General features: G+C 51.4%; 2 protein-coding genes and 1 non-coding gene across 6 annotated transcripts; 2 read left to right on the forward strand and 1 right to left on the reverse strand.

Moving 5' to 3' along the window:
* Nucleotides 1–7,493: 7,493 nt before the first annotated feature.
* Nucleotides 7,494–47,257, forward strand: DTX4 (deltex E3 ubiquitin ligase 4). Of its 4 annotated transcripts, XM_043481476.1 has the most exons (9): nucleotides 7,845–8,318; nucleotides 16,578–17,307; nucleotides 23,212–23,273; nucleotides 24,454–24,615; nucleotides 26,656–26,717; nucleotides 27,887–28,039; nucleotides 31,384–31,545; nucleotides 37,932–38,021; nucleotides 43,875–47,257. In XM_043481476.1, the coding sequence occupies exons 1-9, from the start codon at nucleotides 8,108–8,110 to the stop codon at nucleotides 44,106–44,108; spliced, it is 1,866 nt and encodes a 621-aa protein (XP_043337411.1). In that variant the 5' UTR covers nucleotides 7,845–8,107; the 3' UTR covers nucleotides 44,109–47,257. The 4 variants fall into 4 exon arrangements, with proteins under 4 accessions (XP_043337412.1, XP_043337410.1, XP_043337413.1 ...); XM_043481478.1 differs by lacking the exon at nucleotides 31,384–31,545 and having other exon boundaries at nucleotides 7,839–8,318; XM_043481477.1 differs by lacking the exons at nucleotides 7,845–8,318; nucleotides 31,384–31,545; nucleotides 37,932–38,021; nucleotides 43,875–47,257 and adding exons at nucleotides 7,494–7,648; nucleotides 29,134–30,698.
* Nucleotides 22,537–22,609, forward strand: TRNAE-UUC. Its single transcript has one exon. It is a non-coding gene; the product is annotated as a tRNA-Glu (tRNA).
* Nucleotides 47,258–48,103: 846 nt separating the features above from the next.
* Nucleotides 48,104–52,152, reverse strand: LOC122449634 (macrophage-expressed gene 1 protein). The gene has a single exon (XM_043481473.1). The coding sequence runs from the start codon at nucleotides 52,053–52,055 to the stop codon at nucleotides 49,902–49,904; it is 2,154 nt and encodes a 717-aa protein (XP_043337408.1). The 5' UTR covers nucleotides 52,056–52,152; the 3' UTR covers nucleotides 48,104–49,901.
* Nucleotides 52,153–70,054: the final 17,902 nt, after the last annotated feature.

The raw sequence follows: 70,054 nt of genomic DNA on the forward strand, positions 1-70,054 counted from the left end.
GTGACTAAGCATCTAGACAGGAGCAGGAAGGAAGGTTTTTACGACAGCGGGGCAGCAAGCCTCGTGGCCAGCAGAAAAACCACGTGGCTCTGACTGCAGGAGTCCCCGGAGCTGAGATCGACAGTGTCGGCCTTTAAACCTTACTATTCGCTGTCTGCCTTTGAGTGAACTGAAGCAGGAGGTCTTTTGCTTGAACCCAAACTACCCGCCAGCCACACAAAGACAGAAATAAATGTATGTCGTCACTCCTGGTCTCTCCATGCCTCTCTCCCTCAACCTCAGATGCCTTTGGGGAGACTTAGAGATGGAGCTGAGACTTCTCTGTCCCCCCAGGGGACCAAGACCATACACCCTTGTGTGAATGTACTGGGGATTTCAGGGAGGGGAGGAGTTAAACTTCCAGCTGTGTTGAATCCAGGCACCCAAGTCCCTTTCTTGCCCTGAGAGGGGGAAAGACTCTGGCTCAGGTGCAGGCAGTCCAAGGCACCGAGGACTGAGGGATGGCGTGCAGGCGTGTCGTGGAGTCAGAAAGAAGTCCCTGAACCTGGTTTGCACCAGACACTGAGCGGTACTTGAGAGAGGAACCAGCTGGCACTTGGGAAATAATCCTGCAGAAAGGGTTAACGGAGGAAGAGAGACTAACAGTTCACTTCTCTCTCTCTCACCTCCACTGCCCTCCCCTTTCCACCCAAGTTAGACTTTCCTATCAGTTCACCGCAAACAGAAGGCAGAAAAGCAGAAGTAGTGGCAGCTTTTATTTTCTTGGGCTCCAAAATCACTGCAGACGGTGACTGCAGCCATGACATTAAAAGACGCTTGCTCCTTGAATTGAAGCTATGACCAACCTAGACAGCATATTAAAAAGCAGAGCCATCACTTTGCTGACAAAGATCCACACAGCCAAAGCTATGGTTTTCCCAGTAGTCGTGTAGGGATGTGAGAGTTAGACCTTAAAGAAGGCTGAGCACCAAAGAATTGACGTTTCTGAACTGTGGTGCTGGAGAAGATTCTTGAGAGTGCCTTGGTCTGCAAGGAGATCACCCAGTCATTCCAAAAGGAGATCAACCCTGAATGTTCATTGGGAGGACTGATGCTGAAGCTGAAGCTCCAGTGCTTCAGCCACCTCCAGCTTTTCCCCAGCACCCTGAACTTCCCCAGGCAACTTTAATTGTGTCCCCTGATTTGCACTGTGGTTCTGTAGGAGGAAAGGCAGCTAATTCACTCGGTGGGGTTAGGTAAGATGTGAGGTGGAGAAGGAAATGTGAACTCCTGGAGGAGGCTCTTTGGATGGACTCGGTATACTTTTGTCTGTTGTGTGTGTACGGGTGCACGCTCAGTCAGGTCCAACTCTTTGCGACCCCATGGACTGCAGCCCTCCAGGCTCCTCTGTCCATGGGACTCTCCAGGTAAGGATGCTGGAGTGGGCTGCCATTTCCTCCTCTGGGATCTTCCCGACCCAGGGATCGAACCTGCATCTCTTGCCTCTCTTGCATCGGCAGGTGGATTCTTTACCTCTCGTGCCGCCTGTGAACTGTTGTGGAATGGATGCCTTGCATTTCTGCACTCCCATCTCACAAGCACCAGACAGATTTCTCAGGAACTAGTTCACGTGAGACATGCAGACTGTCTCCAAACCATTTCCCTGTCCTGTCTGGATATTCCAGCAAAAATTAATCCAGAATCCCAAAAGGAGAACGCGAGTTGCCAGTTTAGCTTAAAAACACTGAAAGCTGGCCTGCACGCTCAGAGTTTCCCGGTGCCACATCGCCACCTGCTGGACGGAGCCGCAAAACGCACACCTTCAAAACCGAGGCCGCGGTCCTCTTGCAGCCCAGACGACGTTGAAACTGACCAGGGGGATTTCCATCTGCTGTCCGCTTTGCGGAGCTGTCCAACTCTGAATCACGGACTATCAACGGAAGGATCCAAAGACACCAGCAGTCAAATGCAAACTGTATATTCTGGAGCTCCATCAGCCCCCAGCGCAGGCATCACTTTGGATTTTACCTGAAAAAATGGCAGTTGCCTTTCTGGGAGAAAACTTCTCCCCCACTTCATTCCCCATCAGGATGTTTTTGTTTTTGGAGGGAAAAGTCACTCTGTCTTCCGATAGCATGAAATCAGATCATCTTCATCTTGTCAGAGATGAAACTGACTTGAAATGGAGTTACATTTGTCTACCTCTGGTCCACTCCACTCTAGAGTCTAACCTTCCAGGGGTCCAGCCGAGAGCCTGGGATGTTTATTAACGTCCCTTCCCTTGTCAAATTCTGAGCCCCAGTGTCTATCTCGTCAGCACCGTAAGTCTTTGCGGAGACTTTTCGCTGACTTTCCTACCCCCACTGGAGTGGGAGGGGAGCCTGGAGACCAGTGCAAGCCTTAAGGATCTGAAGAGCACAGAAAGAATGGCCTCTGTCACATAGGCCTTTGATTTGTCAGTGTATCCCCTGCAGAAGCCTAGCAAGTCCTGAAGAATGACAGTCTCTTTCCTCCAAGTCAGCCAAGTGGCACGTCCGGTTGTAGCCTCTATGCCAGATGCAGTATCTTTGCAAAAGCAAACGAACAGTGTCTCGGATATATGCTTGTGGTCACTGATTGGATGAGTGTGTGTTTTCTTTCCTTTCACTGTTAGAAAAGGGGATTAGAAACATTTGAACTCACACAAAGAGACAACAGTATATATTATTTAGTTTTGCCCCAAGAAACTGTATTAATACACTTTCCTTTTGTTAGAGAGTGTGGATGATGTATAATTCCCACAGACCATCATATTAGTCAGCTCTATCAATGATAATTAAAAAAGACCCTGATGCTGGGAAAGATTGAGGGCAGGAGGAGAAGGGGACAACAGAGGATGAGATGGTTGGATGGCATCACTGACTTGATGGACATGAGTTTGAGTAAGCTCCGGGAGTTGGTGATGGACAGGGAGGCCTGGCGTGCTGCAGTCCATGGGTCAGTCCAAAGAGTCCAAAGAGTTAGACACGACTGAGCGCCTGAACTGAACTGATCACTGGTATCATGCAAATCAAGCCAGATGAGCTAAAGTAGTCACCACTTTAGAGGCCCTGGCTCACACGCATTTCAGATATTGGGAGGTAATTCTGTGAAGAACCCACTGAATCAGGGGCACGCCAGGATGTCTCCTCTTTAAAAAATGGTACATCCCACTACACAGAAGGAGGTCACAGTGCCTCTGGATCCTGACGCTGGCATATTTCACAGCTGGGGATACTGCTTCTGACCACTTATAAGGTGACAAAATTAGCTGTCAGCTTTGAATGGGACTTAGATCAGGGAAGGGTTCTGCAGAAGATGCAGGCTGTGGTGAAAACAGTGCTGCTACTTGGATGATCCAACCGAGCTGACCCTGTGGTATTAGAAGTATCAGACGTGGAAGAAGGTTCCGTGTGGAGTTCACAGCACATGTGGGAGAATCACAACGCAGGGCCCTGTGGTTCTGCAGCAAGGCCACACCGTTTTCAGCGGGAGGTATAAGCCTTTGGGATAACAACTTTCGGTGTTCTAGTGGACCCCGGTTAAAACGGACCACCTGACCGCAACACGCCGTGTGACGGCTCATCCAGAACAGCCCGTTGTGTGGTGAGTTCTGTCAGGTTTGCCGAGTCATAACTCAGGTGTGGCCAAAAACTCCCTCTTGTAATACGGAAGTGGTGTACCCAGAGCTGAGCGTGAGTGAGAGAAAAAATCACGAGTGAGTCACATGGGCAATGTGGGGAGCATTCCTGCAAAGACATCTGTGGCCTCACTCCTGGAACCTAAGAAAAAGCAGAGACGTTACTTTGCCAACAAACATCCATCTAGTCAAAGCTATGGTTTTTCCAGTGGTCACGTATGGCTGTGAGAGCTGGACTATAAAGAAAGCTGAGCACTGAAGAATTGATGCTTTTGAACTGTGGTGTTGGAGAAGACTCTTGAAAGTCCCTTGGACTGCAAGGAGATCCAACCAGTCCATCCTAAAGGAGATCAGTCCTGGGAGTTCATTGGAAGGACTGATGCTGAAGCTGAAACTCCAATACTTTGGCCACCTCATGCAAAGAGCTGACTCATTTGAAAAGTCCTGATGCTGGGAAAGACTGAGGGCAGGAGGAGAAGGGGACGACAGGGGATGAGATGATTGAATGGCATCACTGACTTGATGGACATGAGTTTGAGTAAACTCCGGGAGTTGGTGATGAACAGAAAGGCCTGGCGTGCTGCAGTCCATCGGGTCACAGAGAGTCAGACATGACCGAGCAACTGAACTGATGAATATATTATTTGGTAAATGGTAACTGTGAGGCATCTCTGATTGGCCATTTTTAGCTCCTAAGCTTCCTGTTGGGCAAGATTGTTATAGTGTATAAGTTAAAAAGTTTCTGAAGACCACCTTTCAGCTCAATAATTTGCTAAAAGATTAGTAGAGCTCAGAAAACCGTTATGCTCATGCGATGGTTTATTCCAGTGAAAGAATACAGATTAAAATCAGCAAATGGATATGACTTATTCTAGGTGTGCAAGGCTGGTTCAACATCCAAAGCCTTACTGATGTGATTCATCCCATGAAATGACCAAAGATGTAAAGCCATATGATCATATCAATAGATGCAGTAAAATCATTTGACAAAATCCAGCACCTATTTGTAAAAACTATCAGCAAACTAGAAATAGAGGGCAATTTTCTCAACTTGATAAAGACCATCTACAAAAAATCCTATAACCAATATCATACTTCATAGTGAGAAACCAGATGCTTTCCTGCTAAAATCAGAAACAAGGCAAGGATGTTTGCTTTCCCCACATCTGTCCAACACCACAAACATTTTTTCTCAATCTGTGACTTGTCTATTCATTCTTTCTCTATCTCTCTCTTTCTTTAACTTCTAACATATTAATAGCTACATTAAACATAAATGGTTTAAGTATATCAGTTAAAGGGCAGAGATTGCCAGAGTAGATTAAAACATAGCCTAGTTATAAACTGTCTTTAAAAACTCAGTTCAAATATACCTTTATAGGCAGATTGAAGTGAAAGGATGGAAAAAAATACACATCATGAAGACCCTGATAAAAGGAAAGCATAAGTGCCTATCTTAATACCAGATAAAGTTGACTTCAAAGCAAAGAAAATTACCACTAACAGAGCTACTATATAATGATAAAAAGATCAATCCATCAAAGAAAAAAAGTAATCCTAAATGTGCAAGCATAAACAACAAAGTGGCAAAGTGCGTGATGCAAAACCTGATAGAAGTAAAAGGAAAAATAGACAAATTCACAATTCCAACTAGAGACTTCAGTTCGCCACTTTCAATAATTTATAGAACAACTATACAGACAATCAGCCTCAGAAAAGAAGAACTAAATAAAGTCATCAACCAACAGCATTTAATGAAAATCTGTAGAACATTCCACTCAACAACAGGATACATGTTCCATGTACGCGCCACAGAACTTACCTCTCGTATCAGGTTTTGGCTTTTTCTACCTGGGAAGTTCTCATTTAGTTGGTGAGATGCTGTTTTTTTCTCTGGTACTTCCAACCTCCCCTTAAATTGTCACTGGTATTTTCTTGTTAATTTCTGGATCTTTACCTTCCCAGGCCATAGGAAAGTTCTGAGGGTCTCCATACTCTTGGTCTCATGACTGAAAGTAAAAATAGCTCGATACAAATTTATATTCGTTTTTCTTCAGTTTTACTTCATCCTTCCAGAACATTCTGTCCTCTTTATCTCACTTCCTTTCTTTCACACTGAGGCAGTTTCACATCACTATGTGTCTTGCCTCTTATCACACCATCTCCTCATCATGTAACGTGTCACAGAACAACATGGGGTTTGATTTTGTCTTTTTTTTTTTTTTGTCTTGGTTTGATTTGGCTTTTTGTCCATTGAATTTTTGAATCTCAGTTTCCCCTATGTTAAACATGTAACTGGGGCAAACTGCTCAAATTCCCGAAACTGTGTCATTTATAAAAGGGGAATAATAGTGACTCTTGGTGGGATTGCGGTATCCTTAACTCCTTTTCCTTTTGTCCTTCAAACTCTAAAATTCCTTGTTTTAATGAATGACGTTGATTGAGTTGATTGGGAGACTCTCGTCCTGGGGAAGAGGTTTACTGGAGATTCTGGAGGTGACCTTGGGGAGACTTCTGGGCAAGGGGACCAGCAGGAACAAAGCTCAGAGGTAGCCTCAAGTCTGGTGCTTTCAGAAGCCCGAAGAAGAGCATGTTTGGTATTTTTTCGTTGACTTCAAACTTAGAACTCAGTGAGGAGGGAGGTAAGGGTAGACGGATGAAAAAGATTTGGAAAGCACTAGTGATGGGAGAAAGGACAGATATAATTCAAGGGACAGAAAATCTTCCAAAACAAAAGAGATCATATGATGTTTTGGCAGAAAAGGATTATTTCAGAAAGTTTCTTAATCTGCATTCCTAATACATAACCTACTTTTATATCTCCAGATCCTATCCTGGATCTTGATCATATGGATGCACTGTTTTATGTGGTTGTAGCTTTAGCAAAACAAGTTTTGTGCTTTCTGGAAAGATTAATACATAATCCTGATGGCAGTCTAATCTTTTAGTCAGAACATATCCATTTTAGACTATTTTCCATGTTGACTGTTAACCAAAACTTTCTGTCCTGAGAAGTGTCCCATTCTCTGCAACCCCATGGACTGTAGACCACCAGGCTCCTCTGTCCATAAGATTCCCCAGGCAAGAATACTGGAGTGGGCTGCCATGCCCTCCTCCAGGGGGTCTTCCCCACCCAGGAATTGAACCCGGTTGTCCTGCATTGCAGGCAGATTCTTTACCATCTGAGCCAGCAGGGAAGACCTAGTGTCTCATTATTTGCGTCACAGAAATTCTGCAAAATAAAATCAATTTAACACAAGCCTTTTTTATTTCAGTAAGGTAGTCTAAAGTGAAAGTGAAAGTCGCTCAGTCGTGTCCGACTCTGTGGACCCCATGGACTATACAGTCTATGGAACTCTCCCGGCTAGAAAACTGGAGCGGGTAGCCTTTCCCTCCTCCAGGGGATCTTTCCAACCCAGGGACTGAACCCAGGGCTCCCGCATTGCAGGTGGATTCTTTACCAGCTGAGCCACCAGGGCAGCCCAAGGTAGTCTAAGCAGGCCAGAAAACCCGCATTTGCTATCACCTCTCCAATCGCTGCACCCCTTTGCACGGGGTCTCAGCAGAGAGGCTGGGACGTGCTGAGTCGCTCAGTCGTATCCGACTGTGTGGCCCCATGGACCGTAGGCCGCAGGCTCGTCTGTCCCCGGGGTCCTCCAGGCAGGAACACCCGGGCGGGCGGCCGGGCCGGGGTTGAGCCGTGGCGGGGCCGGCAGGAGCGCGCTCGGCCGGCAGGGGGCGTGGGGCTCCGGGCCCGAGCCCGGGGGCGTGGCCCCGCGTCCTTGACTGACAGCGGAGGATGCCGGCGAAGGTGCGGGAATACGGCCCCAGCGGCCGGAGCGTGCAGACTGTGAGTGTGCCAGGCGCTGCGGGTCCCGGAGCTCGCGGCGCGGACAGCGATCACACTGCACTAAAAAAAAAAAAAAAAGAAAGAAAGAAAAAATTCCCTTTTGGGGAGGGAGCCTTCCAAGTTGAGGATGCTGGCAGCGGCGGTCCCGGGGCCGTGTCCTGGTGTGTGGGTGTGTGGGGAGGGGGGCGGGGGGGTCGCTCCTCCGCGTCTCGCGACCGCGGAGCCCCTCGCAGGCGCGGGTTTGCCCGGGCGCGGGGCTCGGGAGGGCCGGCTCCTTCCCGAGGCGGCGGCGCCAAGCCGCAGGGAGGGGGAGCTCTCGGCCCGCGCGGCGGGCGGGCGGGGGGGCGGCGGGGGCCGCGGGGCGGGGAGTAGAGCCCGGCCAGCCGCCCCGAGCGCCGCCGCCCGCCGGATCCCGCCGGCGCCCGGTGCGAGGGCTGGAGCCCCGGCCGCGCGCCCGTGTGCATGAGGTCCCGCGACCCCGCGGGGCGCGCGATCGGAGCCCGGCGGTCGGGCTCTCTGGGCCCCGGCGGACGCGCGGCGGCGGCGCGGCCCGCGGCCCGGGGCTGAGGCGGCCGGGCGCCGGGGCTCGGGGCCGGGGCCCGCGGGCGGCCGGGCGCGCCATGCTCCTGGCCTCGGCAGTGGTGGTCTGGGAATGGCTGAACGAGCACGGGCGCTGGAGGCCCTACAGCCCCGCGGTAAGCCACCACATCGAGGCGGCGGTGCGCGCCGGCCCGCGCGCCGGCGGCAGCGTGGTGCTCGGCCAGGTGGACCGCCGGCTCGCGCCCTACATCATCGACCTGCACTCCATGAACCAGTTTCGCCAGGACACGGGTGAGCCGGCCGCCCCCGCCGGGGGCCCCTCCGGACCGCGGGGTCCCCCACAGGCGGCCGAGGAGGGGGCGCGATGCGCCCCCGCCCCGCGATCCTCTTATGATACCTCCCGCAATAAACGTTCGTGCAGGTCTGGTTAGGCCGGCCGACTTTACCCTCGCCGCTAAGAAAGCCCTTCACGCCCGCCCCTTTACGCTCGGTACCCAAGTCCGCTCTTGCAGGAACCGAGGGGCCGCGGCAGCATCCCGGCCGGTGGGCAAGTCTACCTGCCCGCCTTCGCCAGCATCACGTGGGCTGAACCTCCGTTGCCTCGGGCACCCTGGGGCCTGCCACCCGCTCCCCCGGTCGCCCACCTGGCCGCCTCGAACCCTCCCGGGGGCTTGCCCTCCCCAGGGCCGCGTCTTGGGGGTGGGTACCGGGCGCGGGGGAGGGTGGAGATTCCCGGGAGGCCGGCGCTGTGGTCGAGCCTGCGAAGGGAGAGGCCTCCCCGGGGAGACCGATAGACTGGGGGGCTGCCAGGGCCGGGCACGGCCTGGCGGCCGCGGGGCGGTAAGCGCCTCTGCTGGGGCGCTCCGAGGGTGGAAGCAACAGGCCCGCGCAGATGGACAGGGGACGGGGAGGGCCGCGGCTCCGGAATGCCGGCGGGGAAGCCTAGCGTGTTTGTCCCTGGGGGCGGAGGCGGCCGGACGGCGCATTCCTGCAAGGAAACTGTCCCCAGCTTCCTCCCACAAAGGTCCCTGATGGGGGACACATGAACTCCCATCTACTGGTGAGAAGCAAGTCGCCGCTGAGGCCACTACCAACCCGGCTTCCCAGCCCGAGTGAGGATGGCGATCAGGGTGCCAGGTCCTTGGCGCGAGGGCGGGGAGGCGGGGGCGACCTGCCTCTCTGCGAGGCCCGCGGGCCGGGCTCAGCTGGTCTGGGACGCATCTATCCCTGAATAGCCTCTCCAGGGAGGTGGTGGTGTTTCTGGGGGGCGTTTCTGGGATTCTGGCTGGGCTTTCCCCGCGAGTGTGACTGCTCAGTTCAGTTCAGTCGCTCAGTCGTGTCCCACTCTTTGCCACCCCATGGACTGCAGCCTTCCAGGCCTCCCTGACCCCCCGGAAAGGCAGGTGTCACGGGAGGAGGGACCGGAGAGGGGACGGAAGAGTCCCAGAGGGTCAGAGAACAGCTGCCCGAGCAGGGCGTGTCCGCCCGCCTTGGAAAGCCCCCACGTCCTGAGCGTTAATTAGGATGGTCATGGGAAAGGGGTGTCTTTCCACCCCCCTGTCTTCATCTGTATCCATGACTCCCAACAAGCTCGCTGCCAAGGACTTTGCAGACACTCGCCTATTGAGGGAAGGCTTCTGGGGAAAGGATTCCAGAAGTGTTAGCATCTGGGGCGGCTTCAGTCTTGGTGAGAGAGGGGGGAGGGTGGAGCTGAGAGAGACTGGGGGAGGAGGGGATAAAGAGGGAAGTGGGGAGACTGGGAGAGAGGGGAGCAGGGAGACTGGGGCAGAGGATCGTGTGGCCTGGGGGGATCGGGAGAAGTTAACTGTGGACTTCGGGTAGTGGCTGTCGAGGTCTAGCCCTGTCGGTGGGGCCAGAGCGGGGCTGACGGTCAAGACCCCTACCCGACAGGGGACTCCAGTCTTGCTCAGAATTCACGGGCAGGTGTTAGCTGTTCAGCTGTCGTTTTGAGTCAGTAAGTCATGTCTGAGTCTTTTGCAACCCATGGACTATAGTCCACCAGGCTCCTCTGTCCGTGAGATTTTTCCAGGCAAGAACACTGGACTGGGTTGCCCTGCCCTCCCCCAGGGGATCTTCGCCACCCAGAGGTGACACTTGCGTCTCCTCATGGGAAGGGTGGTTCTTTACCACTGAGCCACCAGGGAGGCCTGTGAGATGGCCTGTTTCAGATTAAATCTTAGCAGGTGGAGGGACACCTTAGTGACATTAAGGTCCCTGGCCTGGCCCCACGTTTGGAAAGGAGGAAAGCTTACTCCGTGTTCAGGGATGTCCGAGGTGCGCCTGGCATGGGTCCTCTGCATAGAGGTGAAGTCTGGAGGAAACTAGGTGGATGGACAGACCCTCCTTCCCCAGGGCTGACCGCTCTTCCCTGACAACCAGCTGACCACCGCCTGGGGGTGCGCAGGGACGCTGCAGGCTCGGGCGCCCCACAGGTTAGACCTGAGCTGGCCCTGGATCCTTTTTCTAACTGCCTTGGGCTGCTTGTTCCATTGTTCTCTTCCTTTTAGAGACTGCTTTGGTTTCACCCACTCATGCTAAGGGTCGGTCGGCCAACCCATCCTCCGAGCCAGACCCGGCACAGAAGGCCCTGGGCTGGATTCCCAGGAGTGCTGGGTCTGTCGGGGAGCTCGCCAAAGCAGAATAGCATCTCGGGGTGTCTGCAGCCCCCCTCCTCTGTTTTCTCCGCCAACAGGCACACAGTTCCTCTCCATATAACTCATGGATGAAACCACGACAGGGTAGGACCTGGAACCTGCCGGCTCCCCGGCAACCTCGGCCAAGCCCTGGCGATGTTTAATTAAAGCAACCACCGTTCCCAAGCCACAGTTTGAAGCTGGGAACCAGACACATCTCCATAAACAAAGGGGAGCTGGAAGCCCCTTGCCCAGAGGCGATTCCTCTTTTGTTGTTGTGTTGTTGTTGCCTCCCCTCTGTGGGGACGTTTCCTGAGGTGGGAGCTTTGGTTTTTTTTTTTTCTTCAGAAGTTGCCTGCCTTGCTGCCAAGTAAGTCCTCAGCGTCTCCACTCCCCCAGCTCCAGCCTCAGCCAGTCTGTCTCCAAGGAGAGAGCTGGGGGCCCCAGACACCTCGCCCGCCTCTGTTTGCCCTGGGCCCTTCTGTTCCCCAACTCTGACCTTATTTGCATTCAGAGTCAGTTTTCCTCAAGGCGGAGGGAGAAGAAGGAAAGAAACAGGCAGGTGGAGGTGAAGGAATCTTGCTGCTTCCCAAAGCCTTGGCTGGGTCCTCTCTACCTGCTGACCCTCCGCCTTGACCTGGCTGACCTGTTTCTGTTTGTAGGCAGCGGCTGGAACTTCATCCCCTGTATCTTCCAGCATCACTGTCCCCTGTAAGTTTCAGCGGACCTGATCCTTACCATTGAGTCCCTTGACTGCTTAAGCGTCGTTCTCATCCGTAGAATGAAGGGCAGCCTTACGGTTCCTTCTGGCTCCCTGCCTCCCATCATGCAGGCCAGCAGGTGGATGAGTCTGGAGCCTGCACCACCCAAGATGCTGATGAGAAGTAACAGGGTGTGAGGGAGCGTTTTCCAGGCAACGCTGGCCTCTTCTATGTCTTTAACACGGTGAGAAAGGTCGGATGGAGCGTGAATCAAGGGTTTGGTAGAAGCTGATTTTTAGGCCCGTTCCCCCGCGATATTCCCCACCGTGTGTGACCACAGGATGCTGCGGCGTGGGGCAGGCAGCAGGCACCGCGCGCATAGTATCTGGTTCCATCCTCGGTCCTCCTGTGAAGGACCCCCTGTTCTGGTTTCATAGTGAAGGAAACAAGTTGGAAAAGATGACGTTGCCCAAAGTTTTACAGCATGTGCACGACAGAGCTGAGGTTCCCGATCAAGTGCGCGTGCCCTCTCTCCTCTGGGGAACACTTGCACACCACCTGCTTCACGCGGACCCCGTCCCAGACTCGGGGGATGTTGCAACAGCAAACACCCTCAGGGAACGTTTGAGTGTGGATGAGGGCTGCTGGTCAGAGAAGCCTGAGACGTCCTGAGCGCACAGCTCCACAGAGGAGGATGAAATGCTCTGGGATCCTAGGGTCACTCCTGGAAGGTGTTGTCTCTCATTTCCCAGGAGCCAGAGCAGCTTGGGTGGTGCTTTGGGGTGTCGGTGTCTGAGTTGCCAGGGAAACCTTTTTTCCCCCTTTCTCTTTCTTCCTGCTTAGTCTGTGTAATCCTTTATCCCTGTCCTTCAGTCACTGCAACTTGGGACCCAGTGGATTTCCTCCGATCATCTAGCTCAGGGTCCTGACTATAGACAGGTCCAGGACCTGCCTGTTCCTGATGGAGCAGTCTCTGAAAATCTTCAGAGAATGCAATCCCACCATCCTTCTTGTCCCCTGACTTTAGTGCCGAGGTCCACCTCCTGTTTTTAACTCGCCCTCCAGGGCTGAACTGAATGCAGCATCTTTCCTTCCAAAAGCCAGCTCTTCCTCGTGACACCTCTCTGCTTGGTGAATGGCATCGCCATCTTACCGCCTGCCCATGATGGAAGCCTCAGGAGTCTGTGACTCGTTTAGCTTTGTATTTGGATGCCTCATCTACGCAGACATGAGGAAGTTGAAAGTTGAGCAGTCATGATGAACACGGCAGAGGTTCGCATGCAGGTTTCTGGGCCCGGCCCCCAGCCAGGCCGACCCTCGGTGACTCCTCTGTTCCCCAGGAGACTCAGAAGCAGGTGATCCTGGATCACTTAGAAAGCGTTCAGCTACTCAGGCTCACGCCCTGCCCAGCGCCTCTCTGTAGGGTCTGTGGTCTATCACCTGCTTTTCATTTCTGCTCCCAGCACCTTCTCCCACCTCCATCCCCTCACCACCACCCCCAGCCCCTCAGTACTCAATAAACAGAGCAGCTCTGGGGAGCATGTGCTTCCCCAGGGGCTCAGCGGTAAAGAACCCACCCATTAAAGCAGGAGACACAGGAGACGCCGGTTTGATCCCTGGGTCTGGAAGATCCCCTGGAGGAGGGCATGGCAACCCACTCCAGTGTTCTTGCCTGGAGAACCTCACAGACAGAGGAGCCTGGTGGGCTACGGTCCATCGGCTGGCAGAGTCAGCCTCGACTGAAGTGAGTTAGCATGGATGCATCGGTGCCATCAGCTCTCTGTGTCACAAGCCTCAGTGGCTCCACGAGACCTGGAAATAAAAGCCCTCATGGCCCAGCGTTTCCGACCACCTGTGACCTGGTTCTCACACACCTTGCCAGGTTTATTTTCCTCTCTGCCCGTACTTTCCTCTAGTCCTGCCAGACAGGCGAGCCTTTTATTCAGGCATTCCCTGGGACCGCTCCCCCCCCAACCCTGCAGCAGCTTGCCTCTCCTGAGATGCCCTTCTTCAGCATTTTCACCTCCTGAGATCCCCCCCAGGCCTAGAGCCTAGATTGGCCCTAGGCTCTTGGTCATGCTCTCCACTTCTTGAAAGGTTCTCCAAATGGTTCTTATTTCATTTGTTCCATGGATAGGTACTGAGTCCTAGGACATGCCAGGCATGGGGGCCGCAGCCGTGAGCACACTCCTGGATGCCCATCCTGTGAGACCGGGAGTCCCATGGGTTAGAGGGACGTTCGTCAGATGAGCCTCACAAAGAAGTGTGTGACTACACCTCCAGATCGGTGTTAAATAATAATAATAATAATAATAGGAGCAGGAATTTGAGCCAGTTGGACGGCCCAGAGAGGTTTCCTTGAGAAAATGAACTGAGATCTGAAGGATGGGCACCCAAGAGGGTGCCGGCAGCCGGTGAGGGAAGTGGGGGCAGACAGTATCAGGGTGTGAGGCGGCCACGGAGCGGGCGGCTGGAGCGGGTCTCCGTCTTGACCCCCGAGGAAGTCGTGCCCGGGACCGGAGCTCCCAGGGCATGCGGTTTCCTGTTAACACTGCCCGGCTGGCAACCTTCTGGGGGCAGCCTCTGTCCCCTAACTTCCTGGCCTGGTTTTAGACTCCAGGCGCTCGAGGAGCGCCCGAATCTGCCTTCCTCACACACAGCCGCTGATACACACTCAGCAGCAGGGATCCGGGATCAGATGCCAGCGTCCCCAGAGGCGCGTCTTCCACGTCTGTGGCGCCCGCATTACCGCCCGCGCTGCATTAGGCGCTGGAGGGCAGGGAGCTCCGCGCCAGGCGGTGCTGTGAAAAAGGCCGGGATGCTGGTGCCCAGCAGACGGAAGGCGCCGTGTTCCCCAGGCTCCTTGAGGGTGGCGCCCAGACTGGGAGGGCATGTCCAGAAACGGGTGACAAGTGGCGCAAGAGCTGAACGATAAGGAACATTTCAGTAGATGAAAACGGCAAAGGAGGGCGTCCCCAGAGGCCAGCCCTGGTGCCTAGGGGGTGTGGGGGCGTCAGGGAGCACTCGCGAGGGAGCAAACAGGTGGGGAAACGAGGCTGGACCAAGCGGCTGATGCGGCCGGAAGCTCCGTTGGATCCGAAGGCCATGACTTTGTCCTCCAGCGAGCTGACTCCTTAGGGGGGAACCGGCGGCGAACGCGGGCCTCCTGGGTGCCCCTTCTCCCTCCTCTCCCGCGCCCCCCACATCCCCCAGCAGAGCTCCCGGGCCTGAATAGGGGGCTTGTTCTGTCTCTCCCTCCAGCCTCTGCATATTGATGTTCTGGGTCATTAAGGGGCTTGGAGACTGGGCGGGAGGGCGGGTGACGACCTGGCAAAGGCCTCAATAGTCATTGTTCCTTTTCTTCCCCCTTTGAATGGGATTCTGTCCCCAGTCTTGGTATCTCCTTCTGGCTTGGAGGAGGGGATGGGTCAGGGGCCAGGGGAGGGGAGCCTTTTCCCACCGCTCTGATGGATGGAGCCTAAGCCGACAGATGCAGAGATTCCAGCATCCTTGGAGCTCTCCCAGTCTCCCCCTCCTGCCCTAAGCCAGGCGTCCTCAGCCTTGAGCTTAATACCCATGAAATGAGCCTGGGTTGGGCATGGGTCTGCATTCAGGGTTCCGGGAGGTAGAGGAGAAAGAGGCAACAGTTACAGGCTTAGTTTTCCCCGCCAGTCCTGCAGGTTCATCTCGCTCTAACTGTTCCCCTGCAGGAACCCAATCTCGTCCCTGCCCTCGCCACCCCCTACCCACCCACCCCGAGACTATCCAGATTGACACTATCCTATCTTTTGTTTATAATTACAGGACCTCTTTTTATTATTATTCAGGAAGCAGGCAGAGTTAGCTAAGGTTGAAGAACATGATCTTTACTCACACACATCTGGACTCAAATCCTTGACATGAACTTCTACACTTTGTCTCATTGGGCAGTTTAAATGAGACTGCCTTGGTGGCTCAGATGGTAAAAATCCTCCTACAATGCAGGAACCCGGGTTCAATCCCTGGGGTGGGAAGATCCCCTGGAGAAGTCAACAGCAACCCACTCCAATATTCTTGCCAGGAGAATTCCATGTACAGAGGAGCCTAGTGGGCTGTACAGTCCATGGGGTCCAAAGTGTCAGATAGCACTGAGCAAGTAACACTTTCACTTTCACCCTATCTTTGGCTTTCCTGGTGGGTCAGCAGGTAAAGAATCCGCCTGCTAGTGCAGGAGATGCAAGAGACTCAGTCCTTGGGTTGGGAAGATCCCCTGGAGAAGGAAATAGCAACCCATTCCAGTATCATTGCCCAGAAAATCCCATGGACAAAGGAGCCTGGCGGGCTATCGTCTATGAGGTTGCAAAGAGTCAGACACAACTTTTGACTAAACAGCCACTAAACAGCCACAACCCTGTCTTTAGGATGGTTGAGCTTCTTGAATAAAAGATGTTAGATAAATAGAAAGCTATTCTTAGGATCGCTATTACTGTTGTTGATATAAGATTTAATGCTGGGAAATATGAGAGAGTTCTCTCACCCTGATCTTTTATTTTATTTTTTTACCACACCCATAAAAATCCAGAGAGCCAGCTCCATCACCACCTGGGTGGGCTTCCTGGGTGGGGACAGAGTCTTTCTCGGTTCTCTAGGTTTCCCTGACCTGTGTTCTTTTCCTCTTAGCCCTCAGGGGCTTAGGTCTTTAGAGAGTCACGGAAGAATAGAGATTATTTAAGAGCACTTTCTATGTGTCCAAGGCTATGTGCCTTAGTGCAAAGGACAGCGTGCTTGAGAAATCCAGGACTTGTCACAAATACATACATGTTGAGTGAGAGAGCAACATTTAATTATGGCAAAAACTTTGCAAAGGAGCTATTATTGTATTTCTCCTGGGGGAGAAGAGGAGGTTGTGGGCTCCTTATATGAAGCAAACAAATGTGACTACAAACTAGATTTAGGGTCTCCCGACTCCAAGCCAGGCAGTGCTCTTTGGGGTACCCTGCGGCGTCACCCACATCCTTCCCTTGCAGCTCATCAGCTTCCCACCCTGCCGCCGCCCCAGCCGCACCCCTGAACCCTCCCTAGCCTCCCTCAAAGCCAAGGCAGCCAAGGTGCCGGCCACCCAGTAGGACTCGCTTTACCGGGAACCTCTTAAGGTAGCACCCGTGGGTTCCAGCCCCGGGTGGCCCCTGACCGCCTCCTCCGTCTCTCTCCGGCAGGGACCCTCCGGCCAGTCCGGCGCAACTACTACGACCCCGCCTCGGCGCCCGGAAAGGGCGTGGTGTGGGAGTGGGAGAACGACCACGGCTCCTGGACGCCCTACGACATGGACGTGGGCATCACCATCCAACACGCCTTCGAGAAGCAGCGGCCCTGGATCGACCTGAGCCCCATCGGCTTCGGCTACGTCATTGACTTCGGCACCATGGGCCAGATCAACCGGCAGACGCAGCGCCAGCGCCGCGTGCGCCGCCGCCTGGACCTCGTCTACCCGCTGGTCACGGGCGCCGCGGGCCGCGCCGCGTCCTGGCCGGCCGCCCCCGGGGTCCCCGCCGCCGCCGCCGCCGCGGGGCCGCGCGCGCCGCCCTGCTCCTGCCCGCAGTGCGTCCTGGTGAGGAGCGTCAAGGCCGCGGCAGCCCCGCCGGCCCCGGCCGCCCGCAGGAGCGCCGCCCCGCCCGCGGCCGTCAAGGGGCCGCCGCCGCCCGCGGGCCCCGGGGCCACGCCGCCGGACAGCACGGGCGTCGGCCGGGGCCCCGGGAAGCCGGCCCCGTCGTCGCAGACGATTCGGAGACAAGCCTCCAGCGCGGTGTCAGGGGCGGCCCCCGCAGGCTGCCCCGCCAGTCCCCCGGGGGCCAACGGCAAGGCTGGCCGGGCGGCCCTGGCCACCTTGAATCGGACCAGCCTGCAGCGACTGGCCCTCGCCCAGTCCCGGGTGCTGATCGCCTCTGGGTAAGTGCTTCTGCAGCGACACCTCGAGCGTGTCCGGAGCCCCAGGCCTCAGACCTGAGGATCGCCTGAGTCAGAGAGGACCCAGGGGCTGCTCTGGTTTAAGCTCCTCCTTGGCTTCTCCAGACCCCCTGGTTGCAGGGGGAAGGCCCGCAGTGCTGTGGTGCGGAGGGGAGCCTTTTGGTCTTTGGGGTCCCAGCAGGTCTGGATTCTGAAGGAGATGTTGCCTCTTACTAGGAGGAGGAAATGGCAAGTCACTCTAGTATTCTTGCTGGAGAATCCCGTGGACAGAGGAACCTGGTGGGCTGCTGTCCATGGGGTCGCACAGGGTCGAACACGACTGAAGTGACTTAGCAGCAGCAGCAGCGGCCCTGTGATAGGAGCCAGTTCCCTAACATCATAGAATCCTAATTTGCTCATCTGTAAATACTGGCCATGGTGTTAGGGTTGCAGTGAGGACTAAAGGAGACCATGCCTGCCAAGGAAGAGCAGGCATCATTCCTGGGCTCCCACCACCTTCTAGTCTGCAGGCCTTATCGCTTTACTTAATCCCTGCAAGTCTCTGAAGCAGGCGTTTTTGGTCCCATTTTACCTTGGAAGACCTGAGAGGTTTCACTCGCTCCGGGGCACATATCTGGTTATCAGCAGAGACGGGGAGTTTGAGCCCAGACTCCTTCCGACTCTGCCACGCGGCTTCCCTGGCAATCGCAAACCACAGTGTCCAGCACACCCGTAGGTGTCCCATGAGAGTTACTTCCTCGCCTCTAGTGACTCCAGATTGGAATAACAGCCCATGTTTAGTAAGCGCTTACCATGGGGTTTCCCTGGTGGCTCAGATGGTGAGGAATCCACCTGCATTGCAGGAGCCTCAGGTTTGATCCCTGGGTCAGGAAGATCCCCTGGAGGAGGGCATGGCTACCCACTCCAGTATTCTTGCCTGGAGAATTCCATGGACAGAGGAGCCTGGTGGGCTACCATCCATGGGGTTGCAAAGAGTCGGACACGACTGAGCAACTTCACTTTCACACACTTCCACTTACATGTGCCAGACACGTTCCGTGCATGTCAGTCATTCCTTATGACAACTTTGGGGTGTTGTCCATTCTGTTAATCCTGTTTATCAACCTTCTTAGTCTTCCTGATCATAAAATCAGAGACACCCAGGTCCACGTGGTACCCCCCCCTCCACGTTTGTCTGCTGGCCACGGATTTCTTGTGAGACTGGGCCTCTTATACCTGCCAGTCTTCCCTTTCTCTGGAGGAGCCTGACCCAGCAGACAGCCCTAGCCCCAGATATTCAGGAAGGCTTACAGTTAGGGTGGACACCAGCTTTCGAAGATCAGGCTGCCTGGAGGAGGGTCTCTGCACCAGGGGGCTTGGCCCTGGGTGGAGAGAAGACGAGGGGATGCTGTGGCCTAGGAGGTGGCCCAGGTTACCCCTACCTCTGCCGTTGGGCAGGCCCTAGACTCTGCACGTCCATGCCCTGCCTGTGTGGACTGGGGGTAGCAGGCTTGCCCTGCCCACCCCTTGAGTCAGCATGTAACCCTCAGTGAGGAGAGGGCACTCCTTCACAGCCGCCCAGATGCACTTGCCAGCAGGAACCCATTCCAAGGGTCAGACAAGGGCCCTGAGCCGCGAGCGAACTCCGCAGGGGGAGCTGCACACTCCACGTGTTACCGAGGCGGGGCTGGGCCCAGGTCTTCGCCTCCTCGTCCGATCAGTGCTCTTTTGGCTAAAGCCCAGTTCCTCATTGTATTCGAAGGCAAGTTATAAATGGTCAGATGCCGGTCAGGTGCCGGGGCTTTTCCCATGACTTCCTCTGGACCTGCAGAAATGTCTGGCAGAGGGACAGGGCCCGGTGATGCCACTGGTCCTGTCTCCACGCTGGCATGAGGCAGCATCCCGGGGCCTCTCGCAGGAGTTCCCAGCGCCTGCCACCGTGGGAGAGGGACGCTCGCATGGGGTAAGAGCTCACCCTCTAGACGCCTGACCGCCCGGGCTGGGACCCAGGTTTCTGGCTGCGAAACTTGGGGCAAGCTGTGCAGCATCCATCTTCAGTTTACTCATCTGTAAAATGGGGGAAGGAACAGTTCCTTGCCTATAGGATTTGCCATGGGGATTACAGGAGGTTTTCAGTGAGATTTGCCTTAATGCTGGGCACGTGATGAGAATTTGCTCGGAGGCTGCTATTGTTATTACTATGAACTGTCTGAGCTAGGCCCTCTGTAGTTGCTGAAGTCAGATCTAAGCTGACTCCACCACTTCATTTCTGGCGCCCTAGGCAAAAGCCAGGCGGCCTCCAAGCCATAACTGAGGGTAAGGAAGCCCAGATCGCTTTAAATCTCAGCTTCTATCTCTCTGCTTTAGTGTCTGCAGGGCCGATGGAATCTGAGCGACCGAGGAGGGCGGAGTTCTGGGCAGCGCAGTTTGAAAAGAGCTATAGAAATGAGCTGGTTCTTCTCCGCTGTTTCCCCTACACGGGAGGCCCCTCTGCGGTGCTCTCCGTCTCCCGGCCCTCTCCTCCCCGCCTCTCCCCAGCTCCCTCACCCCCATGGCCACTTAAGGAGCATGTTGATCCCCTTTGTTGCCTCTGCCATCGACCTGCTGTCGTCCAGCGGCCCTGGCCCCTCCTCTCTCTGCCTGTGACCTCTCCCAGCAACTTCCCCACGGCAAAAAGGAAGACCCGGCAGGGTGGAAGAGGTGCCCTGGAGAGAAGGGTCTGGGGGGAACAAAAGACCCCGTGAATTATTCAGAGACACAAGCAGGGCGGGGGGGGGGGGGGGGGGTGGCAATTTCTAAAGAGGCGGGGAGCTGTGCCCCCGAGGGTGGCAGTCGCCCCTCAGGCCCTCTTTTCTGGATGCAGGCGGCTCCATCTCCAGTGAGACCTCTGTCGCTGGAAAGATCAGAACGCGGTTCTGCTGACCATCCCTGGGCTGGCTCAGAACCCCCAGAAAAAACACTGCCGTCCCCGTGGCATCTGCAAAGGGACTCTCCCCTCACCAAGCCCTCCTTCCCCGCCACTCTGCCACTCGTCTCTCAAGACTGAAATTAAAATGAGCACACGGGCAGGAGTGGTGGGAGTGTCCCCGACGACTGGCCAACAGGGGGTCGGGTACCGCAGCCTTTGCTGAGCCGTGCTCCCTGGAGGAGGTGGGTGGATGCTCCCCAGCCTCTGTCGGGCATGCTGATTTCTAGACAAAGGGCTCAGGCGCCTGTAACCCGGGGGCCCCCTGGGCAGTGACTGCTCTGGACCCTGGAGGCTGCTCTCCCGGTTTTCACCTCCACCAGGAACACTGCAGGAGGGTGACTGGGCGTTTCCAGCTCCACAGTCTGCCCAGCACTCAGCTTGATGCTTACCCTTGACCCCTTCAAGAAGCTGAGAAAACTGGGACATTAAGCGAGGAGGGAAAAAGGGCTTCCCTGGTGGCTCGGCTGGTAAAGAGTCTGCCTGCCATGCAGGTGACCTGGGTTCGATCCCTGGGTCGGAAAGAAACCCTGGAGGAGGAAGTGGCAACCCACTCCAGAATTCTTGCCTGGAGAATGCGGGGCCTGGCCGGCTACAGCCCCTGGGGTCACAGGGTCTGACTAAACCGAGTGAGTGACTAAACCACCATCAAGCAGGAAAAGGCTTTCTCTGGAGCCCACTTCCTCTTACCCTTGGGAAACAAGAATGTAAACGATCACCCAGATTTGCACAGGGCTGGGCTGTTTACAGAAGATGCGACCCAGATCCAAATTCCTCCCGGGGGCTGAGATTTGGGGCACCCTGTTTACTGCTGCGGTAACTCAGACATGGCCGAGAATGGCAGAGACACTGCGTGGTTCTCCCGGACGCACAAAGGCCCCGCGAGGTGGCCTGGAAGCCAGGCCTCCCAACCCCCTGGTGGACCCTTCCCCTGGACCCTTCTGTATTTCATAAGCATGTACCCACTCCTCGAGCCCTGCTCCCAGCGTCCAGCGCTGCCCGGCTAGCCCTTTGGTGGGGACACCCACCTGTCTGCCAGGATCGGGGGCACACCCTCCCTGTCTCTCCAGACCCTGCCCCCAGCCCCCAGTTCTCAGGCTGCCCTGGGTGTGCCCTCTGGGGAGGCTGGACTGTTTCCTCCTTCTCCAGACCAGGTAAACCAGCTGGTCCAGTTTGTGGGAACAAAAGTGGCTTTTGTCCTGCAGATCGAAGCTCCTTATCAGCCTGAGTGGGGGCGGGAGGTGGTGAGGGGGGTAGGCAGGTGCAGGGCTGGGCATCTAGGGAGCAGGCCCTCCCACAACCCCCGGAGAGCTGGAGGGGAACTAGACCCAGTGCAGAACCCAGCAGGGAGACTGACCTCAAAGATGGGTTGTCAGATTCTGGGGTGCGAATCATCAGGAAGTCTCTCCTGGCAGCCTCTCAGTTCAGTTCAGTTCAGTTCAGGCGCTCAGTCGTGTCCGACTCTTTGCGACCCCATGAATCGCAGCACGCCAGGCCTCCCTATCCATCACCAACTCCCGGAGTCCACCCAAACCCGTGTCCGTTGAGTCAGTGATCCCATCCAACCGTCTCGTCCTCTGTCGTCCCCTTCTCCTCCTGCCCTCAATCTTTCCCAGCATCACGGTCTTTTCAGATGAGGCAGCTCTTTACATCCGGTGGTCAAAGTACTGGAGTTTCAGCTTCAGCATCAGTCCTAATGATCACCCAGGACTGATCTCCTTTAGGATGGACTGGTTGGATCTCCTTGCAGTCCCAGGGACTCTCAAGAGTCTTCGCCAACACCACAGTTCAAAAGCATCAATTCTTTGGCGCTCAGCTTTCTTCACAGTCCAACTCTCACATCCATACATGACCACTGGAAAAACCGTAGCTTCGACTAGAGGGACCTTTGTTGGCAAAGTGATGTCTAAAGAGGTGGCAGGTGTTAGAGCGATGGTTCCCGCAGGTTGGGCCAGGGGTGGGTTCCCTCTGCCCACCTCTCAGCAGAAGCTCCTCGAAGTGCAGATGCTCACGCCCTGCAGCTGGCGCTTCTGATTCAGGCAAGGGGCTCTCCCTTCCAGAAGCTTCTGAGGTGACTGTACCCCACCACTCCCCGGGGTTTGAACTCGCTTCTTTTTTTTTTTTTTTCATTGCTTCCACCGATATTCGTGAAATGCCGCTAGGTGTCAGGCTCTGAATGAGACAGCAGTGTTTGTCCTGCTGGAGCATAGATTTCGGGAGGGGAGGTAAGAAGTAACAATTTATTTAAAAAGACCGTCAGTGGGACTTCCCTGGTGGTCCAGTGGTTAGGACTTCGCGCTTTCACTGCTGGGGTCCCAGGTTCAACCCCTGGTCGGGGAACTAAGATCCTGCAGGTCGACCTGTGTGGCCAAAAAGCAAAAAGGACCAAGGAGGAGGACTTGGCGTCTCAGGGGGGGATGGGGGCAGCGTTAAATGAGATGGCCTCGGTCACCAAGGAGGGGACGTCGGAGCCCAGACTGAAGGATCTGTAGCAGGGAGCCCAGCGTAGGTCAGGTGGAAAAACGCTTCAGGCAGAGGGAACCGCGCGTGCAAAGGCCCTGAGGCTGGGGTGTGCCCAGCCTGTAGGAGGAACAGCAACATCACAGAGAGGAGAGGAGTGACTCGGGATACCGGGGAGCTGGCGGGGGGTGCTCGGGGCAGGGGTGTTCCATGGCTCTATAGGGCGGGACAGGCCTCGCTGGCACTCTGAGCGAGCCCTGGGCCCTTCTGAGCTGTGAGGTTCTGAGCGGAGCTGTGACATGCTCTGCTGGGGTTTGAAGGGCTCAGCTCTGGCTGTGGGCTGACTGCGGCTTTATAGTAGGAGCAAGTGATTCCTGTGAGAGGGGAACCCCCTCAGTGGGCGATGTTCTGGGGCTCCCAGCACTGTGACCCTTTTTTCCCGCTTGTCAAACGCATGATGTGTCTGCTCTGTGCTTCTGTAGGGTGCCCACTGTCCCCGTGAAGAACCTGAGTGGGACCAGCCCCGTCAACCCTGCGCTGGCAGGTAAGGAAGCCCCGGGTGAAGGGAGAAAAGGGCGAGACTAGGAGGGCCTTTGGGATGGACGCCAACGCTCTTAAGCGGAGTGAAAGTCGCTCAGTCGTGTCCGACGTTTTGCGACCCCGTGGACTGTACCGTCCGTGCTGGTCTGTTTTAAATGGACAACTAACAAGCAGCTACTGCCCAGCTCAGGGGACTCAGCTCAGTCATGGCAGCCTGGGCGGGACGGCAGTTTGTAGGGGGACGGAGGCACGAAACGCAGTTCACCTGAAACCGTCACCACATCGTTCATCCGCTGTACCCAATACAAAAGGAAAAGTTTAAAAACAAATAAAAGAAGTGAAAAACAAGAAAAGCAAAAGCAGCAGGTGTCACGGACGTTTGTAAAAAGAATCCGGTGGTGACTGAGACAAATGAGGACGGGTTACTGGGCGGGGACCGTGGAGTCGGTCACTGGGCGGGGACCGTGGAGTCGGTCACTGGGCTGGGACCGTGGAGTCGGTCACTGGGCGGGGACCGTGGAGTCGGTCACTGGGCGGGGACCGTGGAGTCGGTCACTGGGGGGGACTGTGGAGTCGGTCACTGGGCGGGGACTGTGGAGTCGGTCACTGGGCGGGGGGGACTGTGGAGTCGGTCACTTGGGGGGGGACTGTGGAGTCGGTCACTGGGCGGGGACTGTGGAGTCAGTCACAGGGCGGGGACTGTGGAGTCGTTACTGGGCATGGACTGTACAGTCAGTTACTGGGCGGGGACTGTGGAGTCGGTCACTGGGCGGGGAGTGTAGAGTCGTTACTGGGCGGGGACTGTGGAGTCGGTCACAGGGCGGGGACTGGAGTCCGTTACTGGGCATGGACTGTGGAGTCGGTTACTGGGCGGGGACTGTGGAGTCGGTTACTGGGCGGGGACTGTGGAGTCGGTTACTGGGCGGGGACTGTGGAGTCGGTCACTGGGCGCGGAGTGTAGAGTCCGTTACTGGGCGGGGACTGTACAGTCGGTCACTGGGCGGTTACTGGATGGGGAGTGTAGAGCGGGTTACCTGGGAGTGGACTGTGGAGTCGGTTACTGGGCGGGGACTGTACAGTTGGGTTACCAGGAGGGGAGTGTAGGGTTAGTTACCAGGAGGGGAGTGTAGAGCGGGCTGGGGGCTGACCCTCCAGCCCTCCTCCCTGGCGCCCTCATCTTCCAGGAATCACTGGGATCCTCATGAGCGCGGCAGGGCTGCCCGTGTGTCTCACCCGGCCACCAAAGCTGGTCCTTCACCCACCCCCCGTCAGCAAGAGCGAAATTAAATCCATCCCTGGGGTTTCCAACACAAGCCGCAAGACCACCAAGAAGCAAGCCAAGAAAGGTATCAGCTTCCTTGTCAAAAGGAGTCCTGGGGGGGAGGTCACAGACTGGGCTCCCGGCCTGGCTCTGTCTCCACCACTGAGGGTTGCACCCCTGCCTTCTGTGCCTCGGTTTCTGCATCTGCTAAATGGACTAACTAATCCCCACTCTCAGGATTACACCAAAGTGGATAGGCTTGGATCTGATGGAGACCCTTTGAGAAACAGAGAAATTCAGGGCAACAATATAGACACATAAAGATACAGCATGTGACACAAAGAATATACACTAGATAGATGGAGCACTTCAGCATGGGAACCCGAACAGCCTGGATTCAGATCCCAGCTTTGTCACCTGCAAGTCATGAGACTCCAGCCAGCCTGTTTTCTCCCCTTTGCAACGGACACAGCTGGTACCCAGCGGGTGTGTCCTGGGAGGCAGTGGGAGTCACCACTGTCTCGTGTCCCTCTGGGCTCTCCAGGAGCTCTGGCTCCTTGACCCTCCTTCAAGAGCTCATCCCCCCTCCTCACAGTCCCGCAGCTAAGAGGTCAATACCTGTGCCTACCTGGGCCCCGACGACCCAGCCTGACCTCTGCGGCCACGCTCTCTAGCTCTGGGGTGCGTGCGCGCGTGCGTGTGTGTGTGAGTCTGGGGTGTGTGTGTGTGTGTGTGTGTGTGTTCAGTCATTCAGTCCTGTCCGGCTCTTTGTGACCCCATAGATTGTAGCCAGCCAGGCTCCTCTGTCCAGGGGATTTCCCAGGCAGGAATCCTGGAGCGGGTTACCATTTCCTCGTCCGGGGGATCTTCCTCACCCGGGGATCAAAGCTGCATCTCCTGCTTTGGCAGGCAAATTCTTTACCGCTAACACACCACCTGGGAAACCCCTGGTCTCTAGTATCAGTTTCTAAATGATTCGACCATCAGCCCTAAGCCCTCCCCTTGCAAACTGGTGACATTTCAGTGGGATCATATGCGTGTTATAACTTAGCTCAGCAAGCAATAGGCTCTCAGTCGACAGAAGCTTAATTCTTGTAAGTGAAGCAGGGCAGTGGGAAAGGAGGGCCTGCACCCCAGCTTTTGGACGTTGGAGGAGCCACTTGGTGAAACCCTGTCCTACTTTTCCAGTCTATCGACTTTCTCTGCTTAAATGAACTCGCTCGCCTTCCTGGCGGTCTCATAGGAAATGACAGGACTTTGCGCTTTCCCATTCTTCCTGTTACTATTAATAACACTTACCCGACTCTCAGCCGCCACGTGCCGCAGGGCTGCCCGTGCATTAGCGAGTTTAACGGTCGGAGCGCCCCTCTGAGCAGGTGCTATTGTTCTTGCCCGCTGTCTAGGTGAGAAAGACAAGCTCAGAGACATTCAGGCCAAGGGGGCTCCAACCCTTTATTCCTTCTCTGCCCCTTGGCATGGCTGTCTCATGCCAACCCCTGCTCCTAGTCCAGGCTGCCTCTCAGGGGCCTGGCTCCCCTCCTCCCAGATCCCAGAGTCACTGCCCCTGCCAGGACGCATCACCGTCTCCCTACGGCTGGGCAGAGGGCGCCGGCACCATGGCAGGAGGAAGACCGTTAGAAAGCTGCCGTCGTCAAGTCCCAGTTTCCCATAAAAATGATGGCGCTTTGACGCCACGTTACAGATCAAGACGGTCCTTAGCACATCGTGAAACGAATGCCATAAACCAGCCCAGTGTTTGGAAATGTGCAACTCTTTACAGAGTGCTTTCATTACTGTTAGCTCGATGCAGCCTTTGGGCAGGTCCAGGCTCTTTGATGGTGGGGAAGGGAAGCCCACTCGGCCCGTGACAGTGAAAAAGTGGATTTGTTGCGATTACGCAGGCTGGTGTCAGGGCAGTGACCGCAGGAGATAAGGCGGACATAAACACCTCCCACCTCAGACCACCTAGCTCCCGCCTCCACCCCTGTGGCCCGTTTCCATTCTTAAATCCAACTGCAAGATGATTCCTCATCTTTTCTGAAAGCTCTGAGCCTGGCTAACAACGCCCCTCTCTCTGGCATGTCCAGCTTGTCTTGGCGACCCACTGACCATCCTGTCCCCACAGGGAAAACCCCAGAAGAAGTGTTGAAGAAGTATCTGCAGAAAGTCCGGCATCCGCCAGATGAGGTGAGTCCAGAGCCACCGGGGCGGGGTTCACCCTCCCCACCCCCCGAGTCATCTCCTTGGCCAGTTTTCTGCAGGAGGCGGCTGGCGCTGCTTTCTGGGTTCCGACTGATGCAGAGTTGGTCGGAGTGGATGTCCTGGGCCACAGCTGTGGCTTAACCTCTCACACCTGCCTGTTCAGCAAACCGCTGACTGATGCTCCACTACCTTACTGTGAATTTAAGCAAAGCAGTGTGATAAATTATGGGAACCGACTTAAAAATGGGCTTGATGGTGATCAGAGATTCTCAACCAGAGGCGATTTTATAGAACTGGAGGGAAGGGGGGGATGCTGGTGGTATCCAGCAAACCAAGGCCAAAGATGCTGCTGAACCCACCACCTTGCTCAGAAGGCCCAGAACAGGACCCACAGTGAAGAACTGTTTGTTCAGTTGCTGAATCACGGCTGACTCTTTGCAGACACGAGGACTGGAGCCAGCCAGGCTCCCCTGTCCCAGTGTTTGCTCAGAGTCATGTCCATTAAGCTGGTGATGCGATCTCTCTGCCCATCTCTTTCTCTGCTGCCTCCTCCTTTGTTCTAGACCACAGGCTCTGGAACACAGGGCTTCAGTGGTTGCCGTTTGTGGGCTTAGTTGCCCTGCAGCGTATGGAATCTTTCCAGACCAAGATCAAACCCGTGTCCCCTTCACTGGCGGGTGAATTCTTAACCACCAGGGAAGTCCTCAGCAGAGAGTTATCCGGCCCCAAATGTTGAAACGTGCTACAGCCTCCCCAGGGCACTTCAAATACAGTTCTTTTACAAACGTCCCACTTAAATAAGTAAATGGTCAGTGGGTCAAATCAGCAAGTAGTTTCCTCCACAGACCACTGAGGGACCCAACGGAAGGATAGTCACAGCCCCCAAGGAGGGGCTATCATTCTGTATGGCAGCCTAAATTAGCATGTATCACCATCAGGTATTAGTTCAAGAGTTACTCTGCTGTGCCAAAGAAGACAGAATTCTGTCTAGATTCCCAGAGGCGTGTGTTCCCTGGTTTGTGGGCTTTCTGGAAGAGGAGCAGTAACAGCCTCCTTGGCTGCTGAGATCGTGCCGGAAGACCGTGGAGGTGCTGTGGCCTCCCAGCCCGAGTGGGAACTGATGGTCTTTCTCCTCTGCCCCTTTCCTGCCCCAGGACTGCACCATCTGCATGGAACGCCTCACTGCCCCGTCGGGCTACAAGGGCCCCCAGCCGACGGTCAAGCCGGACCTGGTGGGCAAGCTGTCCCGGTGCGGCCACGTCTACCACGTCTACTGCTTGGTGGCCATGTACAACAATGGCAACAAGGTGGGTGCCAGCTCAGGGGGTGCCACGACCTCCCAGGTGGGCCCTGGGGCGCCCAAGCCTGGAGGCCTTATTGGAGTGGCACTCAGGTGGTTTGGGGAGTCTTAGAGGCACCCCCAGGCTTCCCTGTTGGCTCAACGGTGAAGAATCCACCTGCAGTGCAGGAGACGCACGTTCAATCCCTGGATCAGGATGATGCCCTGGAGGAGGGCATGGCAACCACTCCAGTATTTTTGCCTGGAGAATTCCATGGACAAAGGAGTCTGCTGGGCTAAGGTCCTTAGGGTAGCAGAGAGTTGACATGACTGAAGCGATTGAGCGTGCATGCAGGAGCACCCCAGAGGAGCAGGAGTGATGATCTTGTTTGTTCTCAGCCTGATCAGTTTTCCCCAAAATTATTATGTTGGCAAAATCTGTCTGTACCTTCCTTTTGGGCTATGCTGCCCAACTTCCTGGGGCTTCCCTGGTGGCTCAGCAGGAAGGAATCCGCCTGCCAATGCAGGAGATTCAAGTTCCATCCCTGGGTCAGGAAGATCCCCTGGAGAAGGATAATGGCAGCCCACTCCAGTATTCTTGCGGGGATAATCCCATGGACAGAGAAGCCTGGTGGGTTACAGTCCATGGGGTCGCCAAAGAGTTGGACAGGCCTGAATGACTAAAGAACAACAACAAACCCAACTCCTCCCAGTGTCTACACTGCGTGGTGGTCTGAGAGGTGTAGACGTCTGTCCCTGAGGGTTTGGAAGGGAGTTTTCTCTAATGATGGGCCCATGGGGAGTGTCCATTCATGCTGGCATAGGACTTCCCAATCACCCTTCCTTCTCCCAGGGCGAGTGCTTTTCAGTTACAATTCGTGTTCTTTGGGCACCTTTCATTGTCCTTTCAAAGGCAATAAAAGTTTTGTCAGAGGACAGCTGGAAGGCCCTTAAGGCCCACTGTTGGAGAGGAGGGCTGTGTGATCCTGTCTTGTCCACCAATGATACTGGAGGGGCGGTCCCCCATCAGAGCTGGTTTCCAGGAGTCTGGGTGTGTCCTCAGATGGTAAGTCTCTCCATACAGCACCTAAAGCCCTTGGCTTTTCTCGTGTTCTGTCCTAGGCCTGGGTCACCTATGGGATTCCGAATCTACTCATTTCTCCAGGCCCAGCTGGGATTGCATCAGAGTCTGTGATTTTTGTGATATCCTCCAGTCACTTCCTGGAGAAGGAAATGGCAACCCACTCCAGTACTCTTGCCTGGAAAATCCCATGGAGGGAGGAGCCTCTTGGGCTACAGTCCACGGGGTCACAAAGAGTCGGACACAATGAGCGACTTCACCAGCCACTTATTCATCCAAAAGTGTGTCTGGCCTTCAGGGGCTGCCCTGTCCATATCTTGCTGGGGGAAAAGAAAAAAGGCGGCCGGCCCAAGCGCAAACCGTGGCTGAGGAGCCAAATGACCTCGGGCAGCAAGACTGTCAATCTCTCTGAGACTTCATTTCCCATCTGGAAAATGGAGATAGAACAATCCCTACTTCCTAACATGCTGAAAGTGAGAAGAAAAAGGGACAGGGGCTGCCCCGGTGGCTCAGACGGTAAAGAATCCACCTACAGTGAAGGTCGACCCGGGCTCGATCCCTGGGTCAGGAAGATCCCCTGGAGAAGGGAAAGGCTACCCACTCTAGTATCCTTGATGCTGGAATCATAGAGAATCCTCTATGGTCAGAGGAGCCTGGAGGGCTGCTGTCTGTAGGGTCACAAAGAGTCCAATGTGACTGAGTGACTAATACTTTCAACACTTTTTATTCAAATTGACACCTCCTTTGTACTATGACTATTTTTTTTTTCTTCATCCTGATGTAGCCCTATGGTTGAAATTCCCAAAGTGCCAGTGTTGGGGTCTTTCTGTGTCTCAGAGAGCTCAGTTATTGATGGACGCTGTGTCTCTGGATTCTCTGCTCAGCTTCCTGACCCAGCAATAAAAGGTTTCACTGGGACTCGGCCTTTGAAGAGGTTATTTTGGATTTAAAGGGGTTTATTAGCACCTTCATTCTCCTTTTGATAACTGCATATAAGAATAATCTTAAAAAAAAAAGAAAAAGAAAAAAAAAAAGAATAATCTCGTACCTTTGCATTTATTTCCATGGTGCTTCAAAAAGGGTGCGGATATGGTCTTTTATCCTCTTTCGCACTTAAACACTTTGAAGCATGCCTTTTTTATTTTCTTTAAAAGGGGTGAGAGGGGCCCAGAGAGAAATGGGGTCATTCATCCAAGGTCATGAAGCAAGTTAAGACCAGAGCAGAGAGTGGGACCCTGACCTTGGCTTCCCACCCTGTGATCACATGAACACAAGCTGAATGCAAGCTGTTTCTTTCACTGAGTAGAGTTCGGGTTGAAGCATCCTTAAATAGCCCCACCGCGGATCCCAGTCTTCCCCGAGGAGACCCGGATGTCCTGGAGAGCTCTGGTCCCAGCTGTGTGACAGCACATTGAATACATGTCATTCCCTGCCCACTCACGGGCTCCTCCTCACCCCCTGTCTGTTTTCAAGCCTGGGAATAGGGTTTACTGTCCAGGCTGCCCCCCCAGGCAGCACTTCACCAGGTCCCGCTGTGAAACCAGGACTCCTCACCTCCCTGAACCTAGAGTCCACCGCCATTGCCCCAGCAGAGCCCTGAAAGTGGAGATGTTACTTGCTCAGTCACCTGGGAAGCCCCCCAGGGCCCTGATGAGCAGGGCAAACCCTGGTTCCCTTCTTGAGGATGGGGCTGCTGCTGCTTATTTCACTTCAGTCATGTCCGACTCTTTGTGACCCCATGGACAGCAGCCCACCAGGCTCCCCTGTCCATAGGATTCTCCAGGCAAGAATACTGGAGGAGATTGCCATTTCCTTCTCCCTCTTAAGGATGAGGTCTTTCTCATACGTCCCTGAGCATGGACCATGGGGCTGGTATAGAGTGTTCCTCCTGTTGCTTTGGAGAAAACTTCAGCTTTCAGTGACCAGGCAGGGGAGCAGCTAAGATCTAGTACTGGTGTGGGTGCATTTTGCCCCTGACCCCAACTTTTAGGGGCTTCCCTGGTGACTCAGCCAGTAAAGATTATGCCTGCAATGCAGGAGACACGGGGTTCCATCCCTGGATTGGGAAGATCCCCTGGAGAGGAGCATGGCAACGCACTCCAGTCTTCTTGCCTGGAGAATCCCATGGACATAGGAGGCTGGCGGGCTACAGTCCGTGGGGTCACAAAGAGTCAGACACGACAGAGGGACTCACACACCAGCCCTTTATCTCTGGTACCTTTCCAGGTTGGGTGGGGTGGTCCTGACCAAAGCTATTTCCCACACTAGAAGTTCGGGCCTTGTCTCTTCAGGATGGGAGTTTGCAGTGTCCAACCTGTAAGACCATTTACGGGGTGAAGACGGGCACCCAGCCTCCAGGGAAAATGGAGTACCACGTCATCCCCCACTCCCTGCCTGGGCATCCGGACTGCAGAACCATCCGGATCATCTACAGCATCCCCCCCGGCATTCAGGTCAGCCCGCCCTTGGCCACTGGCTTTTATCACTTCACGTTTAAATGTTTGCAGGTCGGTGTTTGTCTTTAGTTCACCTAGGCCGCTGTAACCAAGGAAAAACACAGAATGTGTTCATGTCCAACCCATCTTTCTGTACACCTGAAACTCACGTAACATGGTTAATCAACTATTCCCCGGGGCTCAGCAGTGAAGAATCTGTCTGCAGTGTAGGAGCCGCAGGAGACCCCAGTTCAGTCCCTGGGTCAGGAAGATGCCCTGGAGGAGGACAACCCACTCCAGTATTCTTGCCTGGACAATCCTATTGACAGAGGAGCCCGGCGGGCTACAGTCCATGGGGTCACAGAGTCGGACGTGACTGAGGTGACTTAGCACACATGCACTCATATAAAATTTAAAAGGAGAACAAAAAACACAGACTTAAAAAAAAATTATTGGAGTACAGTTGATTTCCCGTGTTGTGTTAGGTTCAGGTGCACAACAGAGTGATTCAGTTGTTGCTGTTGTTCTTTGCTCAGTCGTGTCCGACTCTTTGCGACCCCATGGAACACAGCACGCCAGACCTCCCTGTCCTTCACTGTCTCCCTGAGTTTGCTCAAACTCATGTCCATTGAGTCGGTGATGCCATCCAACCATCTCATCCTCTGTCGTCCACTTCTCCTCCTGCCCTCAATCTTTCCCAGCATCAGGATTTTTTCAAATGACTCAGCTCTTCGCATGAGGTGGCCAAAGTATTGGAATTTCAGCTTCAGCATCAGTCCTTCCAATGAACACCCAGGACTGATCTCCTTTAGGATGGACTGGTTGCATCTCCTTGTAGTCCAAGGGACTCTCAAGAGTCTTCTCCAACACCACAGTTCAAAAGCATCAATTCTTTGGTACTCAGCCTTCTTTATGGTACAACTCTTACATCCATACATGACTACTGGAAAAACCATAGCTTTGACTAGACGGACCTTTGTTGGCAAAAAGGATGTCTTTGCTTTTTAACACGCTGTCTAGGTTTCTCATAACTAGAAAAGCTATGACACTTCCAAGGAGCAGGTGTCTTTTAATTTCATGGTTGCAGTTATATATTTATATATATCCACTCTTTTTTAGATTCTTTTCCCATATAGGTCATTACAGAGTGCTGAGTATAGTTCCCTGTGCTATATAGTAGTTCCTTATTAATTATCTATTTTATATATAGTGGTGCATATATGTCAATCCCCATCTCCTGCTTTTAAACAACAGAAATTTATTTTCCATACTTGTGGAGGCTGAGATGTTCAAGATCAAAGTGCCAGCAGACTCAGGGTCTGGTGGAACCCTCTTCCTGGTTCCTAGACTATCCTCTCACTGTGTCCTCACATGACCATAGGGTGAGGGAGCTGTCTAGTGTCTGCTTTATAAGGTGCTAACCCCGTCCATCAGAGAAGGAAATGGCAACCCACTCCAGTCTTCTTGCCTGGAGAATCCCATGGACAGAGGAGCCTGGCGGGCCACAGTCCATGGGGTTGCAAAGAGTTGGACATGAGTGACTGACTCACACACACACACACACACACAACCCCATTCATGGTGGCTTCACCTAATCCCCTGCTGTGGGACATTCCCAGATCCTGATGCCATCACATTGGGGGTGAGATTTCAACATATTAATTTTGGTGGGAACCCAGGCTTTCAATCTATAGCTTTTCGCCCCTGGCCTCTGAAAATTTGTGTCCTTCCTACCCACAAAATACATTCATTCATCCCATCCCAGTAGTCCTCAAAGTCTTAGCACAGTCCAGCACCCACTTTAATTATTTTTTAAAAGTGTTTATTTATTTGGCTGCTCGGCGTCTTAGTTGTGGTATGTGGGATCTAGTTCCCTGACCAGGGATCGAACTCGGGTCCCCTGCTTTGGCAGTGAAGAGTCTTAGCCCCAGGACTGCCAGGGAAGGGCCCCAGCATGCACTTTAAAATCTAAGTCCAAAGTCTTTTTAAATATCATCTAAACCACAGCGAGATGAGACTGAAGGTATAATTCTTCCTGAGGCCACTTCGTCTCCAGCTGTGAAACTGTGGAAGCAAACAATTTACGTGGTAGAGTCTCATCAGACACTGAATCTGCCAACACCTTGGTCTTAAACTCCTCAGCCTCAAGAACTGTGAAAAATGAATTTCTGTTATTTTTGCTGTCATTGTAGAGCAGCCTGAGCTGCTAAGACAATGCTACACTGTGGTAAGTCTCCTTCCCACCCTGCGGCCCCTCCATCCTGTCTCACCCTCCCCTCTCACCACCGCCATCCTTACTTTCTTACGCATCCTTCCAGGGTTCTTTGTGCATTTGCAACAAAGACTTCTTCCACTCCTCCTGGCTTCACACAAAGGGTGACGTACCCACCACATTGTTCTGCAAGCTGTATTTTCAATGCACAATATAGACTGTAGATCTTCCCATGTCCATAGAGAGAGAACTTCCGCATTCTTGCTTAGCTTTGCATAATCATCCCTTGTATAAAGGGACCATAATTTGTATTCAGCAGTCTCCATGTGATGGGCGTATGGATTGTTTCCAATGTTTTGCTTTAACAAATAATGCCATAATGAATAACCTCTCACACCTGTGAGTATCTCCATAGAATAATTTTCTAGAAGTGGAATCTTTTTTGTCAGACGGTATTTGCACGTGTAAGTTGATAGTCCTTGACTTTTGTGGGCATGTCTTTCTTCTTGGGATTCTTCTTAAAGACAGCCCAGAGGAAGAAACTGAACAATTTCCCTGGCAGTAAATAAATACAGATGTGGGGTTTGCCAGATGGCTTAGTGGTAAAGAATCCACCTGCTAATGCAGGAGATGTGGGTTCCATTCCTGGTCCAGGAAGATCCCCTGGAGAAGGGCGTGGCAACCCACTCCAGTGTTCTTGCCTGGAGAATCCCATGGACAGAGGAGCCTGGTGGGCCAAAGTCCACGGGGTCACAAATAGTAGGACCTGACTGAGCGACGGAACAACACCAGACACAAATGTGTCCCTTCCTTCACACACTGTAGCTTTCTCTAAATGTTCTGGGGGCTCCCTGGATTCCTTTATTTACCAAATATTTATTAGTTTACCCTCCTTTCCTCCTTCCTCCTTGCCTTCCTCCCTTTATCTTTTATTTAACAAATATTTGAGTGTCAACTGTAGGCCAGACTAGGTGCTAGAGGAAGAGTGGTGAGTGACACAGACACAATCTTTACTCCTCCCAAGTCCCCATTCTACTGGGACTAGGAAGAAATAAAACAGGGAAACGTAACAGCCTGCAGAAGAACTGAATAAAAAACACGGTTCTTCTTTGAAGGACTTAGCGACTAGTCAAGAAGAAATACGTACACGTCACTGAGCTCTAGAGTAAAAACTGATGTGCACCATTGGTAAAAGATGTGGAAAGCAGGGTGGACAAAGGGACAGAGATAAGACAAGGACTTCAGAGTCTGATGGACCCGGGTTCTGATCCTTGGATGATCTTCTCCTTCGCAGGGGATTTTAGACCTTGACCGCTTGACTCTCCTGAGCCGTGTTTCTTTACCTGCACAACCAGGAAGCCAATATGCAGGGCTTTTGTAAAGATGGGTGATAATGTTTGAGTGTGCACATGAAGGTCCCGGGCACAGGACCAAGGTGCTCAGTACGTGGCCCCCATCATTTTTGAGTATCCTACTTCTCAGGGCAAGGAAGAGGGCCTATGTCTGTCTGTCTGTCTGGGACAGTCAGAGGAACCTTTCTGGGGCAGGACCCTCGGTAGTAGGGCAAAGACATGAAGAAATGGAAGAGAGAGTTGTTAGTGTTATATTGTTTGTTTGACTTTTTAGTTTATACTGGGATACAGCCGATTAACAGTGCTGTGAGAGTTGCAGGTGAACAGCCAAGGACTCAGCCACACATGTACACGAATCCGTTTTCCCCTCCCTTCCAGGCTGCCACGTAACACTGAACAGCTGCTGCGCTGTCCATTTTAAACACAGCAGTGTGTGCATGTCCATCCCAGACTCCCGAACTAGCCCTTCCCTCTGGCGACCAGGAAGGAGGACCATTTTTCAGTTGGCAGACACAGTGGAGTTTCCGAGGAGAGACAGGAGGGCTGTAGGAGGCCCGTGAAGAAGTTTAATTTGGGTTGAGTTGCCCGGGTGGTGGGGAGGAGGAGGGAGCAGGCAGGGGGCGGAGACAGTGACCCGGTCAGAGGAGGCCCTGACCTCTGGGGCGGGGACCATGGACTCTCCTCAGCAGGCCGGGGGCGCATCTGGTCCTTGAAGGTCTTTGGGCGGGTGGTTAGGGTCATGGGAGGCCACGTGGTTGGGATGATACTTTAGCAAAGCCAGTCTGGCCAAAGAGTCGAGATGACCTGACCGCCCACTTAGGGGACCACTGCTTCTGGCAATGACCCCAGGAGGGCTCTGGACCAGGGCGATGCAGTTGGATATGAGGACAAACGAGACTTCGGGGGTGACTCTAGGGCTGCCAAGGGGGCCGATGGGGAAATGAACGGAAATATGGGAATCCCAAGAAACAGCCCGTGTCCTTGGTGGAAAGCAGGACAGACTGCAGGGGGCAAAGTGTGGGGTGGGGAAACCACCTGGGAGGATGCGGGTTTTTTCCGGGCTTCAGGACCAGAGGGTGGAGAGCCCGCACGAGGGTCCAGAGGTGCCCACCTGCCGCCTCTGTAGGCGCCATGGTTCCCCCAGAAAAACCCAGGCTTGTGTCGAAGGGCACTGTCCTGACAGCCAGTCCATAGAACCTCCCCTGAGAGTCAGTGGCTATATCCTCTGTGCCACGTCCATCCCTGGAGACTCCTAGGGCCATGCGGGCTTGGGCTGCCATGAGAAGTGAGGACCTGTAAGCTCTGCCTTCCCTGCAGGAGATGATTCTCCAGGGGAGAAGCTGTGCGCGGGCCCAGGGCACATCGTGACTGCTGAGCTTAGCTGGTGCCAGGCAGGCGTCTACTTTGACCACATGACAGGCAAGGCCCAGGCGGGAGGGGAGCGGAGCCACGATCAGAACTGGCCACCAGTCGTCCAGCCTGGCTTAGAAACAGCCTTGGCCGCGGGAGTGTTGTAAATGTGCTTTCACGCGAACGTGAAATTCAGAGGCGTCCGGCCCTGCGCCTCCCGGAAGACACAGCTGCCTCTTTCTGACCCCTGCAACCTCTCCTTCCCTGAGGCCTCACTGGACACATACTGCTCAGTCTGCAAAATCAGAGACAGTCTGAATCACGCCGTTCATGTTTGTTTGAATCACATGATTGTTAAATCATTTTGGAACTGTCATGTATAGTAAGGGAAAATGGGAAATCTGTCTTTTCTTGCAGTTTGGTTATGACTCATTTGCTCACTCATTCATTTGTTCAGCTGGGAGATACTGGTCTCCTGTGTGAGAGCTTCTGCCAGGAGCAGTGTGGAATCATCCATATTATATTGGCTTTGTCTAGAAGGGATTTTAAAACAGAGTTTCATCCCCTCTAAGGAGGGGCTGGGCTGCTCAGAAATGATAGACAAGCATGTGTGTGTAGGGGGGAAATATGTGTATTGATACTGGGAGGAAATCCCTCATTTTTCATGAGCTTCTCAAATGGGCCTGTAGACCATTCTGAACCCTGATTAGGAAGACTGGCTTTTGGCTAAACTCTGATTCAGTTTCTTTCCCACTTGGTGGCCTGAGACAGCTTGCTTCACAGGGGTGTTGGGTGGTGACAGTTGAAATCTTAGGAGCTTTTTAGTCATGCAGATGACAAGGCATATCATTCAATAAGCATATCATTCAATAAGAAAAGAAAGCAAAACCCATGAGGACCGAGGAGAAAATCCCCGAGAGTCATTCAGATCGTTCTGATCTCTCGGCCCTTGGCTCAGAGCTCAGAAGCACTTGGGTCATTCTGAGCAGTTCAGCGGTGAAACAATCCAGAGTATGCACCAGGAAACCTGGGCAGAGGTTTTGGCAAAGCTGTTAACACTACGGAAGTCATTTAACCTCTGGGGCTGCAGATCTCCTCTTTTGTGAAACAAAAGAGCCGGAAGAGATGCTGACGAAGATGATATAAACAGTTCCTGGACTCTGAGAGTGCCCCAGGCTCACCTAACATGACGTCCTACAAGGTGAGCATCACCCGTCTTCCCCCCTTGAGGGCTGGGACACCGACAGCCCCAGAGACGGCAGCTCCGGCTCACACAGCTGGAAGGCCCCAGCTCTGAGTCCTGACCCAGGTCCAAGAACTCCAGTATGTGTTAAACCACCGCCCCATCGCTCTTTGGGTCTGTTCTCTGTCTAGACCTGATGGCTATTATTATTTGGATAATAATATTTGGATCCATTAGTATTTGGGTCAATCACAACCCTTATCTGAAAGACTTTTTAAAATGCTCTTTGCTCTCTTTTTGCTTTCAGGGGCCAGAACATCCGAATCCTGGGAAAAGCTTCAGTGCCCGTGGCTTCCCTCGACACTGTTACCTCCCGGACAGCGAGAAGGGGAGAAAGGTGAGGGCAGGTATCAGCGTCCTGGCCCCAGCTCTGCTCCCCGTGGCGCTGAACAGAGCCAGGTCTCTGAACTCTAGGTGCCCCTGTAATCAAGTCACCGTAGAAAGACTTCCCTGATGGTCCAGCGTCAAAACTCCGCCTTCCCATGCAAGGGTGCAGGTTCGGTTCCCGGTCGGGGAACTAAGATCCCCAGACGCCTTGCACCAGATCACCAAAATGAAAACAGAAGCAATATTGTAACAGATTCAATAAAGACTTTACAAATGGTCTGGGTCAAAATAAAAAAGTCCCAAGTCATAGTCCAGTCAGCTAGAGGTGTGAAAAGATATGATTACAATTTTATTTTTGTAGGATGGTGGGGGCTGGACTTTTGGCTTTTTTCTCCCCTGGATTTTACGGGCAATAATTCATCTATTTTAAAAATCTTTCTCTAGAGCTTTGCTGCTTAATGGCAGGTCCTGGGAAGAGCAGCAGTAGCAACACCTGGGAGTTCGATGTAAATATAGGACCTTAGAACCTACTTCATTTTAACCAGATCTCAGGTGGCCTGACAGCACCTGAATGCTTGGGAAGTACTGCTCTAGGGCAAGGATCTTAATTTGTGGCATTTTACTTTTTTCTGTAATGAATATTTTTGTTGTTATTTAGTTGCTAAGTCATGGCTGACTTTGTGACCCCAGGGACTGTAGCCCGCTAACCTTCCCTGTCCATGGGATTTTCCAGGCAAGAGTAATAATAATTATAATAATAACCCACTGGAGTCGGTTACCATTTTCTTCTCCCGGGGATCTTCTCGACCCAGGGATCCAACCCAAGTTGCTGGCATTGGCAGGCAGATTCTTTACCACTGAGCTACTAGGGACTCAGTCAGTGAACACTGTGACTTTCCCCAAAACAGCAGAGGGAAAATCGCTGGGTTTCTGGATTCCTAGTGATTCCTGGGGAGGCTTCAGTGGTTCCATGAACTCAAAAGTTAAAATTACAACTTCATGTTCATTTTTTCTGTGGGTAAGTCCAGAAAAATCACTGGGTTTTTAAAAACCTTTCCTGATCTTGAAAGTGAAAAGAACTATTGATTTATTGGCCAAGAGATGCGTCTTAGTTAGCTTTCTCTAGGTCCTGGCATGTAACAAGCAGCCTGTAAATCTCAGTGCCTTCCGCCAACACGTTTATTTCTCATACAGTTTCGTGTTACTGATTGTGGCTCAGTGGCTGCTGTGGGTTAGCTTTCACGGATCTGGTTCTAAAATTCAGGGAGAAAGAGTTTTGCTTCCCTGGTCCATCCCCTCCTGGTGGAATGGGGCAGAGGACTGAGACAGAATCCAAGTGGAGTGTACAATCCCACCAAAGCTTCCCCCTGAAGCTTGTGACTTCTGCTCATGCTGTTTAGCTGCTCAACAGTTGTGCTAAGTTGTGTCCGATTCTTTTGTGACCCCATGGATACCACGGAGGCCTGCCAGCCTCCTCTGTCCATGGGGTTTCCCAGGCAAGAATACTGGAGTGGGTTGACATTTCCTCCTCCAGGGGATCTTTCTGACCCAGGGATTGAACCCATGTCTCCTGCATTGGGATGCAGATTCTTTACCATCTGCAGCACCAGGGAAGCCCCATACCTTTCATAGGCCCCCGCAAGTCACTAGCGAGCCAGACCAGGAGCTGGTGTCCTGCTTACCAGGAGGCTCCTTGGCAAAGAGTGTGCCTAGAGTCTCTCACGGCGGGAGAAGCGGAGAGTCTGGGACAACAAGAGCATCAACCACGTCATCCTGAAGAGGTGCCCAGTGCAGTGTCCCCAGATTAGGAGTCAGGGCCAGTCCTGGTACCCCTTTGCCCAGAGCCAACAAGTCTCTACACCTGAGACCTGCAGCCCCAACTGCTGGCTAAACGACCCCACCATCAAGTCCCATGGTTAAAACTGGAATCCTCTTGCGAAGAGCTGTTTCTCTACCAGGTCGTTCTTTGTGTTAATGACATACAGTAAGTCCCCTACATGCAAACCTTCAAGTTGTGAACTTTCGAAGACGCACGCGTGCGTTCCACCAGCATCAGGCGTGAGTGACATTACAGCTTCCCCTGTCTCCTATTGCTGACGGTCCCTCAGCTCCACTGCCTCCCACGTCCTCTCCCTCCTCTAATCAGTGACTCTTCTGGCCTGTCCACTCGATGCCAGCCCCTGTGTGCCAGCTGTCGTACCACAGGCTTTTCAAGGTGCTGTTCTGTTCAGTTCAGTCGCTCAGTCACGTCCGACTCTTTGCAACCCCATGAACCACAGCACACCAGGCCTCCTTGTCCATCACCAACTCCCGGAGTCCACCCAAACTCATGTCCATCGAGTCGGTGATGCAATCCAGCCATCTCATCCTCTGCCATCCCCTTCTCCTCCTGCCCTCAATCTTTCCCAGCATCAGGGTCTTTTCAAATGACTCAGTTCTTCCCATCAGGTGGCCAGAGTATCAGAGCTTCAGCTTCAGCATCAGTCCTTCCAATGAATATTCAGGACTGATTTCCTTTAGGATGGACTGGTTGGCTCTCCTTGCAGTCCAAAGGACTCTCAAGAGTCTTCCCCAACACCACAGTTCAAAAGCATCAGTTCTTTGGTGCTCAGCTTTCTTTATAGTCCAACTCTCACATCCGAGGTACTGTACTGTAAGATTAAAAATGTTTTCCTCATTTTTTGTTTGTTCTTCATGTATTATTTGTGTGAAAAGTATTATAAACTACTATTATGGTACAGTACTGTATAGCTGTTTGTGTTAGTTGGGTTGGACTTATGAACACATTGAGCTTACGGATGCACTATCTGGACAAAATTCACTCATATCTAGGGGATTTACTATGTTCTGTATCCCTGGAACCAGGTTGGACGCATGAACATTCTGGCCTTGAGCCACACATTCCTCCCTGCACTGCCCTCCAGACCACTTGAATCTTTTCCTAATCCTCCAAACTATTCTGTCACAAGAATAGTGATCCTGAAACACAGTTTCCCACATCAGTCTCCTTTGTTTAATGGAAATAAAGTGAGAGAAAACAACACAAAGCTGTTAGGATGGTTTCCCTTCCTTCTTTACAAGGATTGTTTTCTCGGTTCAGTAGACAAGACCTCCCACAATCTGGGTCTGAATTGTCCCTTCCCACCAATTCCTCACCTTTATCTCCTCATGCCTGCTGTTCTCAGACCCTCACTCTGGGCTCCTTTGCAGAGCAAGGTGATAGAGCGTAAGCTTTGAACCCAGACCAGCCTGGCTTCAAATCCTACTCCTGCTGCTTATCTCGTGTGGGAAATGGACATGAAGCTGATTTAAGTCTCAGGCTCCCAATCTTTGAGAGTGTGATCATTTCTAGCTCTGTGGACAGGATGTTGTAAGAATTAAGTGAATAATTCTTTTTTGTGAAGAGTTTCTTCACATTTGTGAAGAATCTGCCTGCAATGCAGGAGACCTGGGTTCAATCCCTGGATCGGGAAGATCCCCTGGAGGAGGAAATGGCAACCCACTCCAGTACTCTTGCCTGGAGAATCCTATGGACAGAGGAGCTTGTCAGGCTACAGTCTAAGGAGTTACTGAGTCACATACAGCTGAGTGACTAGCACATACAGCATTGATGAAAGGCTTCCTTAGTGACTCAGTGGTAAAGAATCCACTGGCCAAGGCAGGAGACGTGGGTTTGATCCCTGGTTTGGGACGATAACCCTGGAAAAGGAAATGGCAATCTACTCCAGTGTTCTTGCCTGGGAAATTCCATGGACAGAGGAGCCAGGTGGGCTGCAGTCCTTGGGGTCACAGAAGAGTCGGATGCAACTTCACAACTAAGTAATAACAACAATAAGTATCTGTGAAGTGCCCAGTGTGGTGACAGCCGTGAGCTATGCCTCGGATGATATGTCTTTCCTGCACCTGTACATTCTTCTCTGTTAATACACCTCAAATCCTACCCACTCTCTGAGACTCAGCTCACAAGCATACCCTCCGTGAATTCTATCCTGACGCCCACCTGTGGGTCAGCATAGTCGTGACTGAGACCAGATTGTAAAGGCAGGCAGCCCTGAAGTCAGGGCCCCGCTCTAGCACTTTCAAGCTGCATGACCCAGACCCATCTGTTATCTTCTGAACCTGTTTCCTCTTCCGCAGAGAGGGGATAATGAGCATCTTGTCGTAGCCAACTGTTAGGACCATTAGATGAGCCAGAGCCTGGCACTTAGTAAGTAAGCACTCAGGAAACGGTGGCTCTTAGTTTCAGCATCTTCCAGCCTTTTCTTTCTTTTTTGACTGTGCTGGGTCTTCATGCTGGCTCTTCACGGCACAGACTTTTCTCTAGCTGCGGTGCCTTCTCTTATTGCAGAGCATGGGCTCTGGGGTGCAGGAGCTTCCGTCGTTGGGGCACAAGGGATCAGTAGTTGGGGCTCCTGGACTCTAGAGCACAGGGTCAATGGTCATGGCTCACGAGCTCCGAGGCCTGTGAGATCTTCCTGGATCGGGAATAGAACCCACATCTCCTGCACCAGCAGGCAGATTCTTGACCACTGAGCCACTAGGAAGCGCCCGCCAGTCTGATCGCTATTAAGATTCCTCACCTCCAGCTCACACCATGTTTGCAGTCGTTTGGTTTTGAACCCAATGGATTTTTATCAGGTGCCTTCTTCACACTGGTCAGGGTGTCAGGCGTTTGTCTTCCTCAACCAAGACTCTTTTTCAGTGTAGCTGAGTTAAAATATTCTGCAAGTCCTGGCACGTCTGTGAGCCTCACCCATAACTCAGAGGTAATGATAGCACCTGCCAGACCTCGCGCTAGGATTTCCCTCACAGCCAAGGGTGGTTGTGAGGATCGGATGAAAAAATAACTATGAAATGGCCTGGACGAGGCCAAACACTTCTACCATGTCCCTGGAGAAGCATTGCACAGCTTTAGCTGTGAATCAGTTAATGCCACACTCCAGTGGTGTGTGTGACTCCATGGACCATAGCCTGATGTATCCACCTAACTAAGGTTAGGGCCCAGAATCACGCATGCTAAGTCAACTTCAGTCGTGTCCAACTCTCTGTGACCCCATGGACCGTAGGCCATGAGGCTCCTCTGTCCATGGGATTCACCAGGCAAGAATACTAGAATGGGTTTCCATGCTCTCCTCCAGGGGATCTTCCCAACCCAGGGATCAAACTCACATCTCTTACATCTCCTGGTGTAAGAGGGCATGGCTGGGGGTGGTGGACACGGCTCAGAAGATCTCAGGTTGTTCCTAAGAGCCTTGAATTCCTAGATGGCAGCTTTTAAAATGGAGCTATAATGCTGGTTTCCCAGGTGGTGCCAGCGGTAAAGAACCCACCTGCCAGGGCGGGAGATGTAAGGGACACGAGTTCCATCCCTGGGTCGGGAAGATCCCCTGGAGGAGGGCGTGGCAACCCACTCCAGTGTTCTTGCCTGGAGAATCCCATGGACAGAGGAGCCCCATGGCCTATGGTCCATGGGGTCGCAGAGAGTTGGACACGACTGAAGTGACTTAGCATGCGTGATTCTGGGCCCTAACCTTAGTTGAGTGGATACATCAGGCACTGCTGTGAAACCACTCTTCGTGTAGGGCCCCCTTAAGATGCTCACAACCTTTGGGGGTAAGTGGTACCACTGAAAGCTCAGAGAGGTCATGTAACTTGTACAAGGCCTCACAATTGGTCCATGACAGAGTCAAGCCTGAACCTGCCAGGTCCCTGACTCCACTTCCCAATTCCTGTCCATTCCCTGTGCTGCTTGGAGCACTATCATGCGGGGAGGGCTGGGACCACAGGGCAGGGAGCGCGTCCTCCTCGCGGATGGTCTTTGAGCACGGCATGTCTGGCGCTGATCTCCCCCATTTTCGCTCAGGTCCTGAAGCTGCTGCTCGTGGCCTGGGACCGCCGCCTCATCTTTGCCATCGGGACGTCCAGCACCACGGGCGAGTCAGACACCGTCATCTGGAATGAGGTCCATCACAAGACAGAGTTCGGCTCTAACCTCACCGGCCATGGCTACCCAGATGCCAACTACCTGGATAACGTGCTGGCCGAGCTGGCCGCCCAGGGCATTTCCGAGGACAGCGCTGCCCAGGAGAAGGACTGAGCTGGGGGGGACGGGGCTTCGGGGTGGCAGGGGTGTGGGAACCGCAGGGCAAGAAGTGGGGGGAGTCAGGGTGGAAGCTGGTACCATGCCCTCCCGAGCCCCTTGTGCGGGCTCCAGCCCCCGTCCTTCCGGCCACAGGGGGGAGCCAGAGTGAATAAGGGGATGTCATTCACAAACCTCATCCAAGATGCAGGGGCCACGGGACGGGGTGAGGGCCACCCTCCATTTGTTCCCGTGGAGTTTCGGTGCTGGGTAGGCAGGGACTCCTCCCCTCACCCCCTCCCCAGCAGGGGGCACAGTCAGCACACGTGGGGTAGGGGCACCCCTTACCCTGGCCTTGTGAAGTCCGAGGCGCCCGTCTCGGCCGGCTTCTTGCTGCTTCCACTCTGCTTGGAGAGCGGAGTTTCTACTTTTCTCTCCTCCCCTGGAGGTGAGGAGCTCTCACTGTGCAAGACTGAGGGGGCAAAGGGGTGAACCGCTGAACTGCTGCGACATCGGCAACCGGTACCTCGATGTACAGCGTGGAAGTGCTGCTCGCTAAGACGGTCCCAGCAGTGAGGGCTTCCGGGAGCATCTCAGCTCCCATCGCGGTCCTGGCTGCTCCCGCCTCCCGCCCACCCCTCTGCCCTGTCCAAAGAGGCATCCGATTCTCCTATGCAGACGGAGGGACTCTGGGATTCCTCTCTGGGGCGCGATGTCTCCCGCCCCTCTCTGATCAGACCAGAGCCTGCGTCCCACTTAGCGTCTGAATTAGTCCTCAGGGAGAGGAGCCCAGCCCTTCCAACTCATCCCAGACCAGCTCAGAGATTCCGTGTGATTCATCCAGTCACTGTGAGTGGGGCCCAGGCTGGCCTTCGCGCCATCAGTGGGCGTTGTGTGTGCGCATGCGCGTGTGCACACCTCTCGGCCAGGCTCCGCCACTCGGCCGGGGTGGCGGAGGGTCCCATCATGATCTCACACTCTGGTTCTGCAAACTGTCGGACCCCAGTTCTGATGGGAATGAAACAGCCAGGCGGCGGTCTGTGGACGTGCCTCACCGTCTGACATCCATCCCGTAGTCAACGTGAACTCAGACCGAGACAGAGCTGTGCTTGGGGGTTGCGTAGGGTGCAGGGTGGACGGACTCCTGTGTATATCTCTCTCAGATACACAGGCCGGATCTGAGCCGGTCCACGAGGACCTCAGCAGGTCTCCGTGCACATTGTCTAGTGAGCCTGGAGGGGGTGCAGGGACCCTCATCTCCCTCTTCAATGACCGGCTGGCCCAGCGCAGGAGGGGGCCTCCAGCCCTTTCCAGCAGGGTCGGGACCACCTTGGGGTCCAGTCCAACCTGTGTCCGGGTTATGTCCCAAGACCCTGCCTGTCCCCTCCCCCACATTCCCTTCAGCTCCCATGAAGAAGACAATTGGGGGTCAGGGAGGAGAGACGGGGGGTGAAGAAGGGAACCCCAATTCTGCCCCCTTTGAAAGTGGATCCTCTGAACTCCATGTTTGGGGAAAGTTCCTCTGGATCCCGATTCAAATTTATATACCTCGTGTCTGGGGGTCTGACGTATATATATATATATAAATATGCACATATATTTCATAGTATTTGGAAGGTTTTCGATGCTGGAAAAATGGAAATGGAAAAGCCTTCAGACGCGGCACTGAAGTTAGAAGCGGCAGCCAAGCTTCTCCGAGAGCCGGCTCTGAGTGGCCTGCTCTCAGGCCTGCAGACATTCTGACGGGGGGGCGGCCAGGGGATTCGCTCGGGTGTCACCCCTTTCCTGGGGTACACTGGTGCTGAGCTCGTCCTCCTCTTCCACGTGGCGGAAGACGTGAAAGTGTTAGTCGCCAAGTTGCTCTGGGGATATTAGTTAGCTCCAGCGAAGGCCGCGCTGGCAGCCTCTCCCATCGGTCATTTATCTCACCAGCAGACCAGGAGACTGGCCCCCAGCCCACCGCACTTCCGGGCAGTTTCCTGCCGCAGCCGGGAAGGAAATATCCGAACTGAACGGGAGAGCCGTCCCTTAGCGTTTGATGTCAGCCCAAGCCTGTTGCCGGACCACCCTGTGCCAGAGACGGGCTTCATCGTAAGCCCGGCTACACCCCCACCCTCCTTCAGCATCCTTGTCCGGGATCTCCGGGCTCCTCACTCACAGGAACGCGGAAACAGACCCAGAGTCGGCGGGTAGACAGAGCGCTGTGGCGGGAGGTGGGGAAAGAAGGGAGACGTAACTGGCAGAGAGACTGATGTCCCTGGGTCGGGTGGAAGAAGGTGCGGGTGGAGAAGGAGCCGGGCCCAGGGCAGAAAGAAGAGGCTGCAGGGGAAAGGCAGGCAGGCGGTGACCCTTTGAGAGTCTCTTCACACCCTCCAGCCTCCCGCTCTCAGGATGCTGACAGTACTGATGGCCTGTGTCTCTTCCCGAGATACTCGTAGGGGCTACCTCATCTGCTGCTCTTCTAGTGGGACTTTCTGGGCAGAAGGAGCCGTTCGTGTCCCTTATAACACTGTGCCAGGCGAGGGTGGTGGGAGGGGCATGCCTCTGCCCTCTCTCATGCCAACCTGGAAAGGTACAACCCTGGGTTGGGCAAGAGCCCCCGCTGGCAGAGGTCCTGCGCATCCATCACTTGGACGCAGCAAGTCCTCCCGCCGGAAGCCCTGCTGTGTTCCCTGCCACGTGCCGGGAATCCCATGCCTGTCCGCTCATTGTCTTAGCACCAGCAGCCTCGTTTCTCCCCTCCCGAGTCTCCAGGGAGGACACGTGGGACTGGAGACAAACCCTCTTAGTGCTCATCCCTTGAAAGGTGGATCGTGTGAGTGTGTGTGCAGTTGCCTTTGTGTTTTCATCCCCCTTTTGATGCCTGGACTTCTCTGTGGTTTCACGCCTGGTCCAAAGTGCTCGTCCTGGTGTTGTGGGCATGAGATGGTTGGGGGGAGGTCCTGTGTGGTACAAGGAAGGGCCCTGTCCTCTTTTCCTGGTCTGTGGTCCTTGGCATTGATGGTGGGGCGGGGGTGGTTCTGGGGGAGAGCGGGTGAGTGTCCTGTTGTAAATCACTGTAACTGGTGTGTTTTGAAGTCCTTGGTGTTGCTCTGTGAGTGGACATCGCCACCTGGTGCTCATGAGGTTTACGTGCGGAACAATAAACGTCAAACAACAACCGCAAACTGTCTCAGCCTGCTTTCTGTCCCCTGGTGCACCTACCGGTGAGGATGTGGGGTACCTCTCCAAGTCCATGAGCAACCGCAAGTCCTTCCACTGAACGGGAGAGTCCCTTTTTCTGCTCTTTTTTACATCTTCTTTACCCACACATTCGACCAAGTAACCTACTTTGACTTCTTGTTCCTCTAAAGAAACAGATGACCTGGCAGGGGGAAATAAGTGAAACAGTAGGGGAAAGACCATCTTAAAAACCGTGAGTGTTTGCTTCTTAAAGTTCCCTTCACTCGACCACAAAATCGGGTATGTTTCAATAGCTTACAGGCTGTGTTTTTCAGATGTACTCAATTGCTAAGTGGTGTCCAACTCTTCAACCCCAGGGACTCTCCCCCGCCACGATCCTCTGCCCATGAGATTTCACAGGCAAGAATACTGGAATGGGTTGCCATTTCTTCCTCTAGTTTTTCAAATCTTGATTCAGATGAGAACACAAAGATAAAATGCAATTGCAAAGGGGCTTTTGTCACCCAAATGTGTCCTTGTTTCTGACAGTCCATGGAGTGTGGTTTTCTTGGAAGTCTGGATCAGTGTTTCCACAGACTCCAGCCTAAGCTAGCCAGTCAAGAAAGCAGGCCTCAGAGAGTGGAACCTATGAAGCACCCATCAGGGTTCGGATTTTGTAAAGTGACTTGATGAATGTAAACCTCAGGCTGTCTCATTCTGATTTCCTGGGGATGAACGGAGTACACATTCCTTAAGTACACATTTTAATATAAATTTACATGCAACTTTGTTAGAAGTATGAGTTGGTGAAGAACTTTTCATTTCAGTAGGCCGTTAGTACATTAAAAGTCTCAGAGGTTAAAGGTATACTTTATTTATCTGACTCAATGATCTTCAAAGAACTTACAGGGAAGTCAGTATCAGCAGGAAAGTGGTTAGCTTGGCTGAAACATACCCACAAATCCCCAGAGGTGAGGGAAGGCATTTTAATGCTTAAGAAGCAGGGGTTTAGTACAGAGGTTGTAGAAATCTCCGTCTGACTGAGAGCACAGCTCCAGTTCTGAGTCACTCCTCTGTATTGCAGTGGGAGTGATTGTGTGACCTCCCTCTTGTCTTCCCACAATCTGGGACAGTTCAAGCTCCCAGAAGAAGGACCTGGTAGAAGCCAAACTCATGACTGCAGGTGTTAAATGAGGCTGGGACAAATTATCCTTCATAGAAGTTAACTCATCCATGACATTCGATTTGGTGAAGAAATACATAGCTTTAAAAAAATGGTGCTGAATATTAACAGAGTCAACCTAATAATTACAGTTAGGTGAGACCATTATTAAAATTAGGCAAAGCGTCAAATGCCAGGTGACAATCACGCATCCTGGGAGGTGTCCCAGGGGAGTCAGTGTGGGGCTGGAATAAATGTGCCACAAATGATGTTGGGTGTCTTTTTTCATTTCATTTCATTTCATTTAACATTGATTTGATCATGTCAACCTCCTTTCTGCTGGAGAAAAGAAAAGGACAGGATACATAATAGGAGTTTTTCTATCTTATTCAGATTTTGGGGATGAAGTGATAATTTGATGTGGGTTTACTTTGACTTCTTGCATCTTTCTTGTCTTCCACCCCCAGAAAAATTTTTGGAATGTGAGGTGTGTGTACGTGTGCATTGAGGGGGGTGTGATTCCCCCACATGATGCGAGATTAGAAAGGGGAGGTGGTCATCTATGGAAGAGGGAGGGATGGTACCTGAGTAACAGAACATGAGAGCATCATGCTTGATCTAGCCAAACCTGCAGCTCTTCTCTTTGCCTCACTTATGATAAGCTGAGAAGGTGAAACCAGGCAGCTGGTTGTGGGTAAGAATTCCAGTTCCCCAAGAGCACCAGAATCTTTTCTAGCTTTCACCCTTTCTTCACTCACTGCTGGTCTCCAAACCGCCTCTTCTCCCTTGACCTTCCTAAGAGAGGTTTAAATGTTAAAGTATTCTCTGAGGACTTTATGACACTAGTCTGAAGTCCAAGAGTGGCCTGGCCTCACTAAGTCTTAATTGTGGGGAGCTTGAAAAGAGTGGGTTTGGTCTAGGCACCCTCTCCCGGCTCAGAGGACACTGAGATGGTCCAGAGGAGATGACACAGTCATCAGTACCTCAAAAATGAAATGCGAGAGCCAAGCAGGACCTCCTGCATCTTCTGGGGGCTCTTCTGGGAGCGTGAAATCCAGACTGCTTTAAAAAAACACAAAATAGCAGGAGGGTAACATTTAAAGACATCCTTAGAGCTCATGAATTGGAAACCATGACTGACCTCAGATTAAATGCATCTTCAAATCTGAATATGAACCTTCTCCCTTGTCCTTATTACACATTAGCTTTTAGGTGAAGATAATGACACACATCAAGAAGAGATGACCCCCTCAAGTTTTAGGATGACTTTTGCTTAAAAAGCCACAACTGCCCTCCAATCCCTCTCCCAACTCTGTCCATGTAGCTCTGTCTATTTCCTGGCCCAGAGACCTAGAAAGTCAGTTCCACAAGGACTGCTGTTGCACTTGACACAGCATTATTTAGGAGGGCAGAAGTGGAGAGAAAAAGAAATGAAAAACAAGTTGAAGGCCTGACCAGGGAGGAGAGAAACGGTGTCCTGGGAGAGTCTAAGCAGGACTCTGTGCCTGCTCTTGGTCAAGGGCATCTCCATTCACAGCAGTGCCTGCAGCCAAACTCTGCTTCTCATCCTGGAGCACCTGGTATCCCTTTTTCCTGGACTTCCGGGCACCATAGATGGCCAGGGCAACGACCCCTGCCAGGGCGACGGTCACCCCCAGGGTGAGCCCCGCGGCTGCTCCTCCAGACAGACCCCCACCGTCTCCGTGGATGACTCTCATGGCCCTGCGAAGCTCCAGGGGCTCCCCCAGCCGCCACTGGTGGGACTGGGGATCTTTAATCCAGGAGCTGGCCGTCTCAGGGTTAGTCACCAGGACAGTGTTGGTGGCCACCTGACTCATGAGCGGTGGTCGGGTGTAAGGAGGAAGCCTGACAGGGGGCAGGGACCCTCCTGTAAAAAGCCCAGCTTTGACACAGTAAGACACTTGGCACCCATCACTGATGAGGGCTAGGTGTTGGCTGAAGCCCCCCGGACACTTTCTTAGAGAAGGCGCCCCCAGATCTTTGGATGTGGCAGAATCCACCAAGGGGTTCCCCACTGCACAGCTAAAGAACCCACCAAAGGGGACGGAAAATCTGTATCCCAGCTCATAGTCCTGAGAGGCACATACCTTGAGGTTTTCAAAAAGTCTCAGTTGAAAATAGCCGGCTGGGCATGACTGGGCATTGGTCAGAGGGTTTATGCTCTTACTGCTGAAGAGCCCGCCAAAAAGGAGCCCCGAGTTTTCGGGTACTTGCCCACTGGCTGCACACCAAAACACCCTGAATTCAGCCCTGGCTACTCGGAACACGTCTTCACACACCGTCTTGCAGAAGATGTAGAGGGTACACTTGCGCGAACACTCCAGGTGGTTGTACCCCTCCTCGTGGGTCTGGGTGAGCAGCTGGACTGGGGAGTAACCAGAGGGGCAGGACACTCTGCCGGTCAGCGGATTCTTCTGCTCCAGGTTCTGGCAGAGCTGGACAACCTCATTCCCTGAGAACTGGGTGCATTCCTGGTAAACTCCCCCAAAGGAGAAATTGGTCATCTTCCCCTCACAAGAGCCATCGTCGGTGTTGGCTTGGAAGTTGAAGTTGGGCGAGTTGAGATCTGTGCAGCCGGGGTAGGTGTTGACCGCATAATACCTGCGCACAGCCGCTTCCACCGTCTTCGACAGCTTTCTCACCAAGGGCCCCGGCAGGTCAGGCAGTTGTTCGGGGTTGATGAAGAAATACAGAGGCAGGCCAGCTCGGTCCATGGCCACCAGGTGGTTGGTGATGCCCTGTTGCCAGGCCTGGAGGGTGATGCCTGGGTAAAACGGAAGTCCTCCGATGCTCTGAACTCTGGAGTTGGTTCGGTTGGAGAGGTAGCTCTTGGTGAAGGCGTTCTGTGAGGTGTAGTTCTCCTCGAATTTGAAGTTAACAATGTTCAGGAAGGTGATTCCAGCGGACGTGGTCAAGGCGCTGCGGCTGCTCTGGCTGTCCTGCAGGAAGGACGACCTGATGTGATCCTCCTGGATGAGCGCGGCCCCTGCATCCACACTGGTGATGACATGGGTACCGTAGTTGAGGACCAGGAGTTCTGCCAAGTAGGTGGCCATCCGGGTCTGGTTGTTCTCCAGACGCTCCGAGATGTCCATGAGCTCCTTCTTAAACATCCAGCTTAGCTCTGCATCTGGGTTGATTTTGACCGTATAGACCAGGTTTCTTACCTGAACCTGGGTAGTTACAGCTTGGTCCTTCACCTGAAGGGTCTTTATCCTCTGGAACTCAGGGGAGAACTTGCCATTGACTTTGGAAAAAAGAGATAGCTCCATGTTGATGGAGTTGGAGGTGGTGCTCTGGTAGTTCACCCAGGACTCCAGGATTTTGGAGTTCATCTCCAGGTTGCTCTGCTTCTGGGGAATGGTGAAGATCTCATCCGGGATGATGTACTGCCCATCTTCCGTGGTCCTGCAGTGGGTGTAAGTCAACTCCATCACCCGTCCCATGTCCACATTCCGCAGGTTATCCCAGCCGCCTCCAGGTAAGACGGACAGAACGGGCAATTTTAAGGCATTCTTGCAATTTTGAAACCCAGCCTCATCGGTCGGTCCCCGAGATGTGTCCATTTTAGCCCATGCTGCCACTGCCCAGATTAGAAAGGCACCCCTGAAGCTGTTCATGGCTCATACAGCCCTGGCCTGACCCACTGGTCCTAAGTTGCAGCCAGCAGGCTTGGGGCAGACTGAACCGATGGGAAAGAAAGCCGTTGCTGAAACAAAAAGTTCAGCAGTTCTCCTAAAGCCACCAGTTCCTCTTTGGGCTAGTCTAATCTCGAAATGGGGAAATGAGAGTTGACTTGAACACTAATGTCCATCAGGACTTTGAAACAATTGTGTGGCCCTAGATAGCAAACCCAGCCCTGTATCCTGAACAGCGAGCTAGCCTAACTGCCCCTGACCTCCCCCAGCGCCCAGCTGGTTACTCTGCAGCAGCAGTGGGCACTCAGAAAAAATACAACCACATACCTTACTGTTACCCCCATGAGAGCATTCCAGCTTTGAAAGAAAGTTTTGGTTTTATTTTTTGCTCACTCTCTTGATGGTTCTGCTTTCCCCTAACGACTCTCTGCTGGGACTTCAATATCACTGTCCTTTTCCTCTGTGTATAGTTAGCAATAACTTGGTACCTGCTCTTATAACTTTAATTTTTTCATTCCATAGTTAAGTGCATGTAACTTAGACAGATGTGTAAAAATGAATGTGGTCTTCACCACTCAGTTTTTTAAAGCAGCAATTCATTTGTTGTGTTATAAGGAGAAGATAACTTCATGAATTTGCATTTGTGTATTAATGCTAAGTCTATTAAACCTCATCATTTAAAGCAGTCTTTTCAGTCCCATTGACCTAAAACCAGGCTTGATTGGAGCTCAGCTCTGTTGGTTCTGTGGGAGAACTAGCACATTGAGTGGAAGCCTGGAAATCCAGAGGAGTTCATGGAAACTCCCAATTGCACCCTTATGTCGCCCTAATGGCTCCCGACTGCACCCTTACACCACGAACCAGTTGCAGGACTGAGACTGCAAAAGCCATGTTTCAATTCACAGGCCGCCCGTCTGCATTCTGGAAAGGCAATTTCAAGGAATTGAATTACCGCAGGATTGTCACTGAGGCAGCTGACAGGTGTTTTCAGAAATAATGAGGCCAGTTGCCTAGCTTCACAGGCGGAGCATCACTAGTTGCTATTAAAACCTTGACGCAATCTAGAAAAAATGATACAGATGAACCTGCTTGCTTAGAGAACAGACATAGCAAACAAATGCATGGGCACCAAAGAGGGAAAACGGGATGGGGTGAACGGGGAGTTTGGGACTGACGTGTGTGTGTATGAAGTGGATCGCTAATGAGAACTAACGGAAGAGCCCAGGGAAAAAGAAAAGATACAGTCTGTTTGTAGGACGTGTATCAAGTTAACCTTAAAAATGAGTTCCAATGTACATTAGATAAAGACAAATACTGCTGGATTTCACTGATATGAGGGACCTAGAATAGTCAAATTCACAGTCAGAAAGTACATTGGTAGATGCCAGGGGGGTGGGGAGTTAGTGTTTACTGGGGACAGAGCTTCAGTTTAGGCAGGTGAAACATTCCAGAAATAGATGATAGTGAGACTGACAGCAATGTGAACGCATTTAGTGCCACTGAACTGCACGGGGCACTATGGTTAAAGTAGTATGCTTCATGTTCTGTGACTTTCACCATGGCGGCTCAGACGGTAAAGAATCTGCCTGCAGTGCAGGAGACCTGGGTTCAACCCTTGGGTTGGGAAGATCCCCTGGAGAAGGGAATGGTAACCCACTCCAGTGTTCCTGCCTAGAGAATTCCATGGACAGAGGATACAGTCCATGTGGTGGCCAAGAGTCAGACATGACTGAGCAACCAACACTTTGCCACAATTAAAAAAAAAAAAAAAAAACTCCTGTTTTATGTGGCCATGGGATACTGCAATCCTACTCCTAGGCATATATCTGGAGAAAATTCTAATTCAAATAATACATGCATCCCAATGTTCATAGCAGCACTATTTACAATAGCCAAGACATGGAAGCAATACATGCCCATCTACAGATGAAAGGATAAAGTATACGGATTTTGTGCGTATTCTCAGTCACTCAGTCATGTCTGACTCTTTGCAACTGAGTGAACTACGGCTTGTCAGGCTCCCCTGTCAGTGGGATTTTTCAGGCAAGAACAGTGGAGTGGGTTGAGATTTCCTTCTCCAGCAGATCTTCCCAATCCAGGGATTGAACTCACATCTCCTGCATTGGCAGGAGGATTCTTTTCCACTGAGCCACCTGGGAAGCCCATATAGATTTAGATGTAATGGAATACTGTGTACTAATTGCTAAGTTGTGTCTGACTCTGCAACCCCATGGACTGTAGCACCAGGCTCCTCTGTCCAAGGAATTCTCCAGGCAAGGACACTGGAATGGGTTGCCATTTCCTTCTCCATATTTCCTAGTCATAAAAAAATGAAATAATGCCATTTAGTGAAGTAAGTCAGACAGAGAGAGATGAAAATCATATGATTTTGCTTATTTGTGGAATCTAAAGAAAATACAAATGAACTTAACAGATTTGTGGTTGGCAAGGGTGAAGGCGGGTGAGGGAGGGATGGACTGGGAGTCTGGGGTTAGCAGATATGAACTATCATATATAGGAAGGATAAATAACAAAGCCCAATTGTATAGCACAGGGAACTATAGTCAGTATACTGTGATAAATCATAATGGAAAAGATATGAAAAAGAATACATATATATGTATCTGAGTCATTTTGCTGTATAGTAGAAATTAACACAACATTGTAAATCAACTACTCTTTAATAAAATAAAATTTAAAAAACCTTGATGGTGTTCTGTGAACCCAGAAATATCACATCCTGGGTCTATTAATGCCTCAGTTATCATGCTCTGGGGAATTCACTTACACTCAAGAGGGTTTAGTTTATGAACCAGTACCCAGTTTCTGGGCCTCCCAGGTGGTTCAGTGGTAAAGAATCTGCCTGCCAGTGCAGGAGACACAGGAGATGTGGGTTCAATCCCTGGGTTACGAAGATCCCCCCCCCTGGAGAAGGAAATGGCACCGCACTCCAGTATTCTTGCCTGGAAAATTCCATGGACAGAGGAGCCTGGAGGGCTGCAGTCCCTGGGGTTGCAGAGAGCGCCTGAGCAAATGGGCACCCAGTTTCTGCTTGGCTAGAGAAGCAAGCCTCTGCCCGGGCTACAAATGTATGCCTCCATACAGTGGTCACAGATTTAGAGCTAGAAAAGTTAGAACCGAATGCCCTTGAGTACTTCCAATAAGCCTGCAGAAATATCCATATACTTCTCTTCAAACTGTTTCAGGGCTAGTTCATCAGAATCAGAAAACTCACTCACCCTGTTTTGAAGACATGCTGACAATTTCTTATTTTTTCTTTTGGCTGTAATAGATCCTGATGGAATCTCACTTTTCTTCAACGAGAATACAAGTAAGGTGAATATAGATAATTCTACGTTTAGGCATTCCTATATCTCTAAACACCTAGTCATTGTCATTTACTTTTTTACCACCTTCATCTTCATTTTTATTATAGCAAAAAGAAAAAATGAAATAGCTAAAAGAGCCAAAAGAGTGAAATTACATTGCATTCATATGACAAAATATTTTGTAGCCATCACAATTATATTTTCAAACAGTTTTAATAACATAAGAAATTCTTATGCCATAATGTTAAGAGGAAAAGCCATGACAAATGTTCAATATGATCTCAACTATGTACAAATATAATGAGGAATATACACCAACTGACCCACTGACAGTAGTTATATCTAGTAGGTAGGTTTTATGAATTATTTACTTCTTTCCACTCTTCTACATGTTTTGAGTTTTCAACAATGAGTATGTTTTTACTCATTTAACAAAACTTTATTGAGAATCTACCAAGTCCCAAAGGCAAGGATGAGTAATCATTGCTTTCATATTCAGAAAAATAAGCAACAAATATACATTTATAAGCCAAAAGAAACCAAGTAGTTCCGGAATTTCCATACACCTAAGATGATCCGAAGCCTATGACTGTGTTTGCTATGCTCAAGGAAGTTCTCTCCTCAATTCACGGAGAAACAATGAAAGAAGAAGTGCAAATTTGGGAATTTCGGCTCAACTGAAATTTGCATGCCACCAGCAGGAATTGCTGCTCATAATGATCAGGTAGGAGGAGGTGAGCTCCAAGGGTCTGACCAGAGCGTTTCACCCGTTCCTTTCTTGCTTTACTCTGCTCACCAGTGATTTCTTCCATTTTGGCTTGTACTGAAAGGCCCAGGCAACTCCATAAACTCTCCAGAAGGCTGCTCTCAAGGGCTTGTGCCTGAAAGCTAAACTTGAGTTTCTAAAAAGAAAAAGGCAACTTTTCTGCAAAAGTTGGGCATCTGCTTTGCAGCAGAGTGGTTTCACTTCCCCCAAAAAGAGGCAAGAGGGAAGTCCCAGGTCCGCTTTCTTTCTCAGTGTGAACACATGCTTTCTGACACCAGCTCATGCAGAGCCACCCCGTGACTCAATGTCTGAGGTTCAGTTCTGTGTGGGCTTGGAGCGAATCCGGGTGTCCCCTATTTCTGCATTTCACCTGTGGTCTGAAATAGAGGCGAACATTTGGCTGTGTTTGGAGCGACCACCCCCTTCTTAGTTTTAGCAGAAGTCTATGGATGTATCAGGAGTCTGAAATTCGACAGTCAAATAGTCTAAATGGATCAAAGAATTGTGATGTCTAAAGACTCTGGAATAAACCTGGTTCTGGAAAATCGAGGAGGAATTAGTCACAACATGACAGTGTTTTCTTTTCTGAGCAGTTGATGGCTAACCTGGTGTTTTGATCCTTGCTTTGTCAGCTCCTTCTCCTCAGAGACCGTTCTTCCCATCAGGACTGTTTGTGTCCTGACCACAAGAATCAAAACACAGTGGTTTCTTGATTCTTTTTCATCTTGTGGGTAAAAACAGGAGACCCGTGTGAAATTCTGCAGATTCCCACTAAATAGACCAGAAAGTAGCAGCTTTGGCCATTTCATTTCTTTCTTTCTTTTTTTTTTTTTTGGTCATTTCATTTCATTTCTCTATCAACATGTGTCCCTCACATTTTTTTCTAATTCTTTTTATCCTTATCAACTTTCCCTATTTTGCTCTTTTTTTTTTTCTCTTTACTGTGTCCATATTTAGGTTTGGAGGACACAAGTCTGTGATTTAAAGTGATACCTCCACTGCCCTAAAGAAGAAGGAAGTCATACTGTGTCAGAGATCTCATCTTTAGGATTCCACTTCCCTACAACACAGTCATAGCAATCATCACTCATCAATCACAGCATTAATTTCCACTATAGGAAGCCTATTTTATCCAGCTTTTAAACAAACACTTATTGAGCATCTATTCATCAAGTACCCTTTGTACATGCCATTTTTAGAGTAGCCAAGGTCAAACTTAATGCTTTTTTAAGAGTCTAGCTGACCAGGTGAGTCCTTGGAATCACTGCTTCCTTTTTCCTACTCTCCAAGCTAAGGATACAACCAGTCCATCCTAAAGGAAATCAGTCCTGAATATTCATTGGAAGGACTGATGTTGAAGCTGAAACTTTAATATTTTGGCCACTTGCTGTGAAGAACTGACTCATTTGAAAAGACCCTGATGGTGGGAAAGATTGAAGGCAGGAGGAGAAGGGGATGACAGAGGATGAGATGGTTGGATGGCATCACTGACTCAAGGGACATGAGTTTGAGTAAACTCCGGGCATTGGTGATGGACAGGGAGGCCTGGCGTGTGCTGCAGTCCATGGGGTCGCAAAGAGTTGGACACGACTGAGTGCCTAAACTGAACTAAAATGAATTGAACTGAAGCTAAGCTCCACTGGATTGAGTAGTTAAGACCAACCATATTCCCCCTCCGATCAGTTTTTAGGTTTCCTAATGACACCAGTCTAATATGAAGAGCGCCTCTTGCATTCTCGTTCAGCTGAAGACAAACAGAGAGCCTTGTAAACCACAGGATCAGAAACTGGGATTTCTCTTATGCGCTTGTTTCTTAGTCCCAGAGTCTTTCCTGTCATGTAACTTCCTCTTGGAGGAAGATTTGAATGAAAGAAGTGATTGGGTGGCATCTGGCCTCTCTGGGTTAACTGCTGGCAGGAGTTCATATTTCTATATTTGTTTTATTTTTGGATAACACAAAACCCATCTAGATTTCAGTCTTTCCTTCTTTAGCTGCAGGATCTTCAGACAGACGTCAAGCAGAGATGAAGTGAAAATCACCACCATTTTTCTTTCTGCTTGAAATAACCATGAAAACAAGTGAGTTGGGGAGGTGGTTCTGCCATCATGGAATTATGCGGAATCGGGAGCTTCGGGTCCTCCGATGAAATATTCCCATTGTCGTGACTACTTTTCTGTGATCTAAATACGAGATTAAGCACATGGGCTGGGCTGTGAGTCTATTCAGTCTCTAGACTTTGTTGTTCTTTGTACAGTCACTCAAAATATCTCAACAGCTAGGTTGATGTACGTAGATGTGAAATAGAGGTTTCAGAATTGAAATATAAGCAGCATCCTGGCTCCATATGTGACTCAGGGCAAGTTCTGGAGTCTCTCTAAGCCTCCATGTCCTCAACATGTTCCTCTACGTGATAGATGAAGTTGTTAAGAGGATTGACTGAAACTCTCCATGTAAAGCTCTTTACAACCCAGCTAGAAGCTCAACGTGTATCAGCTTTCAGCTTTGCCAAGCTTGTTGCTGCAGGCTTCAGGTTGACTCTGTAGCTCAATTCTCGAAGAACAGGAGTGGGAGAAAAACCATGTTAGAGCATCTCAGGAGGCTTTTTTTTCTTCTCATCCATTTGATAGCATTGATAAGGAAGTTATACTGACTCTGAGGGAGCACCTGAATATTTTTTAATATCCTAAACAAAGACACGCATATCTTTAAGGAAAACAATCTAGTAGCCCTGCCACATAGATTAATGGCACAGACAAATTAGAAATAGTTGGAGGCTTTATCAAATAATTCATCCCAGGAGTCTCTTAGAATGAGATTCACAAGCTTTTCCTATAACTGGCCAGCTAGTGAATGTTTTAGGCTTTGCAGCAGTGTCTGTGATAACTACTCAACTTTGCCATCAGAGTGCGAACTACGTGTGGATGATACACAAATGCATAGCATGACTGTGTTCCAATAAATCTCTGTAAAAACAGGTGGAAGCTTAGATTTTCCTGGGATCTGTAGCTTACTGACATCTAATTTGGAATCATAGAATTTTGGAATCTCATGATTAGAAAGGACACGCGCTCTCAGCCCAATGCTTGAGCCTCTTCCAGTACTGTCTTGCAAAGTGGTCATCCACCCTTCTCTTGGATGCTTCCATGGCAGGGTGGCTCCCTACCTACTGTCTCTGGACAGCTCTGATTCTTGAAAAGCTGTTGTTTCAGCTGAGCCCAAGTTGTCTTTGTGATCTCTGTGGCTGAGGTCATACTTCTGTGATGTGGCCATCTTGGCGGTGATGCTATATTCCATATGCAAGCGAGAGAAGGTGGCTGACTTACTTACTCACCAGCCTAGAGGTCCTGGAGGGGGTGACTATTTCTATCTTGTTTAAATGACAAAATGAGAATGGATAAAGACCATGCTCAGTGCAACGGTCCTAGAAGCTTCCTTCAATGTTGGATTGTGGGGAATTTCAGGGATTTCCAGGGCAAGCACCAGGATGGACAGGGTCCTTGGTGAGCTTCAGTTCAGCTCAGTTCAGTCGCTCAATCGTGTCCGACTCTTTGCAAACCCATGGATTGCAGCATGCTAGGCCTCCCAGTCCACCACCAATGCCCAGAGTTTACTCAAACTCATGTCCATTGAGTCGGTGATGCCATCCAACCATCTCATCCTCTGTCATCCCCTTCTCCTCCTGCCTTCAATCTTTCCCAGCATCAGGGTCTTTTCCAATGAGTTAGCTCTTCGCATCAGGTGGCCAAAATATTGGAGTTTCAGCTTCAGCATCAGTCCTTCCAATGAATATTCCGGACTGATTTCCTTTAGGATGGACTGGTTGGATCTCCTTGCAGTCCAAGGGACTCTTAAGAGTCTTCTCCAACACCGCAGTTCAAAACCACCACAGTTTGGTGAGCTTGGAAAAGCACATTTAACTTATAAGGAGAAAATATTTCATTATCCTTATAACTTGTCCCCATAAATACCAGCCTTCCCTAGAAAAGCATCTGGCACCCACTAGGTAGTCAACAGATATTTGTTGGAAAGAGTAACTGAAGAAATGGATGAATGTAAAAACTTTGCAATCTTAGAGCTCTGTTAGCAAGATTCAAAAATAGTCAATGGTGGCTTCAAGCCCCAAGGTAATAGGAACAAAAGGACAAGACAGTTCATTTAGGAAGAGCGCCTAGTTTATGTTTGAAGCTGACAATCCACATTCCAGAAGTAGTTTTATGCCTGAGGCCTGTCAAGACTGGGGCTAGACAGATGGCAAAGGACAAACATTATGAGGTTCCCACTTACATGAGGCGCTGAAACCAAGCAAGACCCGGGGGGGATCCTGGGAACCACAGATCTTCTGTGCCCCCCGTTTCTTGATTGTAGGAAATAGGCTTTGGCCTCCAAGACCTACCTTGAGTTACAAAGGAACAAACTGTTCATGCAGTTGCTAATCAAGGAAGAGAGGGGATGGAGAGACAAGACAGGAGCAGCCAAGAAACAGCAGTGCAGCCTGGGGCAGGGAGCTGGCTCTGACTCAAGGGTTGTACTTGGCAGTGTCTTTGAGCTGCTGTGCAGAACTAAAGCCCCCAACACGTGAAGGATGCTAACTATTTGATGGAGGGTTCTTCATTTCAGAGAGGTCACAGCTCGATAACCTCTAGAACCACAGAAGCTCGTCAGGAGACCATCTGAGGCCAGATTAGAGGAGTGTGGGCCCTGCACACACCCTACTCCTTATCAGCAATCTTGCCCTTAAGCCGCCCCCAAGAAAAAGAGATGCAAAAAAGCAAAATGGCTGTCTGAGGAGGCCTTACAGATAGCTGTGAAAAGAAGAGAAGTGAAAAGCAAAGGAGGAAAGGATAGTTACACCCATTTGAATTCAGAGTTCCAAAGAATAGCAAGGAGAAATAAGAAAGCCTTCCTCAGCGATCAATGCAAAGAAATAGAGGAAAACAATAGAATGGGAAAGACTAGAGACCTCTTCAAGAAAATTAGAGAAGCCAAGGGAACTTTTCATTCAAACATGGGCTCAATAAAGGACGGAAATGGTATGGACCTAACAGAAGCAGAAGATATTAAGAAGAGGTGGCAAGAATACACAGAAGAACTGTACAAAAAAGATCTTCACGACCCAGATAATCACAATGGTGTGATCACTCACCTAGAGCCAGACATCCCAGAATGCAAAGTCAAGTGGGCCTTAGGAAGCATCACTACGAACAAAGCTAGTGGAGGTGATGGAATTCCAGTTGAGCCATTTCAAATTCTAAAAGATGATGCTGTGAAAGTGCTGCACTCAATAGGCCAGCAAATTTGGAAAACTCAGCAGAGGCCACAGGACTGGAAAAGGTCAGTTTTCATTGCTGTAACACTCCTCACCAAATCCCCCAGTTTGGGTCGCTCAGTTGGAAGGACATTGACGCCCTGTGTCCCCTTTTGCTTTTCTTTTCTGCTTCACCCAAAACTCTGTCTCTGAGATGCAATTTGGCACCTGAGCTCAGAGGCTGAGTTTTGGCATCAATGCATAGAAGCAGCAAATTCATAAAGACAGAAAGTAGAAAGGGACGGGGGTAGAGAGGAAAGAGGGTGTGAGGTCACAAGAAAATGTTGACAATGTGCATTTATTTGGGCTGTTGCAAGGACAAATTCAAATAGAAGAGTTGCCTTTTGAGGTGCAGGCCAAACTACAGCTAAAGGCAGTTACACAAACCTGAAGTCCACTGTCTGGGTGCTGGACAGTTCAGATCAGTTCAGTCGCTCAGCCGTGTCCAACTCTTTGCTACTCCATGAATCACAGCATGCCAGGCCTCCCTGTCCATCACCAACTCCCGGAGTTTACTCAAACTCATGTCCATTGAGTCGGCGATGCCATCCAACCATCTCATCCTCTGTTGTCCCCTTCTCCTCCTGCCTTCAATCTTTCCCAGCATCAGGGTCTTTTCTAAATAGTCAGTTCTTCACATAAGGTAGCCAAAGTATTGGAGTTTCAGGTTCAGCATCAGTCCTTCCAGTGAACATTCAAGACTGATTTCCTTTAGGATGGACTGGTTGGGCAGTGGGTGCTGTTTATTCATCTGGAACTACTCTGCAAATTCTCCAGGCAAATTTTTGCCAGTCCTTAATATTTCAGTTTAAACATGATTTCCTTCTGAAGGCCTCCCGGAACCCACAGGCTCAGGTTGTACCAGGTGAATTTATTGCCTCTCTAGATATCTCCAGCTGCATCAGCCACCCCAGCCCTCCACTCCTTCCCCTGTGAAGAGCGCTGGGTGGTCCTCCAACCCCTCACCTCCAAGGGCACTCGACCTCTCCAGGAGGGGGTCCAGACTCTGACGTGGTCTCCACCTGCCCCACAAGAGAAAGGTTACATGACTCAGCAAATGAAAACACAGGATGCCCAACTGCATTTAAATTTCAGGTAAACAACAAATAATTTTTTAGCAGAAATATGTCCCCTGCAACATTGGGGACATACTTACACCAAGAAATATATTCACTGTTCATCTCACATTCAAATTTGGGATTTCACCGGTGGTCCAGGGGTTAAGACCCGGTGCCTTCACTGCCATAAGCCTGAGATTCGATCTCTGGTCGGGCAACAAAGACCTCCACAAGCCACGTGGCCAAATAAATCAATTACTTAAAAAAACAATAAATGACATCTGAATTTAACTGAGTACCCTATTGTGTCTGGAGACTCTGAACACTATGGAGGACTTCTCTGGTGGTCCAGCATTTAAGATTCCACCTGCCAGTGCAGGGGACACAGGTTCGATCACTGGTCTAGGAAGATTCCACAGGCCAGGGACAACTAAGCCCATGCGCCACAGCTACTGAGCCCATGAATCCTAGAGCCTGTGGCCACAGCAAGAGAATCTCACCCACTACAACTGGAGAGTAGCTCCCACCTACTGCAACTAGAGAGTGTCTGAGAGCAGCTGCAAAGACCCACACAGCGGAAAGTAGATAGACACATATTTTTAAAAAATAAACACGACTGGATCCGAAGAGACTCTGGCCCCTTCCTCACTTTTGAACTCAAGCGAAGCCCCAGGCCACCACATGTGGGCCGTGGCTCCTCCAGTAGTTGGTCAGAGAACGCTGGCGAACACAACCCAGAAATACAGAGGACTTGTGTACTAGTGAACACTGACAGGAGGAGCTGGGCACCTGATCTGTTTCTCCCTTCTCCCTCCAGCAGACTACGGTGAAGACGTGGTTTCCTATGCTCTGTCGGAAGACACATACGTGACTCAGCAATTGTCTATCTTTCCTTAGACTGTGATCAGCTCAGGAATCTGAGTCAGGAGATACATGGGCTCCCGATCAGACATTTACAGCTGGCCTCCTGTTCACATTTCATGGGGCGTGCAGAGGTGGACTTCAGCCTGGATACTTAACAACCTTAGCATTTCCTGAGGCAAGAGTTAGGTGGGGTCCCGTTAAGGCATTGACAATCAGCCTCCTGTTTGCCCTCTGAAACGGAAGTAACAGACACAGGGTAATTAGCTAGTCTTTGTCTCTTGTCAACACCTTAAGTTAATAGTCATGGCAATAGTCAAGGCAATAGTCCTGGCAAGGACCAAGAGTCCTTGGAGATTAAGGGATCTCCACTCCCCCCACCCTTTTTGGGAAAAGGAGACTACACTTGTGCACAAAGGCTCCTTGTGGGTCTAATGTCCGGGGATAACCCCAGGCCATAATGAGTCTTGCTCCTCCCAGAAGCTTTCACTCCAAGACCCGCCTTGGCTGGGGGATTTGTGCACACCCAGGGGAGGGTCCCCAGGTAGGTCAGTGTGGAAAAAGAAACCAGATAACTGGCTAATGGTAAACAAAGGCCCAGAAGAACTGACCTATAAAAATGACGTAGCTGCCTCTTTACTGCACTCTCACTGGGGGGACACCCACACTCTTTCTCTCTGGGTGTATATCTCTGCCTTGCTTCTGTCTCAACTAAAGGAACTATTTCTCTGTGTGTGCTCCCATTTGTTGTGACGCTATGTTTCTAACAGTTTACAGTTTCTGCCTCTGTGATAAATGCATTTGTCAGTGGGGGCAAAGATCCAGGAGAAAGTAGCCTCTTGCTTCTGCTGGTCTGGTGATTAAGATTCTGGGTTTTCATCCAGGCTAAGTGTTAGTCGCTCAGTCATGCCCGACTCCTTGCGGCCCCGTGGACTGCAGCCCACCAGGCTCCTGTGCCCATGAGATTCTCCAGGCAAGGATACTGGAGTGGGTTGCCATTTCCTCCTCCAGGGGATCTTCCTGACCCAGGGATCGAACCTAATCCTCCTACACCGTGTGCAAGCAGCGCTTGCCTAGAGGGTGGGGCAGAGGTTGAGAAAGAAGGAGCCAGGATCACAGAGCTGACTTGCCCCATCTGATAACAGGTCCACCAGCTGACAGTCAAGAGAAGGACTAAGGAAAATAGGGAAAGATTAGGAAAAAAAAAAAGAAAGGTCAGTATAATGCAAAGTGGAGATAGGAGGGACTTATTGAAAAATTCTCATTATAAAAACACCAAACTTGAGTTTTGCTAATATAGGTCAGAGCCCTGATTTGGGGTTGTCCTGGGTCTTTTTTTTTTTTTTTCTTGCTGTATTGCATGAGGGATCTTAGCTCCCCAACCAGGGATTGAACCTGCACCCACCACAGCAGAAGAGTGGCATTGTCCTAACCACGGGACCACCAGAGAATTCCCTTCCTTGGTCTTAAGTAGGCCTTTTTGTCCTCTTTTCCTCCTGGTCTTCTCTTAAAACTAGGATTTAGTTTGTTATTTATTTATAATTTTTTAAAATTTTTGACCGCTCTGGGTCTCTTGTTGCTGTGCATGGACTTCCTCTGGTTGTGGCTGCAGCTTCTCATTGTCGTAGCGTCTCTTTGAGGCAGATCATGGACTCTAGGGTGCATGGACTCAGTACTTGGGGCCCACGGGCTTAGTTGCACTGCAGCATGTTCACAGACCAGGACTCGAACCTGTGTCCCCTGCATCGGCAGGTGGATTCTTAACACTAGACCCCCAGGGAAGTCCCTTTCATTTCTACCTTGGGGAATTAGGGCAACATGGGGCAGTAAAAGTAGCCCAGAGTTAGAAATCTGGAGATTTGGATTCTATTCTTCATTCTGATCTAACCTGTGCTGGCAACCACAGACAAGTCAGTTCCCCTCTCTGAGCCACTGTTTCCCGATCTGTAAAATGAGAGGGTGTGTTGAACTTCTTTCCAGCGTCTGTGTGAGTCTGCAATCCAGTCCCAACCTGCCTCAACTTGAAAGCCGTGGCTGTGATCTTCAGCTGGAAAAGTTTAAGCAGGTTCTGTTTCGTGCTGGCCGCGGCATGTACATTCGCCCACAGGTTGCCCCGGCTGATGCTTCCTCTTGGTGACTTACTTCCCTGTGCAGTTGGTCATTTATGACTCCTGAGCTCCTTTTCCACGGGGGCTTGCTGTGGGAGGCTGGTTTGCCCCGGTTTGTTCAGCTGCTCCTCCAAGACGGTCTTAACTTTGTCCCTGCTGAGGCCTTATAACCCCAGGACCAGTGTTTGTGTTAGTGGCTTGGTTCAGAGTCTCTGTGACCTCGGACCTCACATCTGTGTCAACATAAGCCTGTTGCCACAGATCAGTTCGTGGGGTTTTCTGATCTCTGGGAAGAGGCAGGCATCCTTGTCATTTTCCACGGGCGTGTGTGTGGAGGTTTCCTCACCCACAGGTGCAGGCAGCCCTTCCTAACCCCCATGAACACTGCACTCAGGACCAGTGGCCGAGGTGACCTCCCAGAGCCCCCAAACCCCAAATCCCTGCTCTGAGGTCCGCATCTGGCTCAGAAAGTCCCGCCGCCACAAGGCTGCCGCACGCGCTCACTGCTCTGGTTTTGAGTTCTCTCTTTCCAGCACCCATGGATCACCTTTTCCGGGTTTTTCAGCTTCAGTCTTTGTGTTTGCAGAAAAGCACCCGTGCCCGCGTGCCTCCGGGGAAGGGGAGCCTCCCCGGGTGGGCTCGGTCAGCCCAGTCCTCTCCTGCTGTGCCCGTTGGGTCCAGTTGCCTTTTCCATAGATCCAGCGGGGCCGTGGCGCCTACATTGTGGCAGGGGGGCTTGGGAGGCAAACTTTCCCGCTCTCCCACCCCTTCCCCCAGGAAAAGACCCCCTTCCCTGAACCTGAGACCCTTCTCCAGAGCTGGCAGCCCTGCTTCCACAGGGCGAGTTGGGCTTCCAGTGAGACCTGCTTTCTCTCTCCCTGCGGCCCTCGGAGAAAGATGGAAAACAGCTCGCTCACGAAGCGGCGAGAACGACTGTCTCCTGAGAGCGGGCGGGGGCTGGGGCGGGAGGCGGCCCGGCTGACTAGGAGAGGGGGCGAGAGGGAGAAAGCTGGGGTCCTGGGGGAGAAGGGCTAGGCCAGCTCACAGCACTAGGACGCTGCTGCCGTTCAGCCATGTCCGGCTCTCTGTGACCCCGAGGACTGCAGCACGCCAGGCTGCCGTCCCAGCCTCCCCTTCATTTCACAGACCATGGCGTGTGGTGCGTGTGAGAGCGAGTGTGTCTGTGAGTGTGTGTGTGTGAGCTTGTCTGTGCGCATGTGTGAGCTGTGTGTGTATGTGTGTGAGTGTTTGTGACTCTGTACCTGTGTGTGGGTATGTGTGAGTGTGTGTGTTACTGTGTGTGATTGTGTGTACCTGTGTTAGTGTGTGTGTATGTATGTGAGTGTGTATGGGAATGTGTATATGTGTTAGTGTGTGTGTGAGTGTGTATGTGAATGCGTATATGTGTATATGTATTAGTGTGGATGTGTGAGTGTGGATGTGAATGCGTATATGTGTTAGTGTGTGTGTGTGTGTGTATCTGTGTTAGTGTATGTGTGTTTGTGTGTGTGAATGTGTATATGTATTAGTGTGTATGTGTATGTGTGAGTGTGTGTTAGTGTGTGTGTGTATGTGAATGTGTATATGTGTTAGTGTGTGTGTGAGTGTGTATGTGAATGTGTATATGTGTTAGTGTGTGTGTGAGTGTGTATCTATGTGTGTTATGTGTGAGTATGTGTGAGTGTGTGTTAGTGTGTGAGTGTGTATGTGAATGTGTATATGTGTTAGTGTGTGTGTGTGTGTGTATCTATGTGTGTATGTGTTAGTGTGTATGTGTGATTGTGTGTATCTGTGTTAGTGTATGTGTGTGTGTGTGTGAATGTGTATATGTATTAGTGTGTATGTGTATGTGTGAGTATGTGTTAGTGTGTGAGTGTGTATGTGAATGTGTATATGTGTTAGTGTGTGTGTGAGTGTGTATCTATGTGTGTTATGTGTGAGTATGTGTGAGTGTGGGTGTGTTAGTGTGTGTGGTTCTGTGTACCTGTGTTAGTGTGTGTATGTTTGTGTATGTGGATGTGTATATGTGCTTGTGTGTGTGTGTTTGTGAGTGTGTATGTATTAGTGTGTGTGTATGTGGATGTGTATATGTGTTAGTGTGTGTGTGTGAGTGTGTATCTATGTGTGTATGTGTGAGTATGTGTGAGTGTGGATGTGTCAGTGTGTGTGGTTGTGTGTACCTGTGTTAGTGTGTGTATGTTTGTGTATGTGGATGTGTATATGTGTTAGTGTGTGTGTGTGAGTGTGCATCTATGTGTGTATGTGTGAGTGTGGGTGTGTTAGTGTGTGTGGTTGTGTGTACCTGTGTTAGTGTGTGAGTGTGTATGTGAATGTGTATATGTGTTAGTGTGTGTGTGTGAGTGTGCATCTATGTGTGTATGTGTGAGTGTGGATGTGTTAGTGTGTGTGGTTGTGTGTACCTGTGTTAGTGTGTGTATGTTTGTGGATGTGTATATGCGTTAGTGTGTGTGTGTTTGTGAGTGTGTCTCTATGTGTGTATGTGTGTGTATGTGTTTGTGACTGTGTGTATGTGTGTGTATGTGTGAGTGTGTGTGTTACTGTGTGTGATTGTGTGTACATGTGTTAGTGTGTGTGTATGTACGTGAGTGTGTATGGGAATGTGTATATGCATTAGTGTGTGTGTGTGAGTGTGTGTGTGAGTGTGTGTGCATGTGTAGAGACAGGTGCATGGTCAAGTCACAGGGTGTCGGGAGATCTCAGGTGGAATCTTCGCCTCTCTTCTGGCAAGTTGATTCTCCTCTCTGGACTCGCATTTCCTAATTCTAATTCTCCAAGTTAGAGGACTGCATTAGGTCTGTAGATGGTAAACGTGATTTTAGTGGTGGAACGCTTACTTTCCAGCACAGGCCTTCACGGACACCAGTCCGCAGAACGTGTAAGAGAGCCGCCGCCTCCGACAAGCGAGGACCAGCCTCCACGCCCAGCGGCTTCGTCTCCTTCATGGGGTCCCTGGAACACAGTCTGGAAACGGCCAGTCTGTGTACAAGCTCTTCAGTGTCTCCCAGCTGAGGTTTTATAACTACGATTAGAAGGGGGAAAGTTCACAAGGCGAGCTGAAGCGGCATGATTTTCCTGAAAACAGGAAGTCAGAGCCGCCAAACCGTGAGGCCAGGGCTTTTAGACCATACCGCATTCTTCCTTAAAGAACCTTTCACCTCCTTCTGGGTGAACGGCTGACAGCAACGGCCAGCTGTCATGTAGACGTGGGAAGATTGCTGGGCTGTAAAGGAGCCTTCTCAATAGCCAGCTGTGACTCATCTGCAAATTATTTCACCCCTTAGAGCCTCAATTCTTTGTGAAAAGAGGGGAGTGGAACAAGTTAGTCCTAGGAGGTTACTGATGGCTAAAAATGTCCTGAGATGGAGAAAATTATTAATGTGTTCACAAAAATGGTGTGTTCAAGTGCTATGTTTCAGGCACCACATGCTCTGCATGGGGATTACAGCCTAACAGGAGGACAGACACCAAACAATGATGCATTATGTGAAAAAGGAAGTACCAGTGACAAGTAACCAGAGAGGAACATCTCAACTTGGACCAGAGGGTCAGGGTGGTCTTCCAAGACAGAGAGAGAGAGAGACAGAGGCACAGTGAGACACGCAGGTAGAAAGAGACAGACGGACAGAGACAGAAGAGAAGTAGAGACATAGAGAGAAAGAGGACAGTGATGCACAGGGCATCTGAGATGACTGCAGACTGGGGAGAGCAATGTGATTTTAGCTGAGGTTAGAGATATAAATGGCCCAGAGAATCATGTGAATTCACTGCCTAATGCACCAACCTGTGGGCAAAGCAAACTCTTTGGCCATCTTTCTACTCTACTTGGCTACAAAATGTTTGAGCAAGCAGCTTGCACAAAGTAACACGAAATAACAGATTAAAAGAATGGTGGGAGAAAAAGAGAGATCAAAGTCAGGAATAAGAATAAAAGCGCTCATCACAGTGACCTAAATTCTGGCTACAGACGTCACAGATTTAACCCAAAACTTCTCATGGATCAAAGTAGAAAAAACTTGTGTTTCCATGTTCAGTGGTACAATTCACAGTGTTGATGGAATTATCACAGTAAAATCGCTGATAGGAAAGCTGTCAGAGTGTAAAATTCCTCTGGGGTCCTCCAATATAAACCATTCATTCTGGATGTTGATACAATGTTGTCTGTAAACTCTTTTTTAATCACTCTTTTTTTGTCTGGTTTAATCCAGTGGGAGACTTAAAAGCATCAACCACCAGCCGCCCCGCTTGCCGTAATAGTATGCCCCTAACCCTGATATCCTGACACATTGCTCTCCAGACTGTTATCCTACGCCAGGGCCTGCAGCACAACTGGGCCTTGCTTTACCTGAATATAGAAAGTTAAAGTCTTAGTCACTGAGTCACGTACAACTCTTTGCAACCCTATGGACTATAGCTTGTCAGGCTCCTCTGTCCCTGAAAGTCTCCAGGCAAGAATACTGGAGTGGGTTGCCATTTCCTTCTTCAGGGGAATCTTCCCAACCCAGGGACTGAACTTGGGCTTTCCTACATTGCAG

The sequence above is a fragment of the Cervus canadensis genome, chromosome 11 (assembly GCF_019320065.1).
Source record: "Cervus canadensis isolate Bull #8, Minnesota chromosome 11, ASM1932006v1, whole genome shotgun sequence".
NCBI classification, from domain to species: Eukaryota; Metazoa; Chordata; class Mammalia; order Artiodactyla; family Cervidae; genus Cervus; species Cervus canadensis.

Coding starts and splice junctions, on each gene's coding strand:
- DTX4 (XM_043481475.1), top strand. CDS start 8,108: ATGCTCCTGGCCTCGGCAGTGGTGGTCTGGGAATGGCTGAACGAGCAC. Junction 8,319..16,577: donor CCAGTTTCGCCAGGACACGG/GTGAGCCGGCCG, acceptor TCTCTCCGGCAG/GGACCCTCCGGCCAGTCCGG. Junction 26,718..27,886: donor TCCGGCATCCGCCAGATGAG/GTGAGTCCAGAG, acceptor TTCCTGCCCCAG/GACTGCACCATCTGCATGGA.
- LOC122449634 (XM_043481473.1), bottom strand. CDS start 52,055: ATGAACAGCTTCAGGGGTGCCTTTCTAATCTGGGCAGTGGCAGCATGG.